The sequence below is a fragment of the Panicum hallii genome, chromosome 2 (assembly GCF_002211085.1).
Source record: "Panicum hallii strain FIL2 chromosome 2, PHallii_v3.1, whole genome shotgun sequence".
Taxonomy (NCBI): domain Eukaryota; kingdom Viridiplantae; phylum Streptophyta; class Magnoliopsida; order Poales; family Poaceae; genus Panicum; species Panicum hallii.
In genome coordinates this window covers 8,818,240-8,889,931 of record NC_038043.1, presented here as the reverse complement: position 1 = coordinate 8,889,931, position 71,692 = coordinate 8,818,240, and the positions used below count along the sequence as shown (strand labels likewise).

At 47.8% G+C, this 71,692-nt stretch overlaps 1 protein-coding gene across 5 annotated transcripts; it reads left to right on the top strand.

Moving 5' to 3' along the window:
* Positions 1-30,583: 30,583 nt before the first annotated feature.
* On the top strand, positions 30,584-66,002 carry LOC112882759. 5 transcript variants are annotated; one of them, XM_025947891.1, is made up of 24 exons: positions 30,584-30,840; positions 31,540-31,763; positions 31,916-32,015; positions 32,108-32,209; positions 32,365-32,424; positions 32,506-32,584; positions 33,286-33,433; positions 61,968-62,091; positions 62,244-62,421; positions 62,505-62,533; positions 62,645-62,793; positions 62,868-62,970; positions 63,093-63,188; positions 63,479-63,534; positions 63,636-63,765; positions 63,969-64,031; positions 64,178-64,237; positions 64,383-64,544; positions 64,645-64,718; positions 64,818-64,911; positions 65,027-65,163; positions 65,248-65,328; positions 65,481-65,586; positions 65,686-66,002. In XM_025947891.1, exons 1-24 carry the CDS (start codon positions 30,643-30,645, stop codon positions 65,740-65,742), a joined length of 2,610 nt encoding a protein of 869 aa, XP_025803676.1. In that variant the 5' UTR covers positions 30,584-30,642; the 3' UTR covers positions 65,743-66,002. The 5 variants fall into 5 exon arrangements, with proteins under 5 accessions (XP_025803676.1, XP_025803674.1, XP_025803673.1 ...); XM_025947889.1 differs by lacking the exons at positions 61,968-62,091; positions 62,244-62,421; positions 62,505-62,533; ... (12 more) ...; positions 65,481-65,586; positions 65,686-66,002 and adding exons at positions 33,509-33,632; positions 33,742-33,919; positions 34,007-34,035; ... (12 more) ...; positions 36,950-37,055; positions 37,150-37,446; XM_025947888.1 differs by lacking the exons at positions 61,968-62,091; positions 62,244-62,421; positions 62,505-62,533; ... (12 more) ...; positions 65,481-65,586; positions 65,686-66,002 and adding exons at positions 33,509-33,632; positions 33,742-33,919; positions 34,007-34,035; ... (12 more) ...; positions 36,950-37,055; positions 37,150-37,446.
* Positions 66,003-71,692: the final 5,690 nt, after the last annotated feature.

Sequence of the window (71,692 nt, the reverse complement as noted above, 5' to 3'; positions counted from 1 at the left end):
ACCTAGAACAAGAAAGTAACTTAGCAATAAAGTAAATCGGCACGCGAGACAAAGATTTATCCCGTGGTTCGGCGTCGTCACAAAGGCTGGCCTAAGTCCACGTTGTGGAGGCTGCCACAAAAGGCTTGAGCTTCACCACAAAGGTCGGCCCTTCCTCGTTCTCAAGTCAAGAGAGTGAACTCTTGAGATGAGGGGTGATATTACTAGCTGCAAGAGAAGGTTACAGACCTCCCAAGGCTGCCACACGAAGGGGCAAGCACAAGGGCGACGCCTAGCCGGCTAGGAGCAAGCTCCAAGAGTAACAAACCTTAGAACCGCCGGCCAAACGTGAACCAAATGCTCTTTTGAGTGGGGGAATCAGTAGATCCGCTCTCCAATCGAAGTTTGCTGCCCTTTCCCTCAAGATTTGGTGGTTGGATGTGGAGATCCGCTTGAGAGGTGAGTTGGGAGCAATGGAGGAGAGAGAGAAGAGCACTGGTTCTGTCTTCTGCGAATATGAACGTTGGAAAGCTCTGTTAGGAGGTTAGTAACCGTTGGGGAATTTATACCCCTCTGGTTCCAACGGTACATTAAGTGCAGCACTGCCGCACCAAGGTGCGGCACTGCCGCACCCATCAAAACAACTCTGCTGGATGTGAAATTTTGCTGGCTGTTTTGGTTGAGTATGAGGATGTGGTTTTCAGGATTTGAGCATTTGGTTCAACAGTTAGACAGTTATTATTGGATCCCTCTTAATAGTACGGCTTTTCTTAAACTCAACATTCAAAATATAAAATAAATTAAGCCTTCATGAGTCAAGATAGCCATCATATAGATTTGGGGGATCCTCCAACCTGTACATCATCCTCTTTTTAAAATTTCCTGCATATCATCTCGATGAATCTCATTAGTTCCCTAATTAGGTGGTCATCAACACCAAACCCACAAGGAGCTTGATTGCACTTACACCCTCCAATCTCCTCCTTCTTCCTTTTGCTCCTGGAGGAGTTCGGGCCTCAGCTGTAGCACCTCACCCCCCACTCCATACTCCTCGTGTCCGTGTTCGTCCACTTCATGGAGATGTTCGTGGGGGTCCGCCCCTGCGTCACCATATTCAAGCACTTCTACGCCCTGGTCGGGTTAGGGAGGAGCAGGTGCGCCATCGGCACCTACTACTTCCAGGTGCGGCATGGGATGTCCAGCTCCTACATCAGCACTTTCTCCAGTGCCAAGTGGGAGGACTGGCGCACGGACTGGGTCATCCCAATGACCGATGCCAACGACCGCCTCAAGCTGCCGACCGAAGGGCCCCTCGTCGACCGCAATGGCTGGAAATTCAGGCCATCCCTTCCGGCAGAGCTCAACCCAGTATTGGACCGGGTCAAGGTTCTGGCGAGGGGCGGCCTCATGTTGATGATGGTGCTGGGCGACTTCCAAAGGCGCCGCATCGCTCCCCTGCAACAGCGATCCAGGCTGGCCTGCATGTTCACTGGAGTGAATGACTGTAGCAGGATCGAGCGCGGGGCCGGCACAGATCTGACAGACGTGGAGCTTGAGGTCCTGATCCGGGGGATGACCAGCGAGGCGTACGCTCCAGAGTTGCTGGTGCTCCCGAGGGGGATGAAGGCACTGTGTGAGGACCAGGGGATGCGGACGGCGATCTTGGCATCACTGCCGACCCTTGACGATGGCGGCCTGGCGGTTCGGTAGGTGAGGGGCGACTTCAATCGCGGGATCAGGATCCCTGGTACCTCGCCCGATAGCCCCCGGCGCGCCAATCCAAGCCCCGGCGGGTCCAGCCACGGAGCCCCGGCACCCTCCAGCAAAGGGAAGGAGTCAGAGATGGCCAGCTCGCGGAGCAGCGGGGACCGCGAGGAGGACAGGTCGCGGAGGCTCCGCTGCGGCGATGGATCCTTTGTGGGGGAGCCGGCCCCCAAGTGCTAGAGGACGTCGGAGCCAAGGGGGCAGAGTGGCTCCCGAGCTCCACTGCTGCCGCCCCATCGCCATCAGCAGCCGTAGGGGAGGGCTGAGGAGCTGCGGCGGTTTCCGCCACAGTAGCAGCCACCGCCGCCGCCGCCTCAGCCTCCACAGCAGTGCCAAGCACCGCCACCACCACCACCCCAGCGTTAGCAGCAGGCTCCACCACCACCACCGCCACAGCAGCAGCAGCAGGCCCTGCCATCGCCACCGGAGATGCCTACAGCGGAGCAGCCCCGCCGGTCGCCCGGGGCGCCAGCCTCAGGGAGGAGGCAATCCCCGGTCTTCCAGGCGGGATGGGGGGTGCGGAGCTCCACGTGAGTGGTTAACTCCCCTTGTCCTCTTTATTTATTTATTTATTTATTTATTTATTTATTTATTTATTTATTTTTGTATCCTTATCTTGTTGATGCTTGCCAAGACTGCTCGCCCTACCTCAACTTCTGCTTCCTCCGGCAACACCTCGGCCGGGAGGTCCGACCCCCAGCAGGCTTCTTCCACCACCGCTGGGGAGCCGGCAGCATCGCCGTTAGCACCTCCAGCCCCGCCCATGGCCGTGGAGGTCTGGGCCGGAGCTCCGGTGGCTGAGGCTGCACCACAAATGGTGGCGACCCCTCCAGCCACGGCAGGTGGAGAGGCTGCACCGGTGGTCGCAGCGGAAGCCATGGCGGGGGCACCCTCTGCAGAGCCGGCTGCAGAGGAGGTCGCCGCGGAGGCGCCAGTGGAGGCGGCAACTGCGGGGGTAGCCACAGCAGAAGTCGCAAGCACCCCCAGCTCCGGCCCCCAGCCCGCGTAGAGGGATGAGTTGGAGGTGGTGCATGGGAGGCCCCTCCTCGCGAGCCCGGTGGAGGTCCCTCTTCCACGCCTCCTGGTCAAGGTCCAGCGGGCAATGGAGGAGGCGGAATCGGGCTTCCGATGCGAGTGGGAGAAGCTGGAGGTGGAGCGTCTTCGGCTCTCCGACTGGGAGCGCGGTCTGGGGGACCTCATCCAGGTGGTGGCCTCCCGCACCGCCGAGGAAAGGGCCCAACTCACGCAGGAGCGCGAGGCCCTTCACGAGAAGGTTCGTAGGACCTTTGACCGGGAAGTCGCGGTCGCCTCCCGGGAGAAGGCGGCGGCCCAGAAGGAGAAGGAGGTGGAGCTGAAGTAGCGGGCGACTCGTCATACTATCGACACTGCCAAGGCTATGGCATAGACGATCGATGACGAGCAGGGCGCCCTCAACCATCGGGAGCAGGACCTGACCCTCTGGGAGGCAGCCGCCAAGGAGGAGGAGGACCGCCTTTTCGCCCTCCGGACAGACATGGAGGCACGGACTTGAGCCCTCGAGAGCCAGAGACAATGCCAGGAAGAGGAGAGTCGATTCCTCTCCCAACGGCTTGAGGCCCTCAAGCACCGGGAGGCCGAGGTGGAGGGACTCCTGGCAGAGCAGCGCGCCGGGGCCCAGCGGATTGTGAATTGGGTTGGTGAAGCAAGTACCACCCTAGAACCTCTTGAGCTAAGCCCCATCCTGGTTGCAGAGGCATCTTCTTCCATCAGCTCCGTACTTCCGGCGCCGGAGTCCGCCGCCGAGCGTCTGCAGCGCCTGGAGTCTATTCTCATCGCACGCCTCGAGGCCGAAGGATGGGAGCTTGCTCGGGTGGTGGTTGACCACGTCCTTACCTGCTTCTGGAGCCACGACCCTACCATCTCGGAATGAGTATAGCATAAAGGAGCTTATGCATCTCAGAATACCTGGCCTTTGCTTCATGTAGGACCTCGCTGACGTAGTAGACCAGCTTTTGGACGGCCTTGACTCTAGCAGTGGGACTGGGCCCTTCTCCCTGAGCTGGGGATTCTCCGAACCCCAGGTCTTCCAGCTCTTTCCTGGGTCGGGACCCGGCCGGACCCCCCGAAGCAGGATTGGTTGTCACATCGGTGAAGGTCGGACCTCCACTTTCTATAGGGGGGACCTCAGGGGCCCCCTGTATGAGCTGCTCAGACCTCTCTGCGACCAGCACCATGCTGATCACTTCAGTCATCACTGCAAGATACAGAAACAGCGTCTCACCTGGCTCCGGAGCTACCAGAACTGGCAGGGAGGTGAGATACTGCTTCATTTCCTGGAAGGCTTGCTCTGCCTCCTCAGTCCATGTGAATGGACCGGACCCCCTCATCAATTTGAAGAAGGGGAGAGCTCTCTCCGCCAGCCTCGAGATGAAGCGGCTGAGGGCTGCAAGTGACCCCGTTAACTTCTGCACGTCCTTGAGTCGTGCAGGGGGCCTCATTGCTTCGATTGCCCAGATCTTGTTCGGGTTTGCCTCGATCCCCCGGTGTGACACCAAGAACCCAAGGAGCTTCCCCGCCGAAATACCAAAGACACATTTCTCGGGGTTGAGCTTCATGCACATTGCATGCAATTTGTCAAAGACCTGGGCTAAATTTCCTAGAAGGGAATTCGCCTCCCTAGTCTTGACTATGATGTCATCAACATAAACCTCAGCTATGTCTTTAATCAAATCACCCAATGTAATGTTCATTGCGTGAGCAAAGGTGGGTAAGGCATTAAGCAGTCCATATGGCATTAGAACATAGCAATAAAGACCATCCACTGTTACAAAATCTGTATGCTTCCTATCTGCCTTAGCCATTTTGATTTGATGAAAATCAGAATAGGCATCTATGAAGGACAGCAAGTCACACCCGGAGGTGGAGTCTACAATTTGATCTATGCGTGGAAGTGGATAGGGGTCTTTTGGACATGCCTTATTGAGGTTGGTGTAGTCGATGCACATCCGAAGCTTCCCGTTGGCCTTTGGGACAATGACCGGATTGGCCAACCACTAGGGGTGGTGGACCTCTTCGATGAAGCCAGCTTGCAGCAGCTTGCGGACCTCTTGTCGAATGAAGTTCTGCCGCTCGATGGACTGCTTGCGTGGCTTTTGTCGCACCGGCCTGGCGTCGGGGTGGATCTTCAGATGGTGCTCAATCACCTCCCTGGGGATCCCGGGCATCATTGACGGCTCCCAGGCGAACACGTCGACATTTGCTCGGAGGAAGGCGATGAGCGCGCTTTCCTATTTCTCTCCCAGGTTCCCCCTAATGCGGGTGGTCTGGGAGGGCTCCGCTCCAAACTGGATGGTCTTCACAGGGACATCGTCCGTATCAGTCGGACGAACTTTTTGCACCCTGGCTGGTGCCTTAGCGCGTGAGGATGAGGGCTCGGACCCCTCTGCGCCAGCAGTCGAGGCGAGATCCGCCGCCCGTGCATGCAGCTTCTCAACTGCCACCACAGCAGCGGTCCGGTCACCCTGCACGGTGAGGACTCCTGCCGGGGATGGCATCTTGAGGACCAGATACCCATAATGGGCAACGGGCATGAATCGGTACAGAGCCGGCCTGCCAATGATGGCATTGAAAGGGAGGTTCACCTCCGCAACATTGAACTGTATGTTCTCTGTGCGGAAGTTTTCCTTGGTCCCGAACGTGACTGGCAGGGAGATGGTTCCCACCGGGTAGACGGGATGTGGACCCACTCCAGAGAATGGGCGTGACAGGTCCAGCTTAGACTCCAGGATCTGCAGCTGCTTGAACGCTGCATAGCTGATGACGTTGAGGCCGGCGCCCCCGTCGATCAGCACGTGGTGGAGCTTGATGTTGGCGATGGTGGGGGCGGTTAGAAGTGGCAGCACCCCGGCCCCCGCCATGTTCTCCGGGCAGTCAGATGGCCCGAAGGAGATGGTGGTGCTCCTCCACCATTGGAGCGGTGCCGCTTTCGGCGCCCCCGGCTTCACCGAGAAAACTTCCCGGCGAAGGGTCTTGACGTCTCTCCGGGAGACGAGCTCTGAGCTGCCGCCGTAAATGACGTACAGCTTCTTGTGGTGCTCATCACCCCCGGACTCGGGGTCGGACTGGTGGAAGAGACCCTTAAGGTCCTTCTTTGGGGTTTGGTACCCCAACTCCCTCTCCACCGCGGCTGCGTCGGTGTCGGAGACCTTCTCCTTGGAGGGGAGGAGTCATCCTTGGAGGCCTGCTCGTGCCTTTTGCTGATGCGCTCCACGAGTTTCAGGATCTCGTGGCATTTGGAGGTGTTGTGACGGGCCCCAGGATGAACCGGGCACGACCCAGGGTCGCTACGCTGCTGGCGCGGACGCTTGCCGCGGAGGTTCTAGACCCCGGCCGCTGCCGCTGCAGCGATCGGAGCTCCAGTCTGCAGCTTGTTTGCACCGCGGTTCTTCTTGTTCTTCTTCTTGCTGTCGTCAGGGGCAGCAGCATTGGAGCCCCCCATCTGGGTGGGCCCTCCTTGAGGGGCAGAGTGCCATGCACGGCCCTCTGTAGCCCTGGCGCATTTGTCCGCCAAGGCAAACAAGGTGGTAACATTTTCCACCTGATGTGTCGCCAGCTTCTCCAGCATCTTCTTGTCACGGACCCCCTATCGGAATGTCGTGATAATAGATACATCGGAAATACATGGAATGGTTCCACGTACCTTGGTGAAGCGGGAGATGAAGGCTCGAAGGGTTTCCCCGGGTTGCTGCCTCAATGCGTGGAGGTGGGCCTCCATGCCGTGCTGCTGGTACGCGCTGGCGAAGTTCACCGAGAACAGCGCGCAGAGTTCTTCCCAGGATTGGATGGATCCCGAGGTGAGATTCATGAGCCATGTCCGGGCTGCCTGGTCAAGGCTATGTGGAAGTAACTTGCCATTACGGCGTCATTACCCCCAGCCGCCGTGATGGCGGTGATGTGGACCTGTAGGAATTCTGACGGGTCGGGTTGGTGGACCCGTCATACTTTTCCGGCAGGTGGGGCCGAAACTTGGACGGCCAGGGCACCGCTCGGAGGTGGTCTGCGAGCTCTGCGCAGCCCACCCCAGCCACCGGGGCCTGGATGTGTCCTTGCGGCTTCGGTACAGCCGCATCGAGCTCGGTCTCGAGGTTTCGAACCTCAATGTTGATCCGGTGCTCACGCACCCACTCCATGGCAACGCATGCGTCCTCTCCTGCACGCATGCGGTTGAGTTCCGCCCGCAGGTCTTCGGTCCGTGCACTCCTCACTGTTGGGGAGTGCATAGAGCTGGATGCGCCGCCCTGACGGCGACGCTGCCTGGATGCAGACCCCCCCCCCCCCCCCGGCTGAGCCTGGGGTGACCTGCTGTGACGTCCCGAAAATTTACCAAAGAAATCACACGCTAAAAATATTTTTTTAGAATCCTTTCGCCGAAGCCCTAATTCCCCGAATCCCCGAGCCGATACCGAATCCGACCATTGTCCCGTCTCGTGCAGCGTGCGAACATCGTGCGCGCATGGCCGACCAGCCACGATCGCCGCCGCAGATATCGCCGGCGCGCACGATCTCTCTTTTCCTTCCCTCTTTTCTCTACCTTTTTCTTTTTCCCTTTCCTTTTCTCTTTATTTTCCTTTTCCCTTTCTCCTTCTTCCTTCTTTTCTCCCTTCTCCTCTTTCCTTCCTCTGCTCCCGAGTGCTGCTCAGCCCGCGCCATCCCCTCCTCCACGCTCGCACGCACCCGAGCACCGCACGGCCGCGTTGTCCGGCCCCCGGCTCTCTGAGCCACGCGCATGCGCACGCGCACCCACCCGCGCGTGAATCACGCGGCCGCGCCGCCCGTCGCTTGCTGCACGACGCCGGCCACCCGTGCGCCCCCCGCCTCGCTATGCCGCTGGGCCGCCCGCCTACCTCGGCGCCCGAGCCCGCGTCCGCCAGCGCGCAGGCCCGCGTGCGCGCCCCGCTTTCGCCGCCGACCGCCCCCTGTGCACGCCCACGCGCGGCACTGCTAGCCACACCCTCCGCCGATAAGCCGCATCAAGCTGCCCGCGCCGCTCGCCGCCCGCCCGAGGCGTCCCGTCACCTAGCGTCCACCTCGCCACCCGTGCGCCGCTCCGCGACGACCACAAGCGGCCGGGCGCCATTTATGGCGCCCCATGGTGCCCGCCGTGCACCACCATTGCCGCGCCCCGGCCTCCACCGCCTCGAGCGCCTATAAAAGGGGCCGAGGAGCACCCCCGGCGCCCCCACAACCCGCAGCACCACCTAGCCCCTCGCCTCCCTACCCCTAGCACCGCCGCCACGCACGCCACCACCGGCCGCCGCCCCCACCGCGGCCCCGCCTCCTCGCCGCGTCCCAATCCAAGGTGAGTGGGGGAATCCGACCCGTTCGCCTCCCTCCTCCTTTTCCCTCCCTCCACGGCCGACGCCGGGCCTCGGGCCGGTCGGATTGACCGCCGCCGGCGCCCTGCACCCCCCTCCTCTGTTTCCCGTGGGGAGAGGAGGAAGAAGGTGGCAGTTTGCTAAAAAACCCTGGTCTTATCTCTTTTCCCCAAAAGAACCCCCTTGTGCCACTTTTAACTGCAGGCCCTTCTGCTCCTAGTTATTTAGGAAAACAACCCCCATCATGTAAACCTAATATCAAATAAACCCCTACACCTTTCAACTATGCCCCAAATGTTTCTAAAAATCATAACTAAGTCCTTTTCCATTTCATAACTATTTTCAAGTGAGCCCCTGGACCCTTGTTTAACCCCTGAACCCCTCTTTACCTCGTCATTTCATGCGTCAAACAATCTCCGATCAACCTGAAACTTTACCACACCCTTTCTAGCATAGTTTTGGTCGTGTCATTAGGAAACCACCTAGGAATATTGCTCCTATCCCCATAACTAAATTATTTCCGATTCGAGCTCAACGATAAAAGTTTTTAGTTCTCTCGCCTGATTGTGTGCTTGTTTGTATGCGTCGTAGGACACGGAGTGAACGAGGAAGGCCCCGACTGTGATCAAGCGAACGAGGACCAGTTCTGCGACCCCGAACCCGAGGGACAGTGCTTCGATCAGGACCTCCCGCAAGGATTTGATGATGGCAAGTTCAATCCCGCCCTTTGATGTATGTTTCTGTCCTAGTTTTTATGAACACAACCCGCTGGCCTATTTTATAAAAATGCATGGTTTTGCTTGAGAAAACATGGTAGGATAGCCACCCTTGTTTTGTGATAACCACCCCTTGTTTCGTGATGACTATTCCTTGGCCACCTGTTTTATAAATAAAAATGTGTGTGTGTGTGAGAAGAGATAAAATGTGGTTTTGAAAGATGAGCTAGACGGGATGGATGGAATTTCTGTGTGAATTGCCATTGGTGTGCTCGTACCTGTGTGGTTGAGCAAGGAAGGGAGATATCCATCTTGTCACCCCTAAGGACCGAGTTGATGTGTCGTCTCACCTAGCTTCCTGTCGTGCAAACCACTTGACCGTTGTATGGGCAACGGCTTAGCATAAATCCCACTAGTTAGTCTGATAGCCATCAGGAGAGCTGAGAGCAACGGGTGATCAAGGAGAAGGGATGAGCTCTGTGTGACTTATGCCCCGGTTAAACCTTGGAGATAGGTCGAATGACCCCTTGATGGATCCCGTGGTGGCTAGTCAGGTCTAGCTAAGGTGGGTAATGGCTTTGTTGGGATCTGCACCGACACTACGGTGATTGTGCTGTGGTACCCCACCTGTGGGTAAAGTTGCACACCTCTGCAGAGTTAAAATCTATTCGAATAGCCGTGCCCACGGTATTGGGCAAGTTACGGTGTGGTCACATAACTAGTGTTTCTCTCTGGGAATGGTTGGACTGGTGTGAGATGTTTGGAAAGTGTCCGGCAGTTGTGCCGTGTGCTACGGCGGACGGGAGTCCGGTAGCAGCTTAAAATTTGGATCCTGTGTGGATCAATATCATGTGCTCCTTGGTACATAAAAACTTGTTTTGAAAAATGTTTTTAAACGAACCTTTGCATACAACCGAGATTTTCCGCAAATGAACCATAACTTTACCCTTGGATTGTCCTGTGCATTGATTTCTGTTATACCCCCCCCCCCCCCCCGTGGGTGTGATTGGACTTGCTGAGTACGATTGTACTCACCCCATCCGTACTTTTTATAGCAGAAGACCTAGACTACCTCCCCGACGACGTCGAGTAGGGCTTCGTCCTGCACCCAGTCTTGCCTGTGGTTAGGGCCACCGCTGGAGTTCCGCATGGCACAAGACTCTGATGACCCTCTTTTCGTAGCCAGTGTAGTAGTGTGGGTTTTAGTTGTGATCCTCGCGATAGTGGCGCTTCACTGCCCATTACCGCGTAGAGTTGTACGGTGATGTACCATCTGATGTAATAAAAGTGTTATCAGCCTCCTAGGACTGATAAAGCATCACTTTTAAGTCTTCCCTGAATGGGGGGATGCTTCAGGTGGTATCAGAGCCGTAGGCTGGCTGTAGGACGTGACCCTAGGAATGAGACCCTTTTTCAGGCCCCAGGAGTTGTTCTGACTTAGCTCTTTTCCTGCGCAAACACTCACCACTGGTTCTTGTCCTATTCCAGATGGCTGACAATGGATGGGTTGACGGAATCTGCCACGAAGAGCCCGGCCTTCCTAAGTTATTAATACTCAGCCTAGAACGCATCGGAGTTATGAAACCACCAGAGTATGCCTACCGAGAATACACCTCCAAGGGCACCCTTCGGTGCGACATTATGGTCTTTGTGGGAAAAAGCACCCGCTACCCTGATGTGGACCCCTGGTTCATCTCCACCTCTGGCTTTCGCTTCCCTGACACCTACCGAAAGGCCGCCCGTAAAGCCCTGCGACGACTGCGTGTGATCTACAAGCACCACCTTCAGCAGACTCCTATGGGATTTTTCCCACCTACTGAAGGAAGAGGACGCACTTGGATTGCCCGGATGAGAGGACTCGGAAGAGAAGAAGAAGACCTAGAAGATACGGTCTCCCACCTATCCATCTACCTTACCGACTTGGATGAACTCTACCGCGAACAGGCGGCACAGCTGAAGCAGCTAATCCATAGGGCAGAAAAGGCAACCCTGGAACTGGAAGAACAACAGATAAGAGCCGCACGCGCCGAGTATTCCTTAGCTGCCCTCCAAGCCCAGATGCAGAAATACGAAAACCGCAGAGGAATAAGTGGATGGATAGAGGAACCCGAGGAAACCCATTGGGATAAAGGTACTCAGACCGAAGACGAAGTGATGGATCGGTGCCTCCCATTAAAGAAGCGCCCTATCAGAATCGGGGAAGAATCCCCATGATAGGAGTAGCACTCCAAGCTAGAACCTTACCCTAATAACCACGTATCCATGGAAACGGTACCCCCCATGTTGCAATAATAAATGTTACCTGCTCCTTTTTGTACCTGTGCAAGATTGTTTACCCTGTCCTTGTTTCAGATGGCTGAGGAAGGATGGACCCAGGGCAATTGCCAAGCTGCACCTGGCTTTCCCAGCCTTTTGATCAACGTCCTGGAAAGCCTTGGCGTTACGGAACGCCCAAGGTACTACATCAGAGAGTATGAACACCATGGTACCTTCCGCTGCAGGGTGATCCTGGTCATCGCCAGGAGCAACCGCTACCCTGACATCCAGCCATGGCGAGTGACAGCCACAGGGTTTAGGCATTAGGACACCTACCCCTTGACCATCAGAAAAGCACTCCGTTATTTATGCCGGATTTTTGAAAGACACCTCGCCCCCACACCAGTGAGGTTCTTCCCGCCAGCCATCAGAACCCCAGTTTGGGAAGCACGCATGAGAAGTCTGGAACGACGTCGCCATGAAGAAGGCCCTCTTTACCAAGTGGCTACTTATCTAGCCGCCTTGGACCAACTGTTTGATGAGCAAGCCAACCTTCTGAGAGAGCAGACCCATCGAGCCGAGCAAGCAGAGCTCGCAGTAAGACTGCAGCAGATTCGAGCAGCCCAAGCCGAGGCAAGAGCCTCAGCCGCGGTCAGCAGCGAAGCAGTCGCCCAAGAGAGCCTCAGGCAGGCCCGAGACCGGCGTATGCAAGAATGGACCCGAAGTGGGACACCAGTCCCGGCAATTGGAGAAGACCATGTTTTACTCGGGACACCCGTCATAGGATGGGGACCACTCTTTGGGAACTCACAAGCCCCATCCGAGAACCCTGAAAGTTCTGCTACCGCCGTTGAAAGAGATGGTGCTGCACAACCCTTGGCAAATGGAAATCCAGAGAACGGCGAGCAAGGATTACTCACACTCCCCGCCCCAAAAGAAGGCACGCCCCGCGAGTAAAGTAACCGACGCCACCCTAGTGATGTACCCCCCCCCCCGCCACTTTTGCTTAAGTCGTGCCCTTAGGCATGACCCCGGACGAGTAGCACGAGATCTAGTTTTACCCCCAAGCTGTACCCCCTTGCAATAATGAAGTTGTTTGTGCTTGTTGTTTGTGATGTTGTATGCTGGTTTGTTGTGTGCTGTTTGTTTGTGTGACTACCGGCAGGAGGTAGATTCTGCCTTATATACGAATTAAACAACTTAAACATCACGTAATCGCAACCCCAATCTACCCAATCAACAGGTGGCTCCTCGGAACGTCACGAGGGCCTCCCGTAGCCAGAACCCCGTAGCCGCTGGTGCCGGAGCACAGCCTGTTGGTCAAGATCTTCCTCAGGGAGAACAGGAAGTAAGACAGAACCGAGGAGAAAATCAAGGAGGAGAGCAACTACCACCACCCCCACCCCTCGGAGACCTGGCACAGATAATCCACTACCAGACCCTTATACTGGAAACACTGGCCAATGCCCTCGTTAACCGGCAACCACGAGGGCAGAACATGGATGACAAGCTGACAGCTTTTCTGAGGACCAAGCCGCCCACCTTTGCCGGATCCTGCAACCCTTTGGATGCAGATGACTGGTTATAAGTAATCCAGAGGAAACTCGAACCGTTTGAATGCCAGGACCGAGACAAAGTCCTTCTGGCAGCCCACCAACTCACCGGAACCGCATTAGCCTTGTGGGAGAATTATTGTGCCGCAGCCGAGGATGCCTCTACCATCACTTGGGAGGAATTCGTGAGGGAGTTCCGCCGTTATCACATCCCTTCGGCCACCATGAAGCGCAAGGCGGATGAGTTCCGCGCACTGCAGCAAGGAAGCATGACGGTGGAAGAGTACACCCACCGGTTCATGGAATTGGCCCGATATGCACCAGAGGAAGTGAACGACGATGACAAGAAACAAGACATGTTTAAGAAGGGACTAAACCCAGAACTTCGGACCTTGCTTACCCCTCAGATCTATCCTGACTTCAATACCCTGATGAACAAGGCTATCCTTACGGAAAGGGCCAAGACCGAAGAGAGGAAGGATAACAAACGCAAATTCCTGGAAAGTAAGGCCTGCCAACAGGACCGTTTCCAAAAGCCGAGGAACTTCAGCTACACTGCACCAAGATCTCAGGCCCCAATGCAGTATAGGACTCAGTCTCAAGTGACAGGACCACGGGCCCCTAACACACAGCCTAGGAGCCAGAGTACCATGAGGGCCTCGCAGAGCAATGCAAGCCTGGTCGCCTCCGACAACAACAGTGTTAAGGCCTGTTTTAACTGCCGTGAGACAGGGCATTTCATCGCCAATTGCCCTTATGCCAAGAATAAGCCGGCTACATCAGCCTTCTCCAACACGGTGAATGGACCTAGACCAGCCCTGACCGGTGCCAACCGAGTGCCCATCCACAACAACGACAACAGTCAGCAGATGAAGCAGCCCCAACAATCATTTGGACGAGCCCGTGTCAATCACATCGACGCGCAGGAAGCTCAAGAAGCTCAGGGCGTAGTGCTCGGTGAGTACCTAGTCAACTCAGCTCTGGCAACAGTACTATTTGATTCTGGAGCATCGCACTCATTCATATCCTCAAGTTTTATGGAAAAACACAAAATAGCTACAATACTACTAAAAACACCCCTATTAACCCGGACGCCTGGAGGCGACATCAAATGTCAACTAGGTTGTCCACGGGTAAGGATCAGTTTAAGTGGGGTAGAATTTCTAGCAGACTTGGTAGTACTTAAGTCTAAGGGAATAGACGTGATCCTTCGAATGGACTGGTTAAGCCGACACAATGGTCTCATAGGCTGTACTGACAAAGTGGTACACCTAACAAACCCCGAAGGAGTACAAGTAATCTGCCATACCCGGAAAAGCAAGTTTAACCCAATGGTGTTTAGCATGGAAGCCATGCCCTTAGAGGGAGTCCCGGTAGTAAACAAATACCCAGATGTCTTCCCCGAAGAACTTCCCGGTATGCCACCAGACAGGGATATAGAGTTCGTCATTGACCTTATCCCTGGAACCTCCCCTATAGCCAAGAGACCCTATAGGATAGCGGCCTCTGAGTTGACGGAATTAAAGAAGCAACTAGAAGAACTGCAACGAATTGGCTTCATCAGACCAAGCTCGTCGCCATGGGGAGCCCCAATTCTATTTGTCAAGAAGAAAGATGGGAGTATGAGGTTGTGTGTAGATTACCGGGCACTGAACGAGGTTACCATTAAGAATAAGTACCTCCTCCCCAGGATTGATGACCTTTTCGATCAGCTAAAAGGAGCCAAGTACTTTTCCAAGATCGATCTAAGGTCAGGATATTTTCAGCTCAAGATTAGAGAAAGTGACATCCCTAAGACAGCTTTTGTCACCCGTTACGGGCAGTTTGAGTTCACCGTAATGTCCTTCGGACTAACCAATGCCCCTGCCTATTTTATGAACCTCATGAATAAAGTATTCATGGACGAGCTGGATAAGTTTGTCGTAGTCTTTATCGATGACATACTTGTCTACTCCAAGAGTATTCAGGAACATGAGCAACATCTGCGGGTAGTATTGGAAAAGCTGAGAATACATAAGCTATATGCCAAGTTTAGCAAGTGTGAATTCTGGCTGGAGAGAGTAGCTTTCCTTAGTCACATTTTGACCGCGGAAGGTGTAGCAGTGGACCCAGAGAAGGTCGAAGCAGTTTCCAACTGGCAGCGACCGACTAATGTTAGTGAGATCAGAAGTTTTCTAGGATTAGCTGGGTACTATCGGAGATTTATTGAGGGATTCTCCAAGATAGCCCGACCCATGACGGAACTTCTTAAGAAGGAGAAGAAGTCTGCCTGGACAGAGTCTTGTGAAAGAAGTTTTCAAGAATTGAAGCAAAGGTTGACAACCGCCCCAGTGCTGACCCTGCCGGACATTCATCGGGATTTTGTCATTAATTGTGATGCTTCCCGACAAGGATTAGGGTGTGTGCTAATGCAAGACGAGAAAGTCGTTGCATATGCTTCCCGCCAACTCAGAACTCACGAGTAGAACTATCTGACCCATGATTTAGAATTTGCAGCCATAGTGCATGCCCTTAAGATTTGGAGACATTACTTGATTGGAAATAAGTGTGAGATTTACACCGACCATAAGAGTCTGAAGTATATCTTCACCCAGCCGGATTTGAACTTAAGGCAGAGAAGATGGTTGGAGTTGGTTAAGGACTACAATTTGGAAATCCATTATCACCCCGGAAAAGCGAACGTGGTAGCCGATGCCTTAAGCTGGAAGTCCTATAGTCCCAAAGATGACCATCTGCGCGAGGAGATGGCACGATTAAATGTGCACATTATTCCTCGAGGTTCCAGCCATGTGCTGAACATCCAATCAACACCAGAGGATAGAATTAGAGAGGCTCAAAGCTCGGATCAGGAGTTAATAAAAATCTGCAGACAAACTGGAGAAAACAAAGCACCGGATTTCAGAGTGGACGATAAGGGAACGTTATGGTACGAGAATAGGATTTGTGTACCCCAGAATGGAGACTTCCGGCGGATGATCATGGACGAAGCCCATAACTCAGCCTACTCCATCCACCCAGGATCCACCAAAATGTATATGGACATAAGGCAAAAATATTGGTGGAATGGAATGAAGGTGGATATTGCACGATTTGTGGCCCATTGTGATACTTGTCAAAGGATCAAGGCCGAACATCAAAAGCCAGCAGGATTATTGCAACCCCTACCCATTCCGGTTTGGAAATGGGATGAGATAGGAATGGACTTTGTAGTGGGCCTACCTAGAACACAGAAGGGACATGATTCTATATGGGTAATAGTGGACCGACTCACTAAATCGGCTCATTTCATACCCGTACGAACTGATTACGGCGGAGAAAAGCTGGCAAGGCTTTATGTGGAAAACATAGTAAAGTTACATGAAGTGCCTAGCAGAATTGTCTCAGATAGAGGAACCCAATTCACCTCTAGGTTTTGGAAAAGCTTGCATCAAGCCATGGGCACCAAGTTAGATTTCAGCTCCGCATATCACCCACAGACGGATGGTCAAACCGAAAGGGTAAATCAGGTTATGAAAGATATGCTGAGAGCATGCATCCTGACCTATGGAAAGGATTGGGAGCAGAGTCTGCCCTATGCAGAATTCTCGTACAACAATAGTTACCAAGCCAGCTTGGGCATGTCACCATTCGAAGCTCTCTATGGAAGGAAGTGCAAAACTCCCCTAATGTGGTCAGAAGTTGGAGAACATGCCCTAGTAGGACCCGCACTTATAAAAGAAGCAGAAGAAAAAGCAGCGGAGATCCGCGAGAAGTTGAAAGCGGCTCAATCCTGACAAAAGAACTACGCAGACAAGAAAAGGCGAGAAATAAGTTTCAACCTAGGAGATTTTGTTTATCTCAAGGTCTCACCTATTCGAGGGACCCGAAGGTTTCAAGTACAAGGAAAGCTAGCCCCTCGGTACATTGGACCGTACCAAGTTCTGAAGAAAGTCGGAGCCGTAGCATATCGATTGGAGCTACCAAGAGAAATGGCAGATATACACCCAGTGTTTCATGTCTCGCAACTTAGAAGGTGTTTGAGAATACCCGAGATAGAACACGTGCCAACAGAGGCAATAGACTTGCAACCGGATCTGTGATACCACGAGATACTGGTCAAGATTTTGGACACGGTCACTAGGAGGACAAGGAATTCCGAAGTACGAATCTGTAGACTTCAGTGGAGCAGACATGGAGTAGAAGAAGCGACTTGGGAACGCGAGGATGCCCTAAAGAAGGAGTTTCCCCATCTGTTTAGGAACCAGTCGAATCTCGAGGACGAGATCCATTTTAAGTGGGGTAGGTTTGTGACGTCCCGAAAATTTACCAAAGAAATCACACGCTAAAAATATTTTTTTAGAATCCTTTCGCCGAAGCCCTATTTCCCCGAATCCCCGAGCCGATACCAAATCCGACCACTGTCCCATCTCGTGCAGCGTGCGAACGTCGTGCGTGCATGGACGACCAGCCACGATCGCCGCCGCAGATATCGCCGGCGCGCACGATCTCTCTTTTCCTTCCCTCTTTTCTCTACCTTTTTCTTTTTCCCTTTCCTTTTCTCTTTCTTTTCCTTTTCCCTTTCTCCTTCTTCCTTCTTTTCTCCCTTCTCCTCCTTCCTTCCTTTGCTCCCGAGTGTTGCTCAGCGAGCGCCATCCCCTCCTCCACGCTCGCACGCACCCGAGCACCGCACGGCCGCGTTGTCCGGCCCCCGGCTCTCCGAGCCACGCGCATGCGCATGCGCACCCACCCGCGCATGAATCACGCGGCCGCGCCGCCCGTCGCTTGCTGCACGACGCCGGCCACCCGTGCGCCCCCCGCCTCGCTGTGCCGCTGGGCAACCCGCCTACCTCGGCGCCCGAGCCCGCGTCCGCCAGTGCACAGGCCCGCGTGCGTGCCCCGCTTTCGCCGCCGACCGCCCCCTGTGCACGCCCACGTGCGGCACTGCTGGCCGCACCCTCCGCCGTTAAGCCGCATCAAGCTGCCCGCGCCGCTCGCCGCCCGCCCGAGGCGTCCCGTCACCTGGCGTCCACCTCGCCACCCGTGCGCCGCTCCACGACGACCACAAGCGGCTGGAGCGCCATTTATGGCGCCCCACGGTGCCCGCCGGGCACCACCATTGCCGCGCCCCGGCCTCCACCGCCTCGAGCGCCTATGAAAGGGGCCGAGGAGCACCCCCGGCGCCCCCACAACCCGAAGCACCACCTAGCCCCTCGCCTCCCTGCCCCTAGCACCGCCGCCACGCACGCCACCACCGGCCGCCGCCCCCACCGCGGCCCCGCCTCCTTGTCGCGTCTCAATCCAAGGTGAGTGGGGGAATCCGACCCGCTCGCCTCCCTCCTCCTTTTCCCTCCCTCCACGGCCGACGCCGGGCCTCGGGCCGGTCGGATTGACCGCCGCCGGCACCCTGCACTCCCCTCCTCTGTTTCCCGTGGGGAGAGGAGGAAGAAGGTGGCAGTTTGCCAAAAAACCCCTGGTCTTATCTCTTTTCCCCAAAAGAACCCCCCTTGTGCCACTTTTAACTGCAGGCCCTTCTGCTCCTACTTATTTAGGAAAACAACCCCCGTCATGTAAACCTAATATCAAATAAACCCCTACACCTTTCAACTATGCCCCAAATGTTTCTAAAAATCATAACTAAGTCCTTTTCCATTTCATAACTATTTTCAAATGAGCCCCTGGACCCTTGTTTAACCGCTGAACCCCTCTTTACCTCGTCATTTCATGCGTCAAACGATCTCCGATCAACCTGAAACTTTACCACACCCTTTCTAGCATAGTTTTGGTCATGTCATTAGGAAACCACCTAGAAATATTGCTCCTATCCCCATAACTAAATTATTTCCGATTCGAGCTCAACGATAAAAGCTTTTAGTTCTCTCGCCTGATTGTGTGCTTGTTTGTATGCGTCGTAGGACACGGAGTGAACGAGGAAGGCCCCGACTGTGATCAAGCGAACAAGGACCAGTTCTACGACCCCGAACCCGAGGGACAGTGCTTTAATCAGGACCTCCCGCAAGGATTTGATGATGGCAAGTTCAATCCCGCCCTTTGATGCATGTTTCTGTCCTAGTTTTTATGAACACAACCCACTGGCCTATTTTATAAAAATGCATAGTTTTGCTTGAGAAAACATGGTAGGATAGCCACCCTTGTTTTGTGATAACCACCCCTTGTTTCGTGATGACTATTCCTTGGCCACCTGTTTTATAAATAAAAATGTGTGTGTGTGTGAGAAGAGATAAAATGTGGTTTTGAAAGATGAGCTAGACGGGATGGATGGCATTTCTGTGTGAATTGCCATTGGTGTGCTCGTACCTGTGTGGTTGAGCAAGGAAGGGAGATATCCATCTTGTCACCCCTAAGGACCGAGTTGATGTGTCGTCTCACCTAGCTTCCTGTCATGCAAACCACTTGACCGTTGTATGGGCAACAACTTAGCATAAATCCCACTAGTTAGTCTGATAGCCATCAGGAGAGCTGAGAGCAACGGATGATCAAGGAGAAGGGATGAGCTCTGTGTGACTTATGCCCCGGTTAAACCTTGGAGATAGGTCGAATGACCCCTTGATGGATCCCGTGGTGGCTAGTCAGGTCTAGCTAAGGTGGGTAATGGCTTTGTTGGGATCTGCACCGACACTACGGTGATTGTGCTGTGGTACCCCACCTGTGGGTAAAGTTGCACACCTCTGCAGAGTTAAAATCTATTCGAATAGTCGTGCCCACGGTATTGGGCAAGTTACGGTGTGGTCACATAACTAGTGTTTCTCTCTGGGAATGGTTGGACTGGTGTGAGATGTTTGGAAAGTGTCCGGCAGTTGTGCCGTGTGCTACGGCGGACGGGAGTCCGGTAGCAGCTTAAAATTTGGATCCTGTGTGGATCAATATCATGTGCTCCTTGGTACATAAAAACTTGTTTTGAAAAATGTTTTTAAACGAACCTTTGCATACAACCGAGATTTTCCGCAAATGAACCATAACTTTACCCTTGGATTGTCCTGTGCATTGATTTCTGTTATACCCCCCCCTGGGGTGTGATTGGACTTGCTGAGTACGTTTGTACTCACCCCATCCGTACTTTTTACAGTAGAAGACCCAGACTACCTCCTCGAAGACGTCGAGTAGGGCTTCGTCCTGCACCCAGTCTTGCCTGTGGTTGGGTCCACCGCTGGAGTTCCGCATGGCACAAGACTCTGATGACCCTCTTTTCGTAGCCAGTGTAGTAGTGTGGGTTTTAGTTGTGATCCTCGCGATAGTGGCGCTTCACTGCCCATTACCGCGTAGAGTTGTACGGTGATGTACCATCTGATGTAATAAAAGTGTTATCAGCCTCCTGGGACTAATAAAGCATCACTTTTAAGTCTTCCCTGAATGGGGGGACGCTTCACGTACGCCAAGTTGAGGAGGTGGTCGACATCGTCACGCCATTGCCTCAGCATGTCAGGCGAGGCCGCCGTATCCGGCGGGTTGTGGAGCAGCTCCCTGGCCGCCACCAACGGACCGTTTGGTCCGGGCTGCGATAGGGCCTTGGAGGCCTGCTCCGCAGCACACTGCGGCGCGACGCGCGCCACAACCCTCGATGGAGGACGGCGAGAGGCATGCAGCATAGATGACGCCACTTCCTCTCCCATCGGGTGGTTATGGTGCTCGACTACCTGTGGCATTGTGGTCTTGAGCCTTGATGAAGCGCTAACCAAACCTGCCCCTATCTGGTGCACCAAATGTCGGAGGATTTCTCCAGCCGGGTGGTGGAGTGCACCTGCGTAATCCTAGTTTAGGATGAGTTTGGGGCAAGTCAAGGAATGCTTGATTTTGAGGCGTATGAACACGAGAAGCACACAAGGGTTTAGAGGGTTCAGGCTGCCGGAGCGTAAAACCCAACGTCCACCGTGTGTTGTATTGCTTGTGAGTTTGTGAAATTTCTGTGTTCATGAGAACTTTTGTGTGTGTGGAAAGCTTGTGTTCTAACGTGTGCACTCTCCCTTTTATAGGCTCAAGGGGAGCGCGTACACTGAGCGGGGTCCCGACAGGTGGACCTAGCGACATATTAAATAACATACACATCGGAGCCTTAAATGCCTCAGATCCTGAGATCTTCCTCATCAGCCCCCGTGTGTATCCTCCATCCGGATATGGTCTTGTGCCATCTTGTTAGCATAGGGTCTGCTACCGCTGACGTGCTTAGAGGGAGTCGCGCTGTTGCTGTAGAGTCAGCTCCCGCTGACAGGCGAAGGGGCTATACTGACCTGCCGTGCTATTGCCTTTGCGCACTGTAGCAGCGCACGCCGTGGGCTTCCTTTAGCAGGTCATAATAACCCTTCGCCCACGCGCGTGGCACTGTGATGTGACCATACACCCCTCGCCTACGCACGCGGCGCTGTGACATGACGCGCTGTCTCGGTAACTGGCAGGCTTACCGTGATGTCAGCCATACCGGCCAACCGTGTCAGAGGGCACCCCATGCTCTGTCTCAGGCACGTGCACCCCAACCACCCGCATTTAATGCGGTAGTTGGGCTGGCTTCTCGCAGAAGACTGGAATCCTCTGGACACGTGGCGGCGCTGGTTTAGCGGCTGCTTCCTCAGGGGCACGTGGCGGCACCGGACCTCCTCCCCGGAGGGATGGGAGGTCCGGGCCTCCTGGCTGGTGTGACATTCAGGTACTTAGGATTATAACACACTAAAATCTAGTGTAAAGTGTGTGTGTTTGATCTTGTGTATGTGTGTTCAAATTTAAATGCAAAGGGAAAAGGATATTTATGTAATTCTGAAAAATTTAGGTCCTTTAGTGTTAAATGGGTGAGAATGGGAGGCGAAATCAAAACATATCAAGGTTGTTTTGCAAAAGTTAAGAATTTACTTTTAAACCGCAAATAGAGGTGAAACTACCCAAAGGATGCAAGTGTACTGTAGTTTTTAAATAGGATTTACATAAAGTTTAAAACTTAGCCAAGTTTTAAAGTATATTCAAATCCTTACCTCTTTTGAAACTGAACCGTAAATTAAAGTTGTAGATCTTGTTGAACTCTACACTTTTGCTTTTGGGCACATTTTCATCTGAGCTATGGTTTGAAAGTTATCTAGGCTTTACAGTGGAGTCCCTGTACTTTTGGAGATTTACACTTTAGTCCCCTTCGTCTACCTCCAGCTCCCTCCTCCTCTGTTTCTCTGCGCCCGACCCCCGCCGCCCTCGCCGGCCATGTGCCGTGCACCTGCCGCCCCCGCGCCACTCTCCTCTGTGCCACGTGCCTCCCCAGCATCCGCGCCGCCGTTCCCCACCCTGCGCTGGCCCTCTCCTCGGCTCTCTACGTCGCGCCTGAAAGTGCATCTAGGCCTAATGACCTATTTTGGTAATTAAGAACAACCTAAATGAGTATCTAATGTTTCAAATTGAGTATAATGAGCAGGGATCAAAGAAACCAAAAAGGAGAAAAGAAAAGGAGTGAATCTCGACGATTATTCAAATTTGGAGAATGGTACCGGATCAAGAAAAGAGTTGCAATCGGAGAAAATTATTTGTTTCATATTTTCTTGAGTTTAGGTATACCGTACTATCAAGGGGGATGTGGAAAGTGTGTGGAAGATCACCAATAAATCAAATCCGGAGTGTAAGTCTTGTAGAAATTTATGCAAATCCGAGAGCTCCTGGCGGACAGTCCGCCAGGTCACTAAAACAGCCTAAACCCGAGAGCTCCTGACGGACAGTCCGCCAGGTCATTGGAAATCAGCCTAACGGCTAGTTTCCAGTGAGGTGATATTTATACCCCACGACCCCCAAATGAAAAACTCACTTGTCTAACCAGTTAAACCGAGTCTCAAGCACATTCTAAGCACTCCAAAGCTCCCCAAAGTGAAACCCTAGCTTCTCCACTCTAAATCCTTGTTCTAGGGTTTGGTTTGAGCAAGATTCAAGCAAGATTTGAGGTCTTCCCAAGAGATTCACCTCTCTTGGGCATCTCTTGGCACTCTCCATCGCTTTCCACATCTATTACTCTTGGAGCTTGGCTCCTAGACGGTTAGAGGTGCTCAAGAACAACCAACTCGTGGTGTGGTTGTCTTGAGAAGTTTGTATTATCCTTGTTGCTAATGAAAAGCTCAAGTTTGACCTTTGTGGTTGCTTGAGAGAGGAAAGGGTTGAGAGGAACCCGGTCCTTTGTGGACTCCTCAACGGGGACGTAGAATCTTTGAGTGGATTCGAACCTCGGGTGAAAATCTTGTGTCTCTTGTGCTTGATTATCTTACTTCATTCTTGTGTTTTTGTTATTCTTACCAACGTCTAGTATTCTTGCCCAATCTACTTGTGTACTTACTTTGAGCTAGATTGCTTCCGCATTTAGTGTTCCTCACTTGTATTAAAGTCTTTCTATTGAAGTAGATTTTGGTATACAAGTTTTATTCTTTGAAAGATTGCATTCCATTCCCGAGACCTCCAAGCGGACGTTGGAAGTGCCCAGCGGACACTCCCAGCGGACAGTCCGCCAGGCAGCCTCGGGCTGAGTTTTTGTGTGCAGGTTTTAAGCGACGATCGCCTATTCACCCCCCTCTAGGCGTACTTTCAAGTGGTATTAGAGCATGGTTCCTCAAATTTGAGTCTAACAACTCAAGGAGATCATGGCCGGAGAAGATTCACACAAGAGTCTTGAGAAGAACAAGGGCAAAGAAGATGAGACGCACAAGGAAGACGACAATGCCAAGTTCGATGTATCTGATTGCTCCAAGAAAAGTGGAGATCACAAGAAAAAGAGTAAGAGCAAGAGTAAGAGCAAGAGAATAGTGATTGAGTCATCCTCATCCTCAACATCAAGTAGTGATGAAGGGTCCATCTACATCAAGAGAAGAAAGAAAAAGAAATCGGTTACTTCTAACTACTCTCGCACTCCTTTTAACTATGATAACATGAGTTCCAACAACAATTTTCTTTCCATTTCTCTTGGAAAACCCCCACACTTTGATGGAACTAACTACTCTCAATGGAGGATTAACATGAGATGGCACATGTTTTCTCTTCACCCTAGTCTTTGGGAGATTGTTTGTGTAGGTATTGAGCAACCGGAGAGTGACGATGAAAGCTTTGGATCAACTATGCAATAATTGTTCCACCGCAATGCTCAAGCCGCAACCATCCTCCTTTCATCCCTGAGCAGAGAGGAATTTGATAAAGTGGATGGATTGCAAAGTGCAAAGGAGATATGGGATACTCTCAAAGTGGCACATGAAGGCACCAAGACCATTCGGAAAGCAAGAATTGAGATGATTGAAGGAGAACTTGGGAGGTTTGCCATGTTGGATGATGAAACCCCCCAATAGATGTATACAAGGCTCAAGAAGATGATCAATCAAGTGAGGAGTCTTGGAATCAAGAAGTGGACCGACCATGAAGTGGTCAAGAGGATGATTAGGGCTTTTTCGGTAAGGAACATAACCTTATGTACCTTGATAAGGGAGAGTCCCAACTACAAGAAGATGACACCGGAAGAAGTACTTGGCAAGATTATCAACCATGAGATGATGGAAAGTGAAGCCAAGTATGTGAAGAGCTTGTCCAAGGGAACCTCAACCTCAAGAGGGCAATACATTGCCCTCAAGGCAAACAAGAAGGAGAAGAGCAAGAAAGTAGAGCAAGAATCCTCAAGTAACAATGATAGCGATAGTTCAAGCCTTGATGATGATGACATGGCTCTTCTCATGAAGAACTTCAGCAAATTGATGAGAAACCGCAACTACAAGGGCAACAAGAGCCATGAGAGCTCCAAAAGAAGAACAAAAAGAAATTGCTATAATTGTGGCAAGAGTGGGCATTTCATTGTGAATTGCCCATATGAGAAGAAAGAGGACAAGGAAAAGAAGAGGAAGAACAACAAGGAGAAGAAGTACTTCACCAAGGACAAGAAGTTCTTCAAGAAGAAACAAAGTGGTGAAGCACATCTTGGAAAAGAGTGGGACTCCGATGATGAGAGCTCCAACTCGGATGAAGAAAAAGTGGCCACACTCGCCTTTAACAAGACTTCTCTCTTCCCCAATCTCAAGGATGGGAAAAACATCACTCACACTTGTCTTATGGCAAGGGGAGGTAAAAGAAAGGTAAAAACCATTCCATGTTCTTCTCCTAAGTACACTACTAGTGATGATGAAAGTACATCTAGTAGCTCTAGTGAAAATGATAATGATATTGATATGATTGCTATGCTCAAGAATTTAGATAAAAATGCTATTGCTAAGTTTAACAAACTCATGGAAGAGTTAAATGAGAAGAATGATCTCCTTGAGAAACAAGAGGACTTGCTCATTCTTGAAAAGAAGAGAAACCTTGAACTCAAGGAGCTCATAATTAAGCAAGAAGAAAAATGTAAGACCTTGGATAAGGAACTTGTGGAAAGCAAGGAGACTAAAACTAGTTCCAAGTGTGCAAATGTTGCACTTCAAGATGAACTTATTTGCTTAAACAAAAGCCTTGAATTGCAATTTGACACTCTCTTATCCAATGCCTCAACACCTCAACATAACCCATCAATCAATCCCTCCATAGCACAATCATGCCTTAGATGCAAGGATATTTATGTTGATGCTTGTGCTACTAATATAAAGTTGATTGAAAGCTTGAAAGTCAAGATCATATCCTTAGAAAGTGAAGCACAACAAAAGAAGAATCCTCTTGAGGAGGAAAAACTCAAATATGCAAGAGATGCATACTTGAACTCAAGACGACCCAACATCAAGGATGGTATTAGTTTTCAACGTTTTGAAAAGCATAATGCAAGAGTCAAGATCAATGGGCATGAGTTCCCTAAGTTTGTGAAGGAAGCAACAAGTGGGAAAATTGCACCCGGAGCTGGGCACCCGAGAGTGCCTGGCGGACAGTCCGCTAGGACCCAGCGGACAGTCCGCCAGGAACCCTCGGTGGTAGATTTCCGGCCTCCCGTCCCACTTTCTCTACTGCATCAAAACTTCCTATTATGCATTTCCATGAGCTTAATGCATCATATGTGATTATGAGGAACAAGTTTGGTAGAGTCTTTGCTAAATATGTTGGGACACACCACAAGAGTCCAAAGACTTGTGTGTGGGTGCCCAAATCACTTGTGACTAATGTGAGAGGACCCAAGCAAATTTGGGTACCTAAAAACAAAGCCTAAACTTGTTTTGCAGGGCTATGCCTCCGGTGGATCGAAGTGGATGATTGATAGTGGATGCACCAACCACATGACCGGAGAGAGAAGCATGTTCTCAACTTATGAAGAGAATGACGATCCAACCGACTTAATCTCCTTTGGCGACAACAGCCAAGGAAGAGTATTGGGTGTCGGTAACATTGCTATATCTTCTGAACATTTCATTTCAAAAGTTTTTCTTGTTCAAACCTTGGACTACAACTTATTATCCGTATCACAACTTTGTAACATGGGCTACAATTGTATTTTTACTGATGAGGGTGTGATCATCTCTAGGAGAAGTGATGGTTCTATTGCATTCTTGCCCGATCTACTTGTGTACTTACTTTGAGCTAGATTGCTTCCGCATTTAGTGTTCCTCACTTGTATTAAAGTCTTTCTATTGAAGTAGATTTTGGTATACAAGTTTTATTCTTTGAAAGATTGCATTCCATTCCCGAGACCTCCCAGCAGATGTTGGAAGTGCCTAGTGGACACTCCCAGCGGACAGTCCGCCAAGCAGCCTCGGGCTGAGTTTTTGTGTGCAGGTTTTACGCGACGATCGCCTATTCACCCTCCCCCCCCCTCTAGGCGTACTTTCAGCGCCGCCGCTACCCGAGCCGCCACGCCTCCCGCCGGCTTGCCAGCTCCTGCTCCTGCGCGACCACGCCTTCTTCTGGACCCCGAGCATATCCTGGAGCTCCTCGTGAACTCACTCTTGCACTTGCACACACAAATTTTGCCTACCTTTCTTCTGCCCGAGCTCTCCACCTCGCCGGAGCCCCACCGCAGCCTCGGCTCACCATTGACAGCCGCCGCTGCCACTTCCCACCCCCGATCCAGTGCTCTAGAAGCACCCCCGCCACCCACTGGTGCTCCCCAGCCTGCCCAATTTCGCTCTCTTGCACCAGAACGACCGGACCACTACGCCGGTGAGCTCGAGCTTCCGCCGCCGCTCGGCCTTGCCGTCGTCCCGCCGATATACTGCCTCTTAGCCCCGGCCAAGCACGCCACCAGCACCACATCATCGCGTAGAAGCTGTCTAGCCACTTCCCCGCCGCTCTCCTGCCCTCCGGCCACCAGAACGCCGTCGACGTCCCTCGGAGCTCCGCTGCCCGTCTCTGTTCACCGTCGATACGCCGCCACCGTCCCTCTCTTCCCTGACACCGGCCACCCCCGTGACCGCCGTGAGCTCCTGAACATTTCCCCTCACTTGCCCCTCGCCGCCGGTGAGCCCCCTCGTCGGAATTTGATCGGCACCGATCGGTTTTCCTGTGTAGCCCGGCCAAGGACCCAATTGTAAGGATTTGAATCTTTCCAGGGGTCTTTCTGTAGAAAATCTATACCCCTCTCTAAATTCAAATCAGCCAAATTGTAAAATCCATAGGAAACTGTAGAAAAATCCGAAAATAGCCAAACCAATTTTATTGTACTCCTGAAGTCTAGCTCTACAACTTTTATTAGTAGAGTTCAGTTTGAAACTAAATATTTTTAGAGTTCTTTTGAAGTTTAGCAAAAGGGTATCTTGAGTGTAACGTTTGCATGTTAACTTTGTTACCTGTAAATTTTGGTGAGTATCTTGTTTAAGGTATGAGTGATCTTGTGTGAAAAATTCACCTATAGTGCTAAACTCTAGCTTGAATTAATTTAAATTTATGCAAATCAAGCTTGAAAGGTTTTAGATTTAATCAAGAATGTTGCTGAGGTTCTCATGCTTAGATATTTTTAACATGTGATAATCTGTAATTGAGTAGTTCATAATAAATATTTCAAGAATTTAGGGCACTACTTTACCTAAGATTTGAATTTAAACTTGACATGTGAACTAAATTCAAATACTTTAGTGTTTGTTTTTAGAAAATTATGAAAAATTCATAGTAAGCTTATCAACTAGGAATAAGCTTACCCACAAAAATTCAAGGCCATAGCTTTTATGGATTTCAAACTAAAAATCAAACTTTTTAACCTAATTCAATTAATTCAACTAATTAGGGTAATTGAATTAGGATACCAATAGTAGGATTATATTTATACCTCTTACTTGGTAAAATTGTGTGTATGAAATTGTTAGATTGCAACTTTATCGTGAAGTAAAATTCTTAACTTAAGAACACCCTACCTTAAAGTATTGCATATCATGTAGAGTCAACGACACTCGACGACGGAGACTACGAGCTAGTCCCGGAAACTAAGCAAGGGATTTTTGAAGATTCTGCAAACATCGTCGAGACTCTAACTGAAGTTCCGAACCAAAGTTCGGAAACCTTTGACACTCCTGCCCCCAGCCCCGCTCGAGAAGGCAAGCCCCGATGCATAACCCAGTATTTTATATTACTACATTTATACAATTCTATACTTATATATTATATCTTGAATTAAGTCTAGGAGTTGAAATGGAACCCTAGATGCATGAATACTAGGAACCTATATATTGTGCCTGAGTCCTTATCGAATAGATGCTCTGCAAATAGGACCAGCAGAAGCCGGGTGATTTCCTGTCACTCGCGCGATATAGGAGTTGAATATTTACTATTCTACAATCACTATAAGGATGATGGACGGGGTCATATGCAGTATCATGACTCAAAAAGTTACCCCGTCTGTGTTGATAAAAGTTGTTAAGGTTGCAGTGTGTGGTAGTGGTGGCTAAGCGTTTGAAAGTACTAGCCACATGCTGTGAAATATGGAAAGCGGTAAGCCTAGTAACCGATCGGCCCGAGGAGTGGACATACCTCACACCGCTCGTAATTTTGTTTTTCTCACGCACCGACATGCGGGAGTACATTCCGCGCAGCGGACAGGAGTACGGTCATGTAGTCGCGCTATAGACGTATGTCCTGCACAATTGGTGTGCATACGGTCCTACAGTCACTTGTGGTGGCCCTGTTCCAGGAGTCGGAATGAAACGCGAACGGTTGCTTTGGAACGATCGTTGGATGTTCCAAGCTTGTGAGTTAGGTTTATACCCTTTCAAGGTTTGGAAATTCGATTCAGAATCGTCCGTTTCTCGCGGAGATTGAGACTGCTTATTCCTTCTGCCACATAGAGTAAGAACAGTAACTATTGTTGGAATAATCTTGATGAATGCTAATTTCTACCTTGCTTGCCTAGTATAGGTGTTTACCTAGAATGGTTAATGAAACTAGAATCTGAAAGCTAAAACTTGAAAGTTAGATCATACTCTTTGTTGCTTTTCAGCTAAAATCAAACCCAGAACCATTACAAGCCTTCATAAGTCTAGTTACATGGCAAAGTATACCATGAAACGATTAAGTCTTGCTGAGTATTAGTATACTCAGTCTTGCTAGTCTATTTTTCATGTATGACCTTTGAGAACCCCACGTATGGACCAGCATGGCCAATCTCTATTCCGTTTGGCTGGTCCGTGGAGTGGGATCCATCCCCGGCTGGCAATGACCCTCCGGAATGACACCAGGTTTCGGGCTGAACATGGTGGCAACTCTCGCGACGTGTGTAGTCATGTGTTAACTTTCTTCCGCTGTGACTCTAGACAAGCTGTTTAGCCTGTTGTTTGAAACAATGTCGGTATAAGTTACTTCCAGCTACAAAATAGTTTGTAATAATGTTTAATATTTTTGTAAATTAAAAGTTGATGAGCTGTAGTATGATTGTAAACTCGCCTTCGTGCGAGGTAAACCTGCTTCGATCCTGTTGAACCGTGGTTCTATCGGGCGGTGACTCGACAGACCAATGGATTGTTCCGTTTGAAGTGCGTTGAGTTAGGATCGCCTATATAGCGATGACTAGCGTGCTTGAGCCGGAATAATTCAGGCGGTTTTGCCACAGCTGGCCCAGGCGCCCAGTCCCCCTGGGGGTCCGGCTTCCTCACGTGGGGGCCCAAGACCATCCCGCGATGGTCCGAGCCCGTGGCAGCTGTTCTTAAGCATATTGTCCTTGCGGGCACGTGGAGGCGCCGGACCTGATAGAGCGTGGGGGGAGGTCCGGTGACCGTGACCCCAGTTATCAGGCTCGGGCCGTACGCCCTGTCGCCCAGAAGCTTAGTACGAGGTTACAGATAACCTCGCACCCCTCGGGCTGGACACACTAGTAGGAGGTACCCCTGTCTATATGTACCGATATTTTCAGTATCCAATAAATAATTCTCAACTTTACTAGTATCAAATGGAGATTTTTCTCGATGAAAGGAGCATAAATGACTTCCTTCCAACTAGCAGTGAAGTTGGGTAGTTCATTGCCCGGTTGGTGTTAATGAAGAACGACCCCTTCCCCTCCAGAGTTTTGAACCAAACCAGTACACATAATTCCAATTCTAATTCTAGTTACGAATATTACTATGGTTTTCACCGCCGCTCTTAAATCTATTTTCACCATTATTTTAGATGTCGGCGGTGAAAATACTCATTTTCACCGTCGTAAAGACCAAAGTATGTAAGCGTAGTGAAGGATGAAGCCAGCGGTAAAAATAGATTATCACCGTACGGTGAAAATAGGGAAATGCATTCAGTAGTGGAAGTGAAGCATCCCTTTCAGTCGTTGCAGTGCTTGGATCTCCAAAGATGCGAAGGGAAAGGCAGTAGTGTCCTGATTCCTGAAGGCCGATCTCTCCAATACACAGTCAGTTTCGTGGTCCGCAGGACAGCAGACATTAAACCACGACGCAAATGCTGGGCCTCACCCGACAATTACCGCAGCTTACCCCACCTCCACCCAACCAGAGTAACCAATTCAATTCAAGATACACAACGCTCTACCTCTACCTAACTAGAGGACACAGCCAATTCAATCTAGAAAATTTCTCGGTCGATCTCTATATAAACAGGGGAATCTTGTGTAAAATGTCACAGCCAAACGCAGCACAGAGCCCCAAGAACTATAGCTGTAAGCTTGCAGGTAGAGAGAGAGAGAGAGAGAGAGAGATGAGGGTGGCGGTGGTGGGCGCCGGCTTGAGCGGGCTGGCGGCGGCGCACGAGCTGGCGAGGAGCGGCGGCGCGCGCGTGACCGTGTACGAGAAGGAGAGCCACCTCGGCGGCCGCGGCAACAAGGCCGTGGCCGTCGACGACGACGGGGCCGGCGGCCGTGTCCTCGTCGACCTTGGCTGCATGGCCTTCAACACGGTGCGAGCATGCATACGCACTACTACTATACCGTTACATTTTGAAAAATGCAAACAGCTGGCCTTGCTGCCTATGCAACCAAGACGTACGTCACCCATGGGTACCCTCTTCACGTATGCACAACACATTTTCTTGCCTTTTGACATCGCTATAAAGCCTTTGCGCAACAAAACTAAGGTACATCAAGTGGTTATTCGATCAAGTTGTACAATCAGCATATAGAAACTAAAAAAAAAATCCAAAACAGACTCATGACGAAGTGCTTAATCTCCTAAAACAACTCTGTGTCGAGCAACACTTTTTTTTATTCCATCAAGCAACACTTTTTGCGCAAATGGGTACTGCAATAGTAGTGTCAAACTGAAGAAAGTAACTGAGATGGATCCGCAATAGCAGTCCATCACTGTGAACTGTTTGAGATGGATCCGCCACAAATTGTTCAACCTTGCGAATTATCAGTTTTAATGGCCATCACTGGAACCCTTAGTGTAGAGCTAGTGGAAAATAGACATATACCCAAAATTTTTAGATGAGATGAAGTGCGTACAAAGATGACACCACAGGGCAAGGGAGAGAAAGAATGAGAGAACTGCTAAGAGATACACATCCACAACATCAAAATTGAAAGGACTGTATAGCATTTGTGTAGTTTTGTGTGTCTTGCTACTAGCTTTAACAAAAACTAGCTAATAATTTCAGATGACATGCCCAAACCTGATGAAATGGTTTGAAGGGCTGGGGGTGGAGGTGGAGCCATCGGACATGTCATTCTCAGCATGCATGCGGTTGGGCAAAGGTGTAGGCTTCGAGTGGGGCAGCCGCAATGGTGTATCTGGTGCTCTGGCGCAGAAGAGCAACCTGCTTAGCCCCAGGTTCTGGCTTGTGGTCCGTGAGATATTCAAGTTCAAGAATCATGCTCTCAGGTGAGCTAGCCTGCAACAATGCTTCTTTTCATCTTTTAGTTTTAGTTTTGAAGATATATAACGCTCTCCGCAACGCTGAGTTGTGTCATGTGTTCATGTATATGGTTACTGAATGATTGATTGGTTTGCTCATAACTTCTTTTGATCTGAAGGTACCTGGAGGACCATGGAAGAGACTCTGACCGCAACGAGACTTTAGGGCAGTTCATTCAGTCACACAGATACTCGCAGCTCTTCCAGGATGCTTACCTTGTATGCAACTAGCTGACTTGTATATACTCCTCTACATCTTCTTATCATCAGTTCAATTTTAACAGTGTGGCAAAACTTCATATCCGCTGCAGATCCCAATGTGTGCATGCATCTGGTCCTGCCCGCCAGATGGAGTATTGGGCTTCCCAGCTCTCCTTGTGCTCTCATTTTTCCGCGATAATCATCTCCTTGAGGTGCCTTGCTTCATATAGATACATCTATTCAGATGCTTATTTCTTTCTTCTCCTTTAATTTCTGAATATTATGATGCTAATTGGAAAAAGCTTATTAGTTTGACGACTAATATTATGATTCTAATTCATCCAATGGAATTATGCATTGCATTCAGTTGTTTGGTCGCCCGCAGTGGCTCACGGTCAAGGGTGGCTCAGGGTCCTACGTGAACAAGGTGCTGTAATTTTTCTTCACTAAAAACTAGGAATGAGGAGGGCGCATGTAGCATATATAATGACCCTTTGTGTATGAGCAGGTCAGGGAAGAGTTGGAGAGCATGGGCTGTCAAGTAAAAACTGGCTGTGAAGTCAAATCTATTTCAAGATTCAACGAAGGTATATACAAAATAGTGTCGTGGAATATTTTTTTTCTTTGTTAACATGTATATATACCAGCTCCTTGAAGATAAACTGACATAATCTTATTAAGATAATATCCTACTAGTATATGACATAACCCATAAATGCATGTGAGACACTAATAAATGGATGAGGACACAAGTTGGCATACCCCACCTGTTCTTCTGTAGTACCTAGCTATAGCACACTGTTGCTCTGTAGTACCTATAGCACACTGCAGCTTCACGTGTTATGGGATCCACCACGAGGTTTGGAGTAAAGGATTTGGTCATTGAAAGTACACTTATTTGGTAGTATGCTATTGAATGCTTCATGTACGTCACACTGAATTTGCTATTGACACTGTTTCAGAACTACTGTATTATTAGGGATGTGTACGTGTAGATTTGTAATGTTGGTCCAAGCCTCAAAGGTGCCAACCGGGAAAAATGGTGTCTTGGAGCAGTAGATGGGTTTAAATTGTATTAGGTTTTTACTAGTCTGAGGCAGTTCTGAACGATTCTGCCTTTGTGCCTTTACAGTTTGACTAATGACCCAATTAGAGCTATATACAGTGACCAGCATGTACTTGGTTCAGGAAGAAATATTTTTCAATTGCCCACTATAGTTATGACTTCCTTATTCTAAATTACCCTACTTATCCACTCATGAGAAAAATGTTATGCTGCCGGAAACAGGTTATCGAGTTTCAGACGTTGATGGTTCGGAGGAGATGTACGACAGGATCATATTTTGTCTTCACGCTCCTGATGCTCTAAAAGTACTAGGAGCTGAAGCAACACATGATGAACTGAGGGTTCTTGGAGCTTTCAAGTATATCAACAGGTAACGCTAGCTGCCATCTTTTTTGTGCTAATCTATAATGATTAGATCTGATACAACATTATCCTGTCTCTTCAGTGACGTGTACTTCCACTGTGATGAAAGTTTGATGCCACAAAATTCCTACGCATGGAGCTCCAGGAACTTCCTGGGGACAACAAGCAGTGACGTCTGTGTAACCTACTGGCTAAATATACTTCAGGTGCCTAATAAGTACCCTAGCAACTTCATGAAGTAACATTACTTTGCTATTTTTCATGTGCATGGATGATCAATGAATATATTTATCATCTTCTTTTTATATTTGCTAGAACATTGAATCTCCCCGGCCTTTTCTTGTGACATTTAACCCTCCCCGTGTTCCCGATCACGTATTGCTCAAATGGCATACGAGCCACCCAATTCCGTCCATGGCTGCTGCCAAGGCTACCCTTGAGCTCAATAACATCCAAGGAAAGAGGGGAATATGGTTCTGTGGCCCATACCAAGGTTTCAATTGTTTCACTGCAACCTGCCGTTAACTAATTTCAATATAATTTTAAGTCTGAAATGTCCCTTTTCATGAATAATTAACAGGCTACAGATTCCATGAGGACAGTGTGAAGGTATTTACCGCGCACCAGCCCTTTTAAGTTCAATCGCAAAGGCGCCAACTGTTATTCAAATAAATATTTATGGGAGTGCAATCTGTTTATGGTGATTTAATTCAGGCTGGGAAAGTAGCAGCTTCAGAATTGCTTCAATGGAAATGTGACCTTTTGGTTAACCCAAAACCAATGGTTCCATCATGGACTGAGGCCGGTGCACGTCGTCTGGTAGCAAGAAACTTTGAACGGTACATGACCATCGGTAACGTGAGGTGAGGCTTGTACGAATTGATGTACTACACAATCTCTGGTGATGATTGTCACTTTATTAGTTTGTGCACAGCATACTGGAACAAGGAGGCACTACGTTTAGTTTTGGTAGAGCATGTGAAAGATGCCCTGTAAAATCTGTGATACTAGTACATGACCCGCAATTCTATTGGAAGGTTCCCTTCTCTCTTCTTCAATCTCATCTGAAGATCTTTTCTTTTAAAATTACATTCTACTTCATCACATCTCATGCGAGACATATCTCATTGTGCCTTGACTTTTCATTAGGTTGTAACAGAAGCAGACCTTGGTTTTGCATATTCCTACATCAATGGCTATATCTCATTTGTTGATAAGCGAGAAGGCCTTCTGAATCTTGTACTTGTAAGACCGTGTTCTGGTCAATTGGTTTGTACATATATTTATATAACACAGTAAAGTTATGATACTATAGGAAAGCACGTTCAAGATATCTCTGCCCATACAGTTCATGCAATTCTTGTTTTCAATCTTTTGTAATATGTTCATATGCATATTCTCAAAAAATTACAAGAAGCAAGTCTGAAATCTCATGCTTACATTAATGGAGAAAGTACATTATATATATTGTTCAGTTATACAAGTCCACAAAGCTACTATTCTTTCTTTTTTTTTTACTAAATCTATGAGCCATATTGATATATACAGATTAGTTTGGCTAATAGAGGTGAACGCAAAAGGTTGAGCAGTGCCAGCAAAAGGTACCTTAATTCTAAAATACCATCTGAATTGTTTGATTTCATCAGAATGAAGGATGGTACATACATGAATGTGTTATTGCTAAACTCGTTCGAATATGCCTTGCAGTAGTTATGTAAGGAAGGGCTGGTGGACACCCTTCCTTGGAATCACTGGGGTTGCATTTGCAAAATATATTTTGCGTCATGCTTCAAGGAAGAACTCTGTATCGAAAGCTGCTAAAAACATCTCTAAGCACTATGATCTGGTCAGTAGACTTTGTTTATTTTTTCATAAAAATAATATCACTAACTACTCAAGTTTCTTCTACAACTATTTTTCATAATTCAACAAATCAAAGGCATACATATTTCTAATTTGTTCCCTCGATTCATATACTATACAAATCATTCGTTAATCTAAAAGAACTGACAAAGTATTAACAATTTTTTTTTGCAATCTGATATATTGGTGTGCAGAGTAATGATTTCTTTGCTCTTTATCTGGATCCATCCATGACTTACTCTTCTGGTATCTTCAAGGTTTGGCAATCTTGTGATTTGATCTCTTACTAGTAAATTATGTAACTTTTTTCTCGAACAAGTAAATTATGAAGTGTAGTGCTGTGAATAATAGTATACTCTTGAGATGGCTCGGTTACCTGGATGTCGATTCTAATGGTAGGCGGAGGACGAGAGCTTAGAAGCAGCCCAGCTACGTAAACTTGACAGTCTAATTAATAAGGTAAAAGGATCAATATGCATGGTGCTTTACTTGAACTCTTCCATCATAAATTTTTCCTGATATTGAGGTCGCCTCAATGTACGCATTCCTTATCAACATGACCTAATGATGTCTTGATATTGCAATGAATCCATTTAACTGAAGGCTAAGGTGGAGTCCGGGCATCATGTTCTTGATATTGGTAGTGGTTGGGGCACTTTAGCGATACGCTTGGTGAAGAAAACTGGTTGCAAGTACACAGGAATTACCTTGTCTGAGGAGCAACTGAAATACTCTGAGAGAAAGGTCAAAGAAGCGGGATTAGAGGTCAGTGATGTACCTTTCTAGTTAGTATTATCGCACCGGAAAAAAGCCAAGATTGAGAATTGATCTACTGTATATGCAGGACCGCATAACTTTCCTCCTTTGCGATTACCGTCGAATACCAACTTGCCATAAGTTTGACAGGATTATAAGTTGGTGAGTATAGTACTACTGACAGATTAAAGGAGTGATCAGGGAAATAATAGACCAGCTGCTGATCTGATGAATATGTTTTATTCCTTGTTGCTTATTTAGTGAGATGATTGAACACGTCGGGCATGAGTACATGGATGATTTTTTCGGCTGCTGTGAGTACCATTTGGCAGACCGTGGCCTATTTGTCCTCCAGGTGCACCATCACCAACATATATTAATCTTATACCCATCGATTGCATGATTGTGAGTAACAAACAAGTCATCAGCTAACTAATTTTCATTTCAAAACAAATTTATATGCACAGTTCATCGCGATGCCAGAGGAACTGTACGACAGAATGAGGTTGCGGCCCGAGTTTATGAAGGAATATATCTTCCCAGGTGGCTGCCTACCTTCTCTAGCCCGGGTTGTGTCTGCCATGACTAATGCATCAAGGCTCTGGTATATGTGCTTGCAACTATACTTCGTAGCTATTGTCTAACTAAGACCTCAATGATTTATTAGTTACACCTATGCAGCGTACAACACCTTGAGAATATTGGGGACCATTATTACCCTACTCTGATGCATTGGAGGGACAACTTCGTGGCCAACAGAAAGTAAATACAAGCCCTCAATCTCTAGCAAATTAAGCTACGCATTATTTAAATTACTCAATTAGTAGTATTGCATTTTTTATTCTCTTGCAGAATTTGTAGCACATGACTCAATTAGTAGTGTCCTCTTTCTAATCTTTTGCAGAAAAGTTTCTGCCCTGGGATTCGATGAAAAATTCATCCGTACTTGGGAGTACTATTTGTCATATTGTGCGGCTATGTTCAAATCACGCACAATTTTGGACTACCAGGTATGCACATACTATCCCCATTATATAATCAACAATACTAACCTTCAGTTATGTTCTAACTGTTGGTCGACTGTTTTATGTGTGCCACATGCAGATGGTGTTTTCTCGGCCCGGCAACGCCAAGTTGCCAAGCTATCTGACCATTGAGTAAATAGAAGACCTTGTGCTTATGTATTCCGATGTGTGTTGGATTAGTCTTGTTGTGTTCTTGTCAGTTGTTGTCAGTCATGTATGTGTGTGGAGGAGACCGAGCAGGTCAGTAGGTACATGCGTGTGTTAGTTTGAATAAAGAGGACATGATCTGCATGTAAGTGGTTGCATGTAAGTGCACTTTGCGGCTTGGAGGTGTGGCCAAGTGAAGCGTGGTTTGAAGAGTGATTATTTGAGTGAAGCGTGGTTTGAAGAGTGATTATTTGAGTGAATCCTCCAGGGGCTGTCTTGAGCGGTCCTACCGAGTCAAGGCCCCAAGCAAAGGGCCAAGAGGGTGGTACAGTGCGTAGGGTCTGAGCCGGGACGTGCTACTGTTTGGAGAAAAATTGGCAGCCAGTGCACTTTTTGACGAGGTTGTGGGCATCAACGAGAGCTGTGGGCTAGTAGAAGCCTGATCGAAAGGCCTCGCCCACGAGAGCTGATGCTCCTGCGTGGCTCCCACAGGTCCCGGAGTGGATTTCGCTGAGAAGGGCCACTCCGTCCTCCTTAGAGATGCACTTGCACAGGGTTCCAGAGGATGCCGAGTGCTTGTACAGGTCGTTGCCGATAATGACGTAGCTTGCTGCACGCCTGGACAGTCTTTGATGCTCTTTTTTGTCTGTGTAAGACTTGTTGACATTGAAGTCGATGATTGGAGCTCGCCAATCAGAGTCGATGACAAGCACTTCCTGACCCTCGGCTGGTACCAAGTCTGGCTTGGTCGGGAGTTCTTCCTCGAGCTTCAATGTTGGGTTTTTGAGTGCCTGAACAAAGACCCCTGCTGGAACAAGAGCTCGTTTGGACCCAAGCTTAGAGAGGACGTCGGCCGCCACGTTGTAGTCCCTAGTGATACGGTGGAACTCGAGTCCGTAGAACTTGGCTTCGAGTTTGCGTACTTTCTTGCAGTAGGCGTCCATCTTCTCCTGCGTGCATTCCCAATCCTTGTTTACTTGCTTGATGACTACCTTGGAGTCGCCATAGGCTAGGAGCCGTTTGATGCCAAGTGAAGCGGCGATCTGGAGACCGTGGATGAGAGCCTCGTACTCAGCGGCATTGTTGGTGGCTTTGAAGAGCAGTTGAAGGGCGTACTTCAGCTGCTCACCCTTTGGAGAGATGAAAAGGACCCCAGCGCCAGCGCCCTCAAGGTTGAAGGCTCTGTTGAAGTACATCCTCCAATGTTCGGGTCAGTGCTCGGGTGATGGATCCAGGATCTCCGTCCATTCAGCAACGAAGTCGGCCAGAGCCTGAGACTTTATTGTTGATCGTGGAGCAAACTCGATGGAGAGCGCGCTAAGTTCCACTGACCATTTGACGACTCAGCCATTGGCATCCTTATTGTGAAGGATGTCGCCGAGTGAGAACGAGGAAACAACCTTGACGCAGTGGCGGTAAAACACTGACAGCTGGCGCACCAGGTAGGGATGTTCATCGAAGATCACCTGGCGAACTCGATGGCAATCATCAACTCCATGCACGTGCTTGGAAAAGGCACGACTTATTTGCATCGCCAATGGCTTTGGTGGTTTCAGCAGCCACCTCGCAGGCAACAGGAAGTCGCAAGCGCCTGCATCGACAACTTTTTACTACGAGCTTGACGACTTCATCGACAATCTCGGCGAGATGCTACTCCCTGATCTAGTCATGGAACTCAAGCGAGAGCCCGGGTTCAGCCCGATCTCCACTCGTGTTATGTGAGAACTCCTCAGATCGGATCGGATTCGGTCTGAGGGCCAGCGTATCTGATCCAAACTCAGGCTATGTAACTCGGCCACTATCAATCAGGAAGCCGTGCACTCCAAGTCCCTCTCCAAATTGGAGGAGGACTTTTATCGCATACTAAAACTTGCGGAAGGGGAAGCCACTGCACGTCAGGAGGCTCCCATCTACGACAGCTATTCGGATTCTGATAACAACTCTAAGCCCACCTTGGGCCATCATCAGGTTCTGATGATCACATCAACACCACGAGGCCAGTTCGTGTACTAGAAGGGCATGGAGCCCTCCGTGTTGGTGTTTTACTGCCAAGCATACCTAGGGATACCCTAAGGTAGTAGAGTTGTAGGCAGGGTGCCACCAAGATCAGGAACTAGAAGGTGCAAGCAACACAAGGTTTAGACAAGTTCGAACCGTGAGTTGCGTAATACCTAAGGCATGTCGAGTAGCATCGGATCCACTGCTGAGGAGCCTGCTTGCCATCGTATTTGATGATGCCAATCGGCTTGAAGCCCTCAGAGTAGGCGTACAGGTTGAATCGGCTCGTGAATGCTGAGAAGCGGTCGCTGTCGTCCGGGAAACAGTAGCCCTTGGCTGCAGCTTGCTCTTCTCGCCTAGCGTCGATGATGTTGTGAGCATTGCAACCTTCGTTGATGCGCTGGCGGAGATCTTCTGTAGGGAGCTTCGTGAGTGGTCAGTGGCGATTATGACTAGCCGCCGGGCATGCTGGAGGTGGCACTTGGTGAGGCCTGGGCGGTTGTCTTGGTCTTCCACTGGCGGTGCGACTACCTTTGGCAGTGTCATTGCCAACATTGTTGGGTCTTGCTGGTTGCCGCAGCCTTCATCCTGCAGTTCGGCTACCTTCGAGCTGGCTATAGCCGACCTGCTCGGTGTGCACTGATGATGTTGGGTTCTGCCAGTCGAGCTGGAGCCAGGCCTTCTGGGGTAAGTAAGAGAGTTTTTTGTGCGGCTGGATCTTCACTGGATGCGAGTATGGCCATGGCAGAGGCAATGTTTGCGATCAGCATACAGAAACCCCGCTCCCTAGCTACCACGAACTCGGCACCCAGATCACGTTGCACTCAACATTGGCGTGCCGCGGCGTTTCTCCTGCGCTCGGCACATCTCTGGTTCTTCAATCTGCTGCCTTCACGCTGGGCATTAGTCTCATTGCCTGTGTTGGTCGTGACCTCATCCTCAGAGATCTGCTTGAGTAGTTCATTGTTGTTCTCGTTGCTGGTGTTGGCCGGAATCCCCACCTCCGCCATGTATATGTGGCGGTGCAAGGTGTGCTCATCACAGGTGTAGTCGACCAGCACGGTATCTTGCTCACGGATTGGAGAGAGGGGCTTGCCTTCCTGGTGAGGCAGCGTGTCAAGGTGCGCCACAAGGCAGTCATCATCTTTGAGTAGCTTAGAGGGTTTCATGCCCTTCCAGTACATAAAGCGGCCTTGTGGAGTCGATGTGATCATCAGACCTTGATGACCGCCCATGAAGGGCTCAGCGCTGTCATCAAAGTCCGAGTCGTATGTGTCGAAGATGGGAGCCTCCCAACAAGCGGTGGCGTCCCCTTCTCCGATCCTAAGAAGGAAATCTAAGTTCTCCTCCAATGCAGAGAGGGATTCGGACTGCATGGCCTCCTAGTAATAGTGGCCACATTGCGTAACCCGAACGGGAATTGAGTACGTTGCCTCTCAGATCGGATTGGATCCAATCCAAGAGGTCTTAGTGCAGCACGAGTAGAAGTCACATTGAAAATGGACTCTTCCTCGATCTCCCTGGCTAGGTTAGGGAGCAACATGTCATCGAGGTTGTCGACAAAGTCGTCAAGATCGCTGCAAAAAGTTGTTGCAGATGCCTTTGGCTTCCTGGTGTCGGCAAGGTGATTGTTGAAACCCCCCGAGCCGTTGGTGATGTAGACCTAGGAGCCAAAAATGAATGTTGTGCTCTTATCGAGCATGTTGCTGGTGAAGTTGAACTATGCCAGCGAGTTCTCCGATGGATCTTCGATGAGCACCTCTACCTGGCGCACCAGCTGTCGTTGTTTTACTGCCAAGCTTACCTAAGGATACCCTAAGGTAGTAGAGTTGTAGGTAGGGTGTCGCTGAGATTAGGAACTCGAAGGTGCAAACAACAATAAGGTTTAGACAGGTTCAGGCCGCGAGTTGTGTAATACCCTCTATCCTGTATTGTGATTTGTATTGCATTGGATTGTAGATGCTTTGGAGGGGGCCCCTGCCCGCCCTTATATACTCTGGGGATAGGGTTACATTGAATCCTAGCCTGATAATAGCTTAGGATTCCTACCCGAGTACTGCTCGGGTATTTTCCTTCTGCACCGACTAGTCCTACTCGTATCCAAGTACTTTATAATATATATAAGGTATGAGACATGCCCTATTCCTTATTCTAGAATATTCCATAGCAAATGGGCAGTCCCATGGTACCGGGTTTGACACTTCGAGCTACTCGAAGACAACACTTGCCTCGTGGCCTACCTCGATGAATTGCCTTATCAAGAAGGTAAACCCCTCTCGCCCCATCCAAGAGGATGTGGGTGAAAATACTGTGCTGGTCGACTACAGCTCCGATGAGCACACCTCAGACCGTCACATGCTCATGGCAGAGGTTGATGAAGTCGGTAGCCAGTACAATGACAAACTACATGACCAGGTCTTCGGAGACGGAAACACGGCCGAGGCTGGCAATGAGGACGAGGCTCAGCGAGCCACCCGCAGAATGAAAAACCAGAGGCACGCACAACGTAGAAGGAACGCCCCGGAGCCACAGCAATTGGTTGTTGCAACCTGGATGCTAAGTTCGCAGCGGCTGGTGAAAGAGGGTTCCGTACCCCATTGCCAATATTGCCACTAATACAGCCCTACTCGCCACCATCCAAGACCCCACGGCACAATAGGCCCTCAGGCTCACCAAACAAGCCTGGCTCCAGCTTAATGAACAAGATCCAGCTCCATCGATTAACGCCAGTTGGGAGCAAGAAGTCAACAGTCATCCTAAAAATTGTTAGACCCCAGGGGGAAGACCGAGGCAACCGACGAGGGGCAACTGGGAATAACAACCCCCAGCAGACTCTCGAGGCCACCAAAGGGATCTCCGCAACCTTGCCTCAGTTGACCTAAGGGAAATCATCAATGAAGGCCGCGACACCTAGGACGTCACCGTCACTAGATGGCAAGAGCGAGTTGATCAGGAGGGCTTCCACGCTCCTAGCACTGATTAATCGATGGAGCGAGTTGAACTCCGGACAATTATCTTTTTTCTGAGTAGCATTGATTTTAATAAAGTAAGCGTGAGTACACTTATGGTTGGTACTCAGCAAGTGAAGTAAATTATATGACATGTAAAGCCAAAAACAAGGAATAGTTGATATGGTTTGACTGCGATAAGCATTTTTAGTTGACCAAGTTTTATTAGCAAGCATTAACTAAGTGTAAGTACATACCATCCTTAAATAAATAAAAGAGATAACTAACAATAACGTAAATAAAGAACATCAATTTAGATCATCTTTAAGTTCAATTATCATGTGAGGGTCCAAACTGCTCTTAACCGTGAGCACGGCTGATATATCAGTTTTCACTCTGCAGAGGTTGTACACTTTACCCACAACTCGTGTTTTCCTTGATGCCTGGGTTTGCAAGGCTCTTAAACACTTCCGAGGTGAGTGGCAGGGATTCGCTACGAGGCCTTTACAAAGATTCCCTAGCTTATGACAATCCGCTAAGGTTTCAAGTCAAAGCGGTCACAACTCTCCCTAATGAGGCAGACACGTTAACCAAGACCATATCATACCCTTAAGAGGACCGAGCTATACCCCGACGATGCAACTCCTCTTGTCCTTTTTGGTAAGATTATCATAAGCTAAAGTTTCTAATTAATTAGCTAAGACCAGAGCCATGTAGTATTGTGGTTGCACTGTTTTCCTGGGTGATTCTCCATGTTCCAATTAATGCAGTGATCTTAAAGTTATCACCAAAAAAGGTATTCCAGAACATGAAGTAAAACTAGTGTAGCATAATTTTCAGGTTATCCAACCAAAGTCTAAGTAAAAGTAACTAGCGTAGCTACAACATTAATATAGCAACATAGGTTTAATCAAGGAAGTTCAAAAGAAACTAGGCATATCCTCAGTTTGGGATCCATCATATTATAGACACATGCATGCATATAAAGTGAAATGTGTGTATTTAGAAAGTTATTAGGCCCAGAATATAATCAAGGACCAGTTGCCTTCTTCAAAATCCTGCTGCTGCTCGGGGGCGTCTTCAAAGCCTTGCTCTTGTGGACCCTCAAACTGCACACCGTCTATCGCAACACACACGTACATACAAACAAATAAGTACAATAAATAAGAAACAATACACCAAATAATATAAGCATAGCAAAACAATATTATAAATCTACTGTATACGTCGCAAGGGTCACGTGAGCGCGAGAATCGATGAAAACGGAGTTAAAACGTAGAAGTTATGACTAAAACATGATTCTAGGGCCTTATTTGTAAAAAATTTGAAACTAGAAAGGCTCAGAACAAAGAAATCGAGAGCTAAAATATAATTAAACTTTATATCTAGGGTTTAGATTGAAGAAGAGAGGGGCTAGGGATGGCGGGTTCTATTTTAGAAAAAGATAGGAGCTTAAATAGAAGAAAAAGAATCTATTAGTGAATACTCAGGGTTTCTTTTGTAAAAAGACCTAGGGTTTGACTGGTACGCGGGTTTTGACTCGGGTTAGATTAGATCTAACCTGTCAGATCGGGATCCGACGGCTGCGCGGGGCAGGGGCGGCAGGGGCGGCAGCGCTGGCGCCGGCGGCGGGCGATGGCGGACTCGCCGGATTTGGCTGAAAACGACCGTCCGGGCTCGGTTTCACACGCGGGCTGCACGGGGAGAACGCGGGCGCTACGGGGAACGCATCTAGGGGCTCGGGTTGGCGAGACGGGGGATGATGAGGGGCGCACAGCGGCGGCGCGCGGCCACGGAGCTTCAGCGAGGAATCGCGCTTGCGGGAAGGCGGGGAAGAGGGGGAAAAGGGGCCAGCGATGCTCCTTACCGTAACGCATAGCTCCTAGGGCACTTGCTTGATGGCGGAAAGCAGTGGAGCGGCCGCGCGTCGAGTAGTTGAGGTGCGGCGGCGGCGGGCATGCGCGACTAGGGTTTGCGAGGCGAGGGCGGCGGCTGCGGGTTGAGGGGACCGAGGGCACGGGGCGGCGATTTTATAGGGGCATCCGAGGGGGCCTCGATGTGCGGGCTCAAGGCATTGCACGGGCGGAGGCGGCTTGCAGCGGCCGGACTTGGGGTCGAGCCCGAGTCTTGCTCGAGGTCGGGGAAGGACCCGACGGGCGGGGCCCGCCTGGCGGTGAGGGAGAGAGGGAGATAGGAGCGTCGGGTTGGGCTAGGAGAGAGGGGGCGATGCGGCTGGGCCGGCTAGGCTGTGCGGGGGTGGAAAAAAAAGAAAAGGCCGGTTGGGCTGGGCCTTGTGGGAGGAAGGGGAGAGATGGGGAAAAAGAAAGAGAGATGGGCTAGCTGGGCCGCGGGAAGAAGAGATAGAAAGAGGAGGAGAAGGAAGTGGGCCGGGCCAAAAGAAAACGAGGGGGAGAAAAAGAAAAACATTCAAATGCTTTTGAATTTGAATTTGTAGTTTAAATTCAAATGGAAGACAAGCAATAGAACAATGCACTGCAGTATGAAATGCACAAGACCTATATTTACTTATATTTCTTTTTATGGTTAAGTAAATTATTGTTAATTCACGGTAAATGCTCTAAAATCAAAATAATTTGAATAAAAACCTTATGGATCTTGAAAAGAATCTAGCAAAATTTATTTAGGTTCCTAATTTGAAAATTAGGGTGTTACAGTTACCTACTTCGAGTACCCTAAAGATTTCAGGCTGATCAACATCCCCAAGTACAACGGCGAGCAGGACCCACAACAATGGCTGCGCTACTACTCGACTGCCATTGAAGTCTCCGACGGCTCCAACAGCACCAAGGTTATGTATTTCCCGATGGCTTTGGAGTCTTCCCCGCTCACATGGCTCGAGAGTCTCAAGAACCTCTCACAATCCAAACCGAGACACCTTCACAATCTCCTTGAAGGGCTCTATGATTTCACCTTCTCCAAGCCATCTAGGGAGCAGCAACTCCCAAGTGTCATAAGTCGATGATGCTTGCTTGAAATCTCCCTGGCGCCACAAAGCTCAAACTGTTGATGCAATGCACTAGGATGCTCTCACACTCACCAAGATGCAATCTCTAAGCAAGGAGTGAGAGAGAGAGAGAGAGGAGATGGCTGACTCAAGTATGTTAAGGAAGCTTTCAAATGTGCCAAGAGAGCCTCTCCACGGCCGGGCATGGGATATATATAGCCAGCCCTCAGAATCTAGCCGTTACCCTCAAATCCCGTGAAAACAGAGCTTTCGCGGACTGTCTGCCTCACAGAAACCGAACCGTCCGCTATTCAAACCCAATAGCTAGAAGTGCAATACATACATATCAGAGTCAACCGTCACAGCCTTGGCAGACTGTCCGTCTCAAAAGTCGCGGACACACAGAACTTCAAATGTTATGTCTGGTTTCTGGAGTTAGCTGGCGGATCGTCCGCACCCCAGGGGTTGATTGTATGCCGTTCATTCTTTCAGCGCCACCAGAACCATCAAAGGTTCTGGAAAAAAAATTGATGTATCTGGCAGACCGTCCACATAACAGGACCGGACCATCCGCCATTCAATATGTTCACACACCGTTGCTTACCGATTCAATCTGTCAATCCATGAAGGCAACCACCGAACTAGTTGTCACACCGGTTTTGGAAGCGAACCGAATGCATCTCATATGTGCACCAGGATCAAGTTCACACACATATGATAGATGATACAAGTGTATATCCGAAATAATATCATAACGAAAAAGAGTATTAAGGTACTTTATTACAAGATCGAAAGTCTTAATCTTAAACAAACAAATAAACGTTTGTAACTAGCAGCAGAACTTCAACTTCACAGCAGATGACTGGAAGACATACGCCTAAAACTCCTCAAAATCTTCAGGGTACTACGGACAGTTATCTTGTTCTGAGCAGCATTGGTTTTAATAAAGCAAGCATGAGTACACTTATGGTTGGTACTCAACAAGTGGAGTAAGTTATATGACATGCAAGGCCAAAGTTCAAGGAAAAGATGACAAGGTTTGACTGCGATGAGCATTTTTAGTTGACCAAGTTTTATTTAGCAAGCATTAGCTAAGTGTAAGTATATATCAACCCTTAAATAAATAATAAAGATAAGTATCAACAACATTAATAAAGAATATCGATTTAGATCATCGTCAAGTTCAATTATCATGTGAGGGTCCAAACCGCTCTTAACCGTGAGCACGGCTGATATATCAGTTTTTACTCTGCAGAGGTAAAACAAGTAAAACAAGTGTAACATAGTTCCCAAGTTAACCAACCGTGGATGAGCAACTAACATAGCTACAACATAAAGTAAAAACCCAGGTTTAATCAAGAAAGTTCAAAAGAAAACTAGGCATATCCTTAGTTTGGGATCATCATATTATAGACAAATGCATGCATATGAAGTAAAGGTATGTATTAAGATTATTAGGACTGACGTATGATCAAGGACCACTTGCATTCCTCAAAGCACTGGGGCTACTCAGGCGCGTCTTCAAAGCCTTGCTCTTGTGGTCCCTCGAACTACGCGTTGTATATCACATCACACAAGTACATACAAGCAAGCAAGTATAATAAATAAGAAGCAGTACGAAACAATGTAAACAGAACAAAACAAGGTTATAAAGCTACTGTACACGTCGCAAGGTCAATGAGTGCAAGAATCAATGAAAATGGAGTTTTAACGGAGGAGTTATGGCTAAAACATGGTTCTAGGGGCTTATTTATAAAAGATTTGAAACTAAAAGGCTCTGAACAAAGAAACCGACGACTAAAACATAAACAAACCTTAAATCTAGGGTTTATATTGAAAAACAGAGAGGCTATGGATGGCGGGTTATATTTTAGAAAAGTTTAGGGGTTAAAATAGAAGAAAAAGGATCTATTTGTAAATACTTTTGAACTGCGGTTGAGCGCGGGTTGATTTCATAAATATGGAGGGGCTCTTTTGCAAAACTAGCTAGGGTTGTTCTGTATGGTTTGGATTGACCCGATCTAGATCGAATCTGGGCCGTCCGAATTCGATCGCACGGCTGCGGGAGGCTGGGGTGTCACAGGGGTGGTGCACGGCGGCGAGCTTGCTGGAGAATCGCGTAAACGTGATTTCGGCCACTATTTTGGCTCAGGTTTTGCTTGGGAGAAAGAGAGCAGGATGGGGAACGCGTTTAGGGGCTCTGGATAGGGTGCCGAGGATTGTTGAATGTGGACGGCGGCGAGGCGCAGCACGGTGGCCACGGTGAGCGATTGCACGCGCAGGGAGGTGTGCTAGATAGGGAGAGAAGGCCGGCGGCGATGCTTACCACCGCGCAAAGCTCCTGCAGTGCTTGCTCGATGGCGGAAGGCAGTAGAGCAGCAGCACGTCGTGTGGCACCGAAAGCTCGAGGGGCGATAGCACTAGGGAGCTAAGGTTTGCAAGGCGAGGGGCGGCAGTTGCAGCTTTGATGGGGTCAAGGGGCGCGGGGCGGCACCTTAAATAGGCGCGGCTTCGGTGCCTCGACGTGCAGGCCCAAGGCGCACGGGGAGACGAGCCAAGGCCGGACTCGGGCGCGAGTCCGAGCCTGGCTCGAGCTTGAGGATGTGCCTGATAGGCGGGTCCCGCCTGGCGGCGAGAGAGGAGGGGAAAAATAGAGGGGGAGGCGGCTGGGCCAGCCGGGGCTAGGCTGCGTGGAAGGGAACAGGGCGGGACAGGCCAGCCTAGGCTGGGCCGCGCGGGGAAAAGAAGGGGGAGGGAGAAAGAGACAGAATTGGGCCAGGCCAAAGGGAGAGAGAGGAAGAAGGTAAAAGGAGAAAGGTTTTAAAATAAAGGAGCAAGCACAATTTATTTGAATTTAAATTTTTGGAAATTTAAATTCAACTGAACTCAAATAATAAAACAATGCAAGCAGCATGGATGCTCAAAGCCTATGTAACCTTATATTTCTTTTCAATCTAAATAAATTCTTTATAATTCATGGTAAATGTTCTAAAATCAAAAGAAATTAGCAAAATTTATTTAGATTCCTGATTTGAAAATTATGGTGTTACATACCTACCCCCTTAAAAGGAATCTCGTCCTCGTGATTCGGCTGGGCTAGCAAAGAGCTGGGGAAATTCAGTCTGTAACTCATCTTCTCGTTCCCAAGTAGCCTCATCCTCTGCATGGTGATTCCATTGAACCTTACGCATCCGAATCCTCTTACTTCGAGTGATTGTCTCCAATGTGTTCAGAATTTTGACCGAGTACTCTGTGTAAGTCAAATCATCATGCACATTCAACTCCTCCAGTGGCAACTGTTCCTCTAGTACCCTCAAGCACTTCTTTAACTGAGCCACAAACCTCCTTCATTTTCTCGCTCACCTGATCCTTTGCAAGCTGATGACTGGATCTAGACAGTGGAGAAGATGCTAAACATTGTCCAGTGTACTGATAGGGAGAAGGTTCTTTATGCTTCAGGCAGACTAGAAGGAACCGCCACAGATTGGTGGGATGCTTACACCGCAGCTCATGTCACCCCCAACACCATCACCTAGCAGGAGTTCAAGAACAAGTTGAGGGAGCAACACATACCCAAAGGTCTCATGAACCTCAAGAAGCAAGAGTTCCTTGCTGAAACAGGAAGCAATATCTGTGAGTGAGTACCAAGACAAGTTCATCCAGCTTTCTCGCTACACTCCCGCAGATGTAGCAGATGACGAAGAGAAGTAGGATCACTTCAGGGATGGTCTGATTGGTCCTATCAAGTATCAACTGATGGTGCACACTTTTAAAAACTTCCGGAAGATGGTGGACAATGCCATCATGATGGAGCATGCTCACAAGGAAATAGGTGAGCAGAAGAGGAAGTTTGAGTCGTCAAGACAGTTCAGCAACAACTCACGCCCTCGTTTCGCGCCTCCGCAAGGAACACCTTTTTGCACCGGAGGACAGAATGTCAACTACGGGCAGAATCAATACCAGCACCCCAACCAACAGAACCACCAGTAGCAAGCTCAGCGTGTTGGTCAGTTAGTGCAGCGTCCTAGCTTTCCACAGAATTGTCAGAACACCCCTACTGGAACACCTGTGAGGAACAATACCCTTGTACCCACTGATGGTAACACGTGCTTCAGATGTGGCGAGACTGGTGACTTTTGGTTTGATCCTGAAGTAACAAGATGGAGACATGATTCCGTCTTACCAGGAGACGATGTCTATATTGTGGCCCAATAGGCCATACAAGTTTATTATCTCCCATATGCGTGCCAAACCAAAGAGCATCTTTAGGGTTGGTATTTTGTGCACAAGGTATCACCGCACGGTAAAATACCTGTCCCAAACGATGAAAATTATAACTTAGACCCCAACACATATAACGGAGAGTTCTTTCAAGAAGAGGGGTTAGAAGGACGATTTGACATAGACTTAACCGAAGCGGACGGAATGGAAGTTGAAACAGTTGTTGATGAGGAGGAGGAGGATGAGGTGCAGAATGCAAAGGACTTACAAATGCTACAACGATTACATTTAGGCAATGCCAATGACGATATTGATTCTTCAGATAGTGTTGATTATGACATGGTTGATAGTGATGATGAGACTTATGATCCCGCTGCTCCCGATTATGAAGATTATTTTTAATCAATGTAATACTATATTATTATGTAATTATATTTTATTTATTTTGCATCTCTTTCTAAGTATGTCTTGTTTATCTGTACTTATTACTTTACTCTTCTTAATTGCAGGTGATTGAACAAAGATGGTGGGCAGTGGGCTGAGGAGCGTTAGGTCGCGTTACCAGAGGGCTAGGTCTGCTGAAGCTGGGTCGTCAGAGAGGAGGAGGGGGTGAAGGAGGGGGACGACGCAGGTGCCCCTGCAGGAGGCCACGGAGGAGGAGGCGCAGGTGGCCTCGCAGGACGACACGGAGGAGGAGGCGCATGTGGCGCAGGAGGAGGACGAGGAGGCGTAGGAGGAGCACGAGGCGCAGCAGACAGCCTCTGGTTCGTCTCGTGTCTACTCGCGAGGTAAGTAACTTTATATGGTTTTATTGCTTCTTCATGTTATATGTTCAAATTCGAAGTAGAAACTAATATTTTTTCTTAATCACTTGTGTAGGTCCCGCGAGTCTGCCTAATCGATCGATACCTCGTGAGAAACGCCCGTTGATTCGACCCGAGGGGGAAAAGTAAGTAAATTTTTATGTTTTCATTGCTTCTTCATGTTATATGTTCAAATTCAAATTAGAAACTAAAAGTGATGGCTAATCATTTGTGCAGGTCCTGGAGGATTGTGGAGAGTGCAGGTGCTGCTCACAGATGCTCCGTCAATGGCATCCTCGGTCTTCTGTGCAAGGAACACTTCCCTAGCCTGGTTGAGTACGCTGGAGTGGTGGGGCCGGCCTATACGTTCGACCAATACGCGGCCGCCTCCGATACTGAAGATCGGGATGGCAGGGTATTCAACAATAAGGCTGAGCGGGTGAAGCAGGAGCTATGGGTAAGTGCGAAATACATCGCATTCATTGCACATTCTTGAAATAATGAATGGTATACATCGTGTTTGCATGCAGGATTTCTTCAGATGCCAGGATGGGTTTGAGGCCAAGGCTGATGTGGTGGCTACCAGATGCTGTAAGAAACTAGTCATGAACATGCACTATGAGGCACGTCTCCAGGCCATTATAAGTTTTCATGCCACCGTCCTTGGAGAGAAGGTCACAAAACGGACGCAAGAACCATGTCGTTGACTGAGGAGCAGTACTTGCAGGTAAATATAGAATTTTAATGTTTATTCTTTTTACATTAAGTATTCATTCCTTTTTACATTACGTACGATTAATTTAATCTTCTAATATGTCATGTACTTATTATCCTGTAGATGATTCCTTATTGGTGTGCTGCGCATGCCGAGTGCTGGCAACAGATGGTGCAAAAGTGGTGCTCCAACGAGTGGGAGGAGTCGCACAACGCTTGCCGGGAGCGGCGTTTGATGATGCCCGGTGTACCACACCATCAAGGCAGCCGCAGCCTCAGCGGATACGCAGAAGCATGGGTACGCGAATTCATTTATTTAATCCAACACTCAATTATGCATGATTTCTAATTGTCTTGCTGGTTTTCTCGCAGTCATTGTTACATGGTGGCTAGCCTTGCTCCCTCTTCAAAGCATTAGCTATGGCCCACAAGGGAAATGCGACGTCCGATGTCAACTACAACCTGGAGGACGGGCCTGAGGCATACAGCAACGCGACCGCCCACAACCGCCTCAGTGAGTACTCATCAATGGCAAGGGAGGTCCATGGTCCAGATTATGATCCGACCACCGAGGACCTTGACGGTGAAGTCGTCATGAGGGTCGGAGGAGGTAAGAAGCATGGGCGGTATTGGATTGCCGATGGTGCAATCGACTCGTCCTCTACTCCTACTCTATCTCAGATTAGAGCAAGGAGCACCAGCGTGAGCCCTACCATACGATCTCGGCAGGACACTTCACAGTACCGGATACAGGCACTCCAGGTTATTATTTCTTTATATATCGTTTATTGATTATTATAGATCTTTTCTTTGCATTACTGTAACATTGGGGTGAAAATTTTGCAGGCCCAGCTAGAATTAGAGAGGAGGCTACGTGTGGACTTGGAGGCGAGGATGGAGGCGAGGATGAGTGCCGAGCGTGAGGCCGAGCGGCTGAGGATGAGGGAGATTCTTGATTACATGCAGAGCCTTAGCGCCGCAACGGGTGTTGCTCCGCCAGCTTCGTAGTTTTCTCCACCTCGACCTCCACCTCCACCTCCTGATCCATTTTCTACTCCTGTGAGTATGGGTAAGTTTTAGTCATGTATGATCATCATTTTTCTTGTCTCACACATGTAATCTCTTCTACTTTGTGCAGAACCAATCGGCGGCCTCAAATGATCCTCATGTTTCTCCAAATCAATCTAATTAGCCAATTTGGTGATGGTTCTCGAAATTAGTCAAATGATCATTTGTTGTGAACTTGTTGTGATCCTATTGTAATCAGTGGTTTTGAGAACTGTTTGTGAACTTTGTGAATTTGTCCGTTGAACTCTTGTCAAACTATTTTGCATTGCTTATTAACTTCGTTGTTAAACTCTTGTAAAATTTGTGGTCGATCAGCTGTTGTAAACTTGTAAAACTATTGTGTGAGGCTTCCCAACGGGGTCAGGGAGGGAGAAAATAGGCGTGTTCAAAAAAAAATTTATACCTTTGCCGAGTGCCTCTCACGCTGCTCTCGGAAAAAATTATGCTCTTTGCCGAGCGTCCTGGGTCAGCACTCGGCAAAGATTATGCTCTTTGCCGAGTATCAGTCCTCCAGCACTCGGCAAATCGAGCGTCACTACGCCAGCACTCTGCACAGAGCATACACTTTGCCGAGTGCTGGCGTAGGACGCTCGACAAAGAGCATAATCTTTGCCGAGTGTCTTGTCACTTTGCCGAGTGCTTCTCTCAGGCGCTCGGCAAACGTCCGTCACCATTTATTCCGCCATCATGGCCATTTTTTTTGCCGAGTGTAGGATTAGGCGCTCGGCAAAGTCTTTGCCGAGTGCCCGACAGAAAACACTTGGCAAAGAGGCCTTTGCCGACCCTTTCTTTGCCGTCTCCTATTTGCCGAGCGCAACACTCGGCAAAATCTTTGCCGAGTGCTTATGTTGTTTTGCCTAGTGTCTCAGACACTCGGCAAAGGAGGCTTCTCCCGTAGTGCCCACCACCCAGCCCCCGCCGCAACGTCATCGACGGCTCCACCACCTTCCGCTCCGCTACAGTCGGTGAGTAATACACCGGCAGGCTTGATTATTATTACATTCTGGTTTGTGAATGCTGCTCCGATCCCCACATTGCTTGCTTTGTGCATTGATCCAGTACTTGACGATGCCAAATTAATCGGTGGTTCAAAGCAGCAGTTCATCACTGCGAAGTAATTAGCAAACAAACAGTTCGAATTGACAAGCATATAACTTTTTTTTTATGATAGCGTAGTCAATTATAAATTTAGAATAATATAGCTTTTTTGAGTAATATAGTATTAGATTTGAAACAATTTGAGACCTACAAAATACAAATAGTTCATGAAAACTTATATCATATGCAATTGATATTATTCTCGGCTGTATATGTTTAGAGGATGGAAGACCGTGAGTGGATGTACAGTGGCCGCTTAGGTCAGGGTCAGATCACCGATGAATGGATCGACAAGACCGATGCTTTCTTGGAATGGGCGTTTGGCGAAGCTGCTAAAGGAGCGAGTAAAATAGTCTGTCCAGGAGCGAGGATGAGCGCCGAGCGTGAGGCCGAGCGGCTGGCCGAGCAGCAGAGGATGAGGGAGATTCTTGCTTACATGGAGAGTCTTGGCACCGCAACGGGTGTTGCTCCGCCAGCTTTGTTATTTTCTCCACCTCGACCTCCACCTCCACCTCCTGATCCGTTTTCTACTCCTGTGAGTATGGATAAGTTTTAGTCATGTATGATCATCATTTTTCTTGTCTCACACATGTAATCTCTTCTACTTTATGCAGAATCAATCGGCGGCCTCAAATGATCCTCATGTTTCTCCAAATCAATCTAATTGGCCAACTTGGTGATGGTTCTCGAAATCAGTCAAATGATCCTTTGTTGTGAACTTGCTGTAATCAGTGGTTTTGAGAACTGTTTGTGAACTTTGTGAATTTGTCCGTTGAACTCTTGTAAAATTATTTTGCATTGCTTGTTAATTTCGTTGTTAAACTCTTGTAAAACTTGTAGTCGATCAGCTTGTTTGATGCATCTGTGTAGCTATTGTAAACTTGTAAAACTATTGTGCAAGGCTTCCCAACCGGGGAGGGAGAGAAAATAGGTGTTTTAAAAAAAAATTATACCATTGCCGAGTGCCTCTCACGCGGCACTCAGCAAATAAATCTCTTTGCCGAGTGTCACTCCACCAGCACTCGGCAAAGAGCATACGCTTTGCCGAGTGTCACTACACCAGCACTCGGCAAAGAGCATACACTTTGCCAAGTGCTGACCTAGGACACTCGGCAAAGAGCATACACTTTGCCAAGTGCTTCTCAGGCACTCGGCAAACGTCCGTCACTGTTTCTTCCGCCGTCATGTCCATTTTTTTTTGGCCGAGAGCAGGATTAGGCACTCGGCAAAGTCTTTGCCGAGTGCCCGACAAAAAACTCTCGGCAAAGAGGCCTTTGCCGACCCTTTCTTTGCCGTTTCCTCTTTGCCGAGTGCAACACTCGGCAAAAGGTTTGCCGAGTGCTTATGTTGTTTTGCCGAGTGTGTCAGACATTCGGCAAATGAGGCTTCTCCTGTAGTGGGAGGACGAAGGGAGGCATCTAGTTCTCGAGGAGGAAGACGGTGTCGCGCACCAGCGTGTTGTGGTTGACCGCGGCCGGCCGTCGTTCGTCACCTGGAGGAGCTGGAGGAGGAGCTCGGTCGCGGGACGCCATGGAAGAGGAGAGGGATGAGAGATGGGGGGCATTTTGGTGCAAAATTATTTGTAAACACGTCGAATAGGTAAGTAGCGGTTTATTTGTAGGAACTGCGAAATTGTAATGGTATATTTGCAATATGCTGAATAGTAATAGCAGATGTCTGAACTTGATAATTGTAATGGTATAAATGCAATTAACCATTTTTCAAATGTAGAATTGCACTTCTTATGAGATGGAGGGAGTATGCCTAGCCATCTCTATAGCACCGAATCGCAAATTTACTACTACAAATGATCCTATCACTGCCGTTTCAAAAACATCCGCACCGCTGGTTCGACGACCCATTGGATTAGGATCGACGGTGATAGGTAGAACTATCACCGCCAGATCTAGAACCGGCGGTGATGCCATTTAAAAAACAAAAAAATAAAAAAAAATATCCGCTCGCACCGCTTGCCAACGGCTCCACGCGCCTCTCTCACACGTTGTCGCCCGCTTGCCGCGCCTCAGCGCGCCTCCGCCTGTGCGCCACCACCCGCTCGCCGCGCCTTGGCACGCCTCTGCCCCCTCGCCTCTTCCTGCTTGCCTCCACCCACGCGCTGCCGCCTGGTCACCTCCGCCCGCAGCTCCGCGCCGCCGCATGCCTCCGATTGCTCGCCTCGGCCCGCACACTGCCGCGGCCGCGGCCCCCTTCCTCGGGAGAGGGGTTGGGGAGGGCTGTGGCGTGGGAAGAGCGAGGGGCGGCTCCGCGTCCTGACCTCGCTGGAGGAGCAGCGGAGTGCGAAAGGAGATGGGAGTGGGAGAAGAATGAGAGGAAGTTAGGGAGAGAAAAGAAGACGGGTTCACATCAGTGTCGGGTCCTCTTACGATCCAGCGGTGATAGTGAGCATCACCATCGGTTCGTAATACGATCCGACGGTGATGCTATTTGAATGTATCACCATCAGGTCGTATTACGACCCGGCAGTGATACCCACTATCACCATCGGATCTATTTGGAACCGCGGTGATAAACTATCACCATCGGTTTGCACCAAACTGGTTGTGATAGAGCATTTGCTATAACAGATTCTGTAGCAGGGAATTGGCCATCGAGCGGCGTACGGCCTACAGTCAGTGGCGAAGTCACCTTATGTTTTCGTGGTGCCGGTACGGTGCACCATGGTAAAAAAAAAAAGTCTCCCCTATAAACTTGATCATATTTATCTGGTATCCAATAAAAACCAGTGCACCATGGTAGTTTTTTCATCACTAGCTTCACCACTGCCTACGGTGGTAACTGCTGGCACAGGTCGCGTCAAGGCAGCAAATCGCCGACGCGCGGTCCCGGAGGACGTATCGGCGTATGGCTTATGCTTGGAGTGGCTGTATTATTATTGCCGGCTCCCGATCGCGCTGACAATAGCATCTCCTCCGGCGGTTCGCGCCGGCCTCCGGCGAGACATATATAGGTGGGCACAGGACACCGGCCGCCGGCAGTCAGCAGACGGCGGAGCGAGCGACCTCCGAGCAGACATTGCTGGACGCAGACCGCCAACGAGCCGATAACAGGCTTCGGCTGGTCCTGCGCACGCTCCATTAGATCCACTCACTCTCCTCCCGTGCATAAGCCAAAGGAAAAGGAAATTCATGGCCCGGCCGGATGGGGCCCGTCGATGGCCACGAGTGAGGTACTGACGTGAGTTGAAAAATATGATTCGAACTGAATTTTGACCGTACCTAGCTCTAAACAGCACAGCTAATTTTTATACATATAATTAATTATGGAATTAATTCAAAATACTCTTGTTTGGTTTATGAAATTAATTATGAAGACTGCTAGTTTTTTAATTAATTGAGTTATATAATTGCGCAAAAGTATATCTTTAGTTGTATTAAGCATAGACCTCATATTCCATTTCGCACTGGGATCCCAAATTGCTGGTGGGCCAGATACAGTCCGGCCTGCCTGCCCGTCTGCCCACCTTATCTCTCTGCTGCGAGGCCGGACGACGACGACTGGTCGCGGCGGGTTGGAGGCTGCTGCAGCCTTTTTGAAGGTTATTTGTTTTAAAAATATACACAAGGTTATTTGTTTTAATATCAATCTTCTTCACTTCACACCGTCACCCTAGCTCCCTATGTTTGATTTTTTACGTAGTGTGTGGTGGACACACGGACTGGCATGTCAGTGACTACTACGTCACGGGGACTTAATTTCAGATTAGCAACTTCCTACCACCTGCTACCCATGCAGCCCGCAGCCCGCAGCCCGCAGCCCGCATGAACCTCAACTGCACCCCTCCCTGCGACCCTGTCCCCTGCCACCAGCATCCAATGGAGGGAGGTTTCGTAGCACGACCACCTCCGCCGACTGTCCGGCCAGCCTCATCACACCGGGTGATGTGACAAGATATGTATGAAATTACTTGTTACGTGCAATCTGTTACACGTGAATCAAAAAACATTTATTCAAAAGAAGTCTAGTATATCTGTATGCTAAATGTGGGGAGAGTCGCATATGTTTCGGAAAGATATTATACAAATCCAGACACTCAGCAATATACGCGTACTGGGTTAACAAATTTGAGATTGATGAAGTTACCGTAGATTCTACAAAAAATCTAACCAACATATGAGTTATACTTTAGTTGAATTGTACTTTAGTTGGGAAGAAGTCGTGTATGCTTGGATATGTGCATATGCAGAACTTGGACTTCGAATGAAAGCTGGTGCATAATGTTTTGGAGGGTAGCTAGGTAATGATTTTCACGCATCAAATGAAATAGATCCTCCTGGAGATGTCATTTTGGTACGCAACTACTGCTGATGGGAAACATGCGTCTAGAAAAAGAAAAAAAAAGACATCCATTTCTTCAGTTCTGCGTTTATCTCTTGAAAAATAGTTTGGAAGGTTGGGACGAGGAACAATAGATCAATCTATGTACTCTAAGAATAACTACAAATATATATATATATATATTTATATATTTATATATATATGCGCTTCAGTGTCGCGGATAAGTAATGCAGTGTGAGACTGTGAGCACGCAGCATAACGTGTGATTGTCGATGATGAGGATGTCACTACTCACCATTTGTGTTTTAAGTGCGAACTGGTGCTCCGCCCCTCCCTAGCTCGAACAACTAGTTCTACTTGTAGAACTAGAGAGTGGCAGTGGAAATATGAAGGGGCATTAGTGACGTACTTCCAGTTTGATCACACCAACCAGTAGTGAAGCTGGGTAGAGTCACTATTACCCGGTTGGTGCTAAGAACTAATAGTGAAGACCACTTCTCCGCTCCAGATTTGCGAACCAGGCGGGGTGATAGCCATGGATATCACTTCAGTTTGCCAGTCCCGATTCCAGTTCTAGTTATGGTTCCAGTTGCTTGTTGGCTGCTTGTTGCATCTGCAAAGCAAGATAAGATTGGGAAAGATTTCGGCAAATGCGAAGGGAAACGCAGTAGTGTCCTGATTCCAGAAGGCCAATCTCTCCGATAAACAGTCAGTTTCGTGATCGCAAGACACATCGCAGGACAGACATTAGGGAAAACCCAACCTATAGTGTCTATGGCTAGTGTCTTTATTATCATATCATCAAGACATCATCTTTAGAAACTGCACTCTACAACCTATGATGTCTTAGCGTGAATTCAAATTAAACTCGCTCTTTTTTCTCCACCTATCATATTTGTTCTCCATTTATTATGAAGACATCACCTCACTCCCAATTGTATTATCTAGCGTATTGGTTTACGTGTTGACACTAAGTCTTGCATGAGATCCAATTTCTTTCTCTCTCATTTATTATAGTGCCACATAAGCTAAAAAAATTTTATGTGGTGGTATAATTAATGCTAGAAAAATTATTCTACGTGGAGAGTTGGGGATAACCTTGAACCATGAACGCAAATGCTAGGCCGCACCAGTCATTTACCGCAGCCTACCCCACCTCTACATACCTAACCAGCAGAATAACCAATTCAAGTTGCACAACGCCCCACCTCTACCTAACCAGAGGGCACAACCAATTGAAGCTAGACAATTTCTGGATCGATCGATCTCTATATAAACAGGGGAATGTTGTGCAAACTGTCAGCCAAACGCAGCACAGAGGCGCCCCAATAAGAACTAGCTAGCTGTAAGCCTGCAGGTAGAGAGAGAGAGAGATGAGGGTGGCGGTGGTGGGCGCCGGCTTGAGCGGGCTGGCGGCGGCGCACGAGCTGGCCAGGAGCGGCGGCGGCGCGCGCGTGACTTTGTACGAGAAGGAGGGCCACCTCGGCGGCCGCGGCAACAAGGCCGTGGACGTCGACGACGGAGACGGCGGCCGTGTCCTCGTCGATCTTGGCTGCATGGCCTTCAACACGGTGCGACCATGCATACGCACTACTACTGTACCGTTACGTTTTGAAAAATGCAAACAGCTGACTTTGCTGCTGCCTATGCAAGCAAAGACGTCATCCATGGGTTGGGGGTGGTACCCTAGCTCTGGCCTCTTCACGTATGCGCAAAACATTTTCTTGCCTTTTGCCATTACTATAAAACCTTTGCGCAACAAAATAAATGGTTATTCAAGTTGTACTATCAGCATATATAAACTAAAAACAAAAAGATCCAAAGCAGACTCATGACGAGTGCTTAATCTCCGAAAATAACTCAGTCAAGAAACACATTTTTTTGGTAACAAATTGATACTGCCATGCATAGTGGTGCCGAACTGAAGAGCGTAACTGAGAAGATCAGTGTTAGCAATCCACCACCTTGAACTGTTTGCGATGGATACACCACAAAGTAATGGGTCAACTTCGCAGACTACCAATTTCAACGGCCACTACGGGAACCCTTATTAGTGTGGAGCTAGGGAAAATACACACACTGTTCTATTTGAAATGAATAATGTATAGCATTTGTATAGTTTTGTATACCTTGCTACTCGTCTTCTACGAGTTTGCTTTAACAAAAGAGCTAATAATTTCAGATGACATGCCCAAACCTGATGAAATGGTTTGAAGGGCTGGGGGTGGAGCTGGAGCCATCGGACATGTCATTCTCGGCAAGCATGCGGTTGGGCAAAGGTGTAGGCTTCGAGTGGGGCAGCCGCAATGGTGTATCTGGTGTTCTGGCGCAGAAGAGCAACCTGCTTAGCCCCAGGTTCTGGCTCGCGGTCCGTGAGATATTCAAGTTCAAGAATCATGCTCTCAGGTAAGCTAGCAGCCAACAATGCTAGCTGCTTTAATTTCGTCTTTTACTTCTTGAAGACAACACTCCCCACAATGCTGAGATGTGTCATGCATGTCTCATATGCATGCCATGTACACACATGTATATTGTTGCTGAATGATTGATTGGTTTGCTCCCTTCCTTTGATCTGAAGGTACCTGGAGGACCATGGAAGAAACTCTGACCGCAACGAGACTTTGGGGCAGTTCATTCAGTCACACCGATACTCGCAGCTCTTCCAGGATGCTTACCTTGTATGCAACTAGCTGACTTTTATTTATATATATATATATATATATATATATACTCCTCTACATCTTCTTATCATCAGTTCAAGTTTAACAGTGTGGCAAAACTACATGTCCGCTGCAGATTCCAATGTGTGCATGCATCTGGTCCTGCCCGCCAGATGGAGTATTGGGCTTCCCAGCTCTCCCCGTCCTCTCATTTTTCCGTGACAATCATCTTCTCGAGGTGCCTACATATAGATGCATCTACTTCAGATGTTGATTTCTTTCTTCTCTTTAAATTTCTTAATACTCATCGTGAATCGGAAGATAGCTTGTTAGTCTGACAAATACCATGGTGCTAATTCATTAAATGGAACTTTACATTGCATTCAGTTGTTTGGTCGGCCGCAGTGGCTCACCGTCAAGGGTGGTTCGGGGTCCTATGTGAGCAAGGTACTGTAATTTTTCTTCAGTAAAAAGTAGGAACGAATAAGGATGGTGTAGCATATAACCCTTCGTGTATGAGCAGCAGGTCAGGGAAGAGTTGGAGAGCATGGGGTGTCACGTAAAAACTGGCTGTGAAGTCAAATCTGTTTCAAGGTTCAACGAAGGTATATCCGCTGTTCTGTATCCATGTAGATGTTTCTTGCGCTTCGTTAAAAATAGATGCATGGGAGGGTGCGATAGCGGCACTACAAGTTATGTAATGCAAAATAGTGTCACAAAATAATTTGTTTTTTCTTTGTTAACATCTATACAAGATCCATAGAAATGAATTGGCATAATCTTATAAAGATAATATCCTACCTAATATGACAGAACAGCCCATAAATGGATGCGGGACACTAATAAATGGACAAGGAGTACATATAAGGTGGCATCAAAATGCATACCCATAGGGGCATGACCCAAGAAGCACACTGTTGTTCTGCACTTTACCTGGGACTGATCCAAATATTCGCAAAATCTCCCATCGTTCGGTTATTCCTTTGTACGAGGAGTGGTCTGTGCTTGAATTGGTAGAGGCAGCGTTGCATACGAGCGGACATGGTAGCCTGAAGGCAGCAGGTAACAGCACTCACTAGCACATTGAAGACAGTCCGTGGAACTGCAGCTTCACGTGTTATGGGATCCACCACAAGGTTTGGAGTAAAGGATTTGGTCAATGATAGTAAACTTGTTTGGTCCTCAATTAAGAAAGTCACTGTCTTTCTATAGTATCCTATTGAGTGCTTCCCGTAACACTGAATTTGCTATTGACACACTATTTCAAACCGATTAGAGATGTGTGTTGATGATTTGTAATGTTGATTCCATCAAGGAGCAGTAGTGCATTTACATGAGCGAGCTTTGCAACTTTGTTCTGATTGTTGTTGCTCGTGTTATCGAACTAGTGCGAAAGCACTTGACCAAACTATGGATGGCAATCTCTGGTCTTCCAAAGCAGAAGGTCTGAGAATTGGTCCAGACCTCAAATAAAGGTGCCAATTGGGAAAATGGAATCTTGCAGCAGATGGGGTTACATTTTTTTAGTTTTACTGGTCTGAGGCAGTTCTGGACGATGCTGCCAGTGCCAATATATATAGGGGTGGAAAGGCATTTACAGTTTACTTGGATTCAGGAAAAAATGTTTTTGAATTGCCCACTACAGTTACGACTTCCTATTGTAAATTACCCTACTTATTCACTTATGAGAAAATGTTACGCTGCTGTGGAAACAGGTTACCAAATTTTAGACGTTGACGGTTCAGAGGAGATGTACGACAACATCATATTTTGTCTTCACGCTCCTGATGCACTAAAAGTACTAGGAGCTGAAGCCACACTTGATGAACTGAGGATTCTTGGAGCTTTCAAGTATATCAACAGGTAACGCTGCCGTCTATTTTGTTATTCTATAATGATTAGATCTTTTTTTTGAAAGGAAAATAATGATTATATCTGATACAACATTTTACCATCTCTTGTATTCTCCTTTTCGGCAGTGACGTGTACTTCCACTGTGATGAAAGTTTGATGCCACATAATTCCTACGCATGGAGCTCCAGGAACTTCCTGGGGACAACAAGCAGTGACGTCTGCGTAACCTACTGGCTAAACATACTTCAGGTGCCTAAGTAACCTAGCAACTTCATGAAGTAACATTACCTTTTGGTATTTTTCATGTCATGGATGATCAATTAATATATTTATTATCTTTTACACCACATGGAATGATGATGAGTAACAGAGAAACCTTCTTCTTCCTTTATTTTTGCTAGAACATTGAATCTTCGAGGCCTTTTCTTGTGACATTTAACCCTCCTCATGTTCCCAATCATGTATTGCTCAAATGGCAAACGAGCCACCCAATTCCGTCCATGGCTGCTGCAAAGGCTACCCTTGAGCTCAATAACATCCAAGGAAAAAGGGGAATATGGTTCTGTGGCCCATATCAAGGTTTCAATTGTTTCACTGCAACCTGCCATTAACTATTTTCATAATAATTTTAAGTCTGAAATGTCCCTTTTCATGAATAACAGGCTACAGATTCCATGAGGACAGTGTGAAGGTATTTACCGCGCACCAGCCCTTTTAAGTTCAATCACAAAGGCGCCAACTATTATTCAAAAATAAATATTTATGGGAGTGCAATCTGTTTATGCATGGTGATTTATTTCAGGCTGGGAAAGTAGCAGCTTCAGAATTGCTTCAAAAGAAATGTGACCTTTTGGTTAACCCAAAACCAATGGTCCCATCATGGACTGAGGCCGGTGCACGTTTTCTGGTAGCAAGAAATTTTGAACGATACATGACCATCGGTAACGTGAGGTGAGGCTTGTACGAATTGACGATATACTACACAATCTCTGGAAATGATTCTCACTTTATTAGTTTGTGCACAGCATGCTGGAACAAGGAGGCACTACGTTTAGTTTTGGTAGAGCATGTGAAAGATGCCCTGTAAAATCTGTGATACTAGTACATGACCCGCAATTCTATTGGAAGGTTCCCTTCTCTCTTCTTCAATCTCATCTGAAGATCTTTTATTTATCCCTCTTTTAAAATTACATTCTACTTCATCACATCTCATGCCAGACATATCTCATTGTGCCTTTACCTTTCATTAGGTTGCAACAGAAGCAGACCTTGGTTTGGCATATTCCTACATCAATGGCTATATCTCATTTGCTGATAAGAGGGAAGGCCTTGTGAATCTTATAGTGGTAAGACTGTGTTCTGGTCAATTGGTATGTACATATTTATAAAATACAATAAAGTTATGATACTATAGCAAAGCACGTTCAAGATAATTCTGCCCATACAATTCATGTTTTCAATCTTTTGTAATATGTTCATATGCAAATTCTCAAAAAATGACCAGAATCAAGTACTGAAATCTCATGTTAACATTAATGGAGAGAGTACATTATATAGATTGTTCAGTTATATGAGCCCACAAAGCTACTGTTCTTTTATTTTTCTGACTAAATCTATGAGCCATATTGGTATACAGATTAGTTTTGCTAATAGAGGTGAATACAAAAGGTTGAGAAGCAGTGCCAGCAAAAGGTACCTTACTTCTAAATTACCATCTGAATTGTTTCATCAGAATGAAGGATTGTACATATATGAATGTGCTATTGTTAAACTTGTTCAAATGTGCCTTGCAGTAGGAAGGGCTGGTGGGCACCCTTTCTTGGAATCACTGGAGTTGCATTTGCAAAATATATTTTGCGTCATGCCTCAAGGAAGAACTCTGTATCAAAAGCTGCTAAAAATATCTCTAAGCACTATGATCTGGTCAGTGGACTTTTTTATAAAAATAATATCACTAACTGCTCGAGTTTTTTCTATAACTATTTTACATAATTCAAGAAATCAATGTCATATGTGTTTCTAATTTGTTGCCCCCATCCATATGGTACAAATCATTTGTTCCCATAGTCTAAAAGAACTGACAAAGCATTGACAGATTTTTTGCAATCTGAAATATTTGTGTGCAGAGTAATGATTTCTTTGCTCTTTATCTGGATCCATCAATGACTTACTCTTCTGCTATCTTCAAGGTTTGCCAATATTGTGATTCGATCTCTGGCTAGTGAATTATGTAACTCTTGTCTCGAACAAGTAAATTATGTAGTGTAGTGCTGTGAATAGTAATATATTCTGGAGATGGCTCAGTTACCTGGGTATTGGTTCTAATTAATGGTAGGCGGAGGACGAAAGCTTAGAGGCAGCCCAGCTACGTAAACTTGACAGTCTAATTAATAAGGTAAAAAGATCAATATGCATGGTGCTTTGCATGAACTCTTCCATCATAAATTTCTCCTGATATTGAGGTCGCCTCAATAGACACGTTACCTTATCAACATGACCCAATGATGTCCTAATGTTACAATGAATCCATTTAACTGAAGGCTAAGGTGGAGCCGGGGCATCATGTTCTTGATATTGGTAGTGGTTGGGGCACTTTAGCTATACGGTTGGTGAAGAAAACTGGTTGCAAGTACACGGGAATAACATTGTCTGAGGAGCAACTGAAATACTCCAAGAGAAAGGTTAAAGAAGCGGGATTAGAGGTCAGTGATGTACCTTTCTAGTTAATTTTATGTCACAAACTTCAACTTATATCAACATGGGGAAAACCCAAGATCACAAATTGATCCACTGTATATGCAGGACCGCATAACTTTCCTCCTTTGTGATTACCGTCGAATACCAACTTGCCATAAGTTTGACAGGATTATAAGCTGGTGAGTATAGTACTGCTGACAGATTAAAGGAGTGATCAGGGAAGTGATAGACCAACTGTTGATCTGATAAATATGTTTTATTCCTTGTTGCTTATTTAGTGAGATGATTGAACATGTCGGGCATGAGTACATGGATGATTTTTTTGGATGCTGTGAGTACCATTTGGCAGACCATGGCCTATTTGTCCTCCAGGTGCACCATCACCAACATATATTAATCGTATACCCATCCATTGTATGATTGAGAGTAACAAACGGTCATCAGCTAACTAGTTTTCATCTTCAAAACAAATTTATTATATGCACAGTTCATCGCGATCCCAGAGGAATTGTATGACAGAATGAGGAGGTGGCCCGAGTTTCTGAAGGAATATATCTTCCCAGGTGGCTGCCTACCTTCCCTAGCCAGGGTTGTGTCTGCCATGACTAATGCATCAAGGCTCTGGTATGTACTCAACTGCACTTCCTAGCTATTGTTTAACTACGACCTCCATGATTTATTAGTTCTTTCTTGAGCACACCTGTGCAGCGTACAACACCTTGAGAATATTGGGGACCATTACTACCCGACTCTGATGCACTGGAGGGACAATTTCGTGGCCAACAGAAAGTAAATACAAGCCCTCGATCTCTAGCAAATTAAGCTATGTATTATTTAAATTACTCAATTAGTATTACTCTATATTTTTTATTCTCTTGCAGAAATGTTTTATTTGTAGTACATGACTCAATTAGTAGTCTCCTCTTTCTAATCTTTTGCAGAAAAGTTTCTGCCCTGGGATTCGACGAAAAATTCATCCGTACTTGGGAGTACTATTTGACATATTGTGCGGCTTTGTTCAAATCGCGCACAATTATGGACTACCAGGTATGCACATACTATCCCCACAATATAATCAACAATAGTAAACTTCAGTTATGTTCTAATAACTGTTGGTAAACTGTTTTGTATGTGTGCCACATGCAGATGGTGTTTTCTCGGCCAGGCGATGCCAAGTTGCCAAGCTATCTGACCATCGAGTAAATGGAAGAACTTGTGCTTATGTATCCCGATATGTGTTGGTGTTAACCGTGTTGTTTATGCTCTCATGTGAGTTGTAGTCAGTCACGTATGTGTGTGGAGGAGATCGAGAAAGTAGGTGCATGCGTGAGTTGGTTTGAATAAAGAGGACATGATCTGCATGTAAGTGGTTGCATGCAGGAAGTCCATGCAGGTGTGCACTTTGGCTTGGAGGTTTGGCCAAGTGAAACGTGGTCTAAAGAGTGGTTATTTAAGTCTTGTAATCAGCTTGCTTAAGTGTGTTGAAGAGAGGCACTGGTGTGGGGTGCCACAAATAAGTATGCAAGAATAATGGATGCACTTTAAACAAAGCCCATCCCTTTTCCTCTCTAAACAACAAGCAATCAGATCAACTAGCAACAGAAATTGCATTGTCTACGAAAAGGATCTTTTTCAGACAGCTTGACCTTTTGGTCTTCAACCACCAGTGCAGTTAGTTTAGCAATGGTGTGCTTGGAGTCATATGGAACTGTGATCTCCCCAATGCTCACATCCTTCAACGAAGCAGTCATGAATGGAACCATCTTGCCCTTCACACTGTACTACAGTTTACAAAGCAACAGCAATTAGAAATCAGAGCAAATCACTTCGAGGATTTTCTATAGTGTCCACGAGTTGCTAGTATAAATTACAAAGGTCCACACAGCTACAAACTTTATCCTAATGTTCTGACTGTTATAGCAGTTAGTTACAGCATTTACAGCTACAACGGATGTAAGTTTTGGGAGCTGAAAATCAACGACTCTGCACCAAAGAGAAGACTCTAGTTCTGGTTCACGGATACAAAAGAGAATTCGATTGTCAAAAGGAATAAAGAAATTGGGAACGTAGACTTTGTAACAGATGCACATTCAGAGCAGGCATATGAACCGAAATTCAGTGCAAAAGTGAACATATACACGACCAATCAGCTATACCTATATACCAGATGAACAAACATATTGATGCAGGGATGCAGGGGAACCAAAAGAACTATGATCTGCATTCCAATTTCACCCCATCAATAGTGCGTTGAAGAAGAATCAGGCAGCCTGTATGTTGGTGATCGGGGGCTGGGGAGAGTGGGCCTTTGGCTGGCTTTGGGGTTACCTGGGTTGGCCGGCCGGGGTCGGTGGAGCTGGCGGACGGCCGTTTGGACGGGGCTGGAGTAGTGCCGTTGGATGCGGCGGCGGCAACGTGGTCATGGACGGGAGAGCAGAGCGACGGCGACCTGGACGGGAGAGCAGAGCGCGTGGAGCGCCGCCGCCTCGGCGCAGTCCGGGCCGTGGGAGCGCCCCTTGATGGGCTGCAAATGGCGCCGCCGTGGGCCGCGACCCACCGCGGCCCGCCTCACATATCTAGTGGTTAATTTCTTTTCTGCAGCCCGCTTTTAATTTGTTGGACAGATCTGGGTTTGTTTTTTTCCTTCTTTTGGTGGCCCTGTTTCGTGCGCCCGTTCCTCTTATCTTCGTTGCATCCCCAATCAGGTAGTGTACGTGCGGTTTTTTTTCTTCCGCTAGCGGGGTACTACTCTTGATGCTATTTGTATCATTGCATGTTTTGGTTTACGAACATCGTCTACCACTGAAAACACATCGCTGTTAAATTTTAGAAAAGTCGTTTCTATAAGCAGTCGAACCCAGAATCTGATGTGCTACTAAGGGTGCTACTGAGGCTCTTGTAATCACCAGGCAAAATGCCCTTTCGCCAGTGTTTCTCAATTTGATCTCCAGGTGCATCAGAACATTCAACTGCAGATAATATTAAGGAAAAGGTTGCTTTGAAGGCAAATAGATATATGCAATAAGCAAGTGTGAAGAGTTGATGCGAAATTAACCACGATGGAAGTCAGCACGAGACCATCTCTTTTTATAATATGCATGTTTGATGCTAACATTTTCTGATTGATTCAAATAAACTTTTAGTAGTGTTTACTGCTTGAATATTTCATAGCAGAAGATGTGATGGGCTAGAAACACTACATACATATCGACAAATTAAATTACTAGGGTGCGATTAGTAAAGTTTTACCGCGTTGCTAGCTGAGGAACCAGCAAATTAACATGATCCAAAAATCAGTACGAAGGCCCTAGTGTGTGTGCATTGATGGGACTTGCACTACTGTGTGAACATGAACATTCCGAGTTCAAACGAATGTAAAAAATGTTCTGAATGAGCACAGAAAGAACAAGCAGGTCTGTCCGAAACGCCTACAACATATGCTTGTTCCTCTGTTCGCACGCACCTCATCATACATGACTGTTCCTAGCAATCTACTGCAATGGACACACTCTTGCACTAGGGGGAAGCTCTTTCATGCCGGAGGTTAAATAAATAAATATTGCCGCCGGCCGGCCAGCTTTGTCGCTGGAGATCAGACGAGACGCCGTGTGGGTGTGCCTGTCTGGCTTCTAAAGTTCTAAAGCAGGACAAACCTCCACGCACGCAAACTCCTGCATGTACTCTTTGTGCCACCTAGACTCGCAAGGCTTTGCCACGTCGGATCTTTTAACTGTAGACCACGTAATATGCTCTTGCCTTGCCTGAGTAGATTTCAAATCTTTAAAGAATTATCTTCTGCATAGGTCACATTTTATATGAAGTAGCCCACGAGACTTAGGTTGAATCGAAGAATCAACCTGAGAATCTAATTAGTCTTGACTCTTCTTTTCTCTGTCTTCCAAATAGATTTAAAAAATAAGTCGCTCATACCACGTATCCTGCAGCTAGCCCCCGATTCTTGAATCCAAATTTCAAATTTGGAAAAAAAATCCAAAAGAACGTGGCATGCGTTGTAGAATCTGAATTGATGGTTAAAATACCGCTCAAAACAAATCTTATCCCAAACAACCCTTAGGCCGCCGTTGGTTATTTAACAACGCAGTAACATAGGGTTATCTTTTTCGCCTTCGGTCTTCACATGAGTCAGCATCCAAGTGATTTTGCGGCGTCTAGCTTGCGAGCTTACGAGCTAGGCGAGACGTAGAATCCACGTTGAGTAGTTATCGATGCCCAGCCCCCGAGCCTGGGAGCTAGCAAAGCCATCGTAGATGTGCGGAGCGAACTGGAGAGTTATTGCTGAAGCTCGATCTGAAAAAAGACATACATACATTATGTAGCATAATGTGAAGATACCAAAATTTATTTGGTATAAAAATAAATTTGTTGTGTCGAGCTCTTGTCTAGACCATGTAAATCTTCCGAATAGTCCACCCGTTATGTTTAAGCATCTAATTCTGTTTTAGCCGTTGTTCACAGTGTGCATGAGATCTTTGTTCTGTATACGCGTAGAGGCGTTTGGTGTGACACACAGTGGTGACGGAGGATGGAAAAAATTGAAGGTATGGTGAAATTAAATTGTCGAAAGATTAAGATTTCAAGTTAAAAGTAGTATGTACATTTCAAAATATAACAATCCATGCCTGAAGTTGTATGTACATTTCAAAATGTAACGATCCATCCACCAGGCATAAAACTTAGAAGTACGGAACATATATATATATATATATATATAGATGATCTAACGTATATATAATCCACCAGCAGCAGCATCAATTCACCAAAGCGAGGAAGAAAACAAATAAAAACTGAAAAGTAATTATTCGGTAATGATGTACCTCTCGTATTAGAGTTTGCCTTGCATTTTTCCATTGCGATCCATGATTGCTTCACTGGTTCAATCGCTAGCCGCCGCTGCCATGAGATGCAAGTCTGCACTCCTCTACTCCATCGCGGTCTCGGCACGCCGCACACTCGCCAGACGCGGCGCCCAACCCAACAGCGCTAGTTTCACGAAGACGAGGAGTTGCCGCCACGAGCGGAAATCGATGGGGCAGATGTAGACGGGCGGAGTTCCATCCGTTAGTCCAGTTCAGCACACATAACGATTTGTACAGCTCAGCACTGTATTTCTTCCTCCCTGCATCCTCTTCCTCCTGCTTAGAAAGTTGAATCGGAGCTCATATGGCCGCCGACGACAAAACACTGAAAGATCTGGCGGTACTTTTCAAGAAATCAAGGTATGGCTGCCATACCGGGTCCTCCGTACAGATTAAGGCATGCGCTACTCGAGTAGATTAGCGACCGTTAAGAGAAGATAGCAAATAAAAGAAATAAGAAATCAGCATTGCTATAAACAGAATGCTCATTTGCATAAAGTAGTCGGTGAGAGCGCGTGTTGCAGTGCGCATGTCCGTAGGGTGTAGCCGCTGTAAGCCCGACACAGCTCGGTGTACCAACCGCATGGACGGCGCCCTACGAACTCGATGTACCAAGCGTGTGGTCTGTCAGTCAGCAAACCATAGAAGTAGTTGATCATGGTGTAGCCCTCGAGGATAATTCCCGTTGAGAGGCGTACCCAAAATAGTAGCCGGTCCTGTGAAGAACAAATCGGAAAGGTATAATTGACTTAGTTTGATTCGTGGACAATTGTCGATGAAGCCATGGCGGTTGTTGATGAAGCCAACTAGTCAGAATTTGTCCCCGACTAATTGTCAACGGTGTGAGGCCCGTACTCGACTAGTTTCTAGTCGAGATGAGTAGTTGAAGCGGTCGTCGGCGTGTCAGCAGTGCAGCGCGAGCTGGAGTCGAGGTTGATGTAGTCGTTCGCTCAAATATCCGATCTCGAACTCGACGAATTGATCCGTCGCGTGGAGTAGATAATCTTAATGAAGAGGTTCTTCAGGCTCGTCCGATGATCTCGACGATCTGCCCCATAGTGGACTCCATCTGTCGGTATTTTTACCGCCAGTCTACCAAGGGATATCATAAGGTAGGAGATTATTTGATGAGGGGTTGCCGGATCTGAATTTTGAAGGTAAAAGTAATGACACAAGATATATAGATTTTGACAGGTTTGGACTGTCAGAGCAGCGTAATACTCTGCGTCTTGTTCGACGAATTGTATATTGCGACCTGCGTTTGGGTACTGAGTTGTCTGTTGGCTGCTCTGATCTAGGTTCCTCGCTCTTCTTAGATAGTCGGTTATAGATAGGAGTTCTAATAGAATTACATAATAGATAGAGTTATAGAAGAATGTTAGTAGGAGTCCGCTTCTTCTTTTCCTGCTGCTGGTTGCTCCCTTATACCCGGAGATCTACCTCTAGCACGTATGACCAACGACGATCAAGAAAAAAATAGCAATAGCTAAACGATGGCGTGCAATATCGCTCAAGCATAGACCACAGTTATTGGATCTAGTCCTCCGCCAAAACTAAACTAAGAAATTTTGCATATTTGGACCAATTCAATCCCGCGCAGACCTGGTTGCTCCGGCCCGCTCGCGCTGCCAGCCACGTGCTCCCGTGCAGGAAGCTCGGCGGTCACGCTGCCGTGAGCTCCCGTGCGGGGAGCTCCGATCGCTGTCACGCTGTGTGCTTGGGATGCAGGAAGCTCACTAGTCCTGCCGCCGCTCATCGCTCCTCCTGCTCCCGCCGCACTCGAGCCCGGCGCCACACGCCTCTCTCACCGCCGCTCTCGGCCTCGTATGCAGTAAGCAAGTGTGAGAATTTGATGCGAAATAACCAAGATGGAAGTCAGCTCCACGAGACCATATCTTTTTATAACATACATGTTTGATGCTAACATTTTTTAATTGATTCAAATAAAACTTTTAGTAGTTTCACCGCTTAATATTTCACAGCAGAAGATGTGATGGCCAAGAAAGACTACGTATCGACAAATTACTAGGATAAATATCTGTTCTCGGTGCTTGCACCGTCCATTACCGGCTAGTCCGGCATTTGTGGTAAAGTTTCAGGTGGGGATAAATCATCCCCCCGTTGATCCTTAAAAAAGAATTACTGGGATGCAATTAGTAAAGTTTCACCGCATTAATTGCTAGTGTGTGCATCGATGGTACAGTACTACTGTGTGAACATGTACATTCCGAGTTTTTCTCTTTTTTTTTGTAAGAGTACATTCCGAGTTCATTCGA

Coding starts and splice junctions, on each gene's coding strand:
- LOC112882759 (XM_025947888.1), top strand. CDS start 30,643: ATGAGGGTGGCGGTGGTGGGCGCCGGCTTGAGCGGGCTGGCGGCGGCG. Junction 32,585..33,285: donor TATTTCAAGATTCAACGAAG/GTATATACAAAA, acceptor TGCCGGAAACAG/GTTATCGAGTTTCAGACGTT. Junction 33,920..34,006: donor GTTCTGTGGCCCATACCAAG/GTTTCAATTGTT, acceptor AATAATTAACAG/GCTACAGATTCCATGAGGAC.